This window comes from Carex rostrata, chromosome 14 (genome assembly GCF_964058835.1).
Source record: "Carex rostrata chromosome 14, lpCarRost1.2, whole genome shotgun sequence".
Lineage (NCBI taxonomy): Eukaryota > Viridiplantae > Streptophyta > Magnoliopsida > Poales > Cyperaceae > Carex > Carex rostrata.
The window spans coordinates 1984845-2056933 of NC_135931.1; the positions used below are offsets into that span (position 1 = coordinate 1984845).

Here is a 72089-nt window from a genome sequence, read left to right on the forward strand (position 1 = left end):
ATCTCCATTATCTCCCCAATTTTATTTATTTAATCTCATTCATATTTTTCATGATTTATAAGGAATTTTGCGAATCTAAAACCACGAACGTCTTCTATGCAATTTTATCTTTCAAATAAGATCCATGATAACATACTTTCGAGCTCGTCATCACACAAGTATTTATACCTCGTTATTTAAGTATTTATACCTAGTATTTTTCACATATGACACTGCTGACATTTAAAAGTATTAATATCAAGTATTACAAGTATTTATACCTATGCATGAAAGTATTTATATCTATGTGATCAACTATTTTTGTTAGAGAAAGATTGACGCAGGGACGATTAGAGAAATGTGATGCGGAGATGCGGGGTCCACGATTAGAGATAAAATATTTAATACTTGTACGATGAGGTATAAATACTTGCACAATGAGGTATAAATACTTGTGTGATGATAAATATGAAAGTACGTCATTATGAATCTCATTTGAAAGATAAAATTGCGTAGAATATGTTCATGGTTTTAGATTCCCAAAATCCTCATAAAACATGAGAAATGTGAAAGATATTGAAAAAAAAACTCACCTCTAAAAACGTGTATGATTCTTCTCCCATGTAGTTTGAGTGGTCCTTCTATATAGTTATATCAAGTTAGACATGCAAGTATTAATATCTTAATTTGCAAGTATTAATTTATTATCTTCCAAGTATTTATATCTATGAATTTAATTAAACTTGGAAGATCACAGTGTTGTAAATAAATTTAATTAAACTAGTTAGTTAAGTTAATTTATGGGAAGTTAAAATCTGTTTAAGAGATAGGGGTACAATGCGGGTATTGGAGTGTGGGGATTGAAATAATTATTCTTTTTTTATTGTGTATGTTTCTAAAGTTTTGCAAAGAAAATTATTTGACCATAAGATTCTTATATATAAATTATTACTGTAAAAAGTAAATATAACATATAGTAGGTACTAAAGCAATTTTAATACTAATGATCACAGTGACAACTTAATGATTCAGGAAAGGTTCGGTAGGTTCAAATATTCATGATTTGTAAATAATTCGGAATTATACATTGAGTTCGGACCGGAGAACTTAGTCTCATAAGAGAGCAAATAGAATTTCACGAATAATTCGAGAAAAAAAAATCGTAAAATTCGGGAAAGCTCCGTAAAATTTGTGAATAATTCGAAAAACAGAATAGGGAGAAGGTAAATTTTGACACACTTTTTTAAATTGGAAGAGAATCATTTTTAAAATTTTATTTTATTTTTTCTCTATTTGTTTTTAAAACTTAAAAGCAAGATACAATGTACTTCTTCCTTCTGTTTCCTTCATTTCTTTCCATTCACCTTCTCCGAATGTCCGAAGCATGCCGTGAGAGAGAATTGATTATGTTCCTTAAACCAGTCAAATGGATTCAATTGAGATGAAACTTTCAGTTTAATGGAATTTTGCTGATTTTCACCTTAATTGATGGCTGTTAAATTCACTGGGAATTCTAGTTTCATTCTGTTAAATTCTATTAATACTAACAAGCAAAGTGCTTCATTTGCCGTCTCTGATAAATTCTATTAATATCTTTGTGCAAGAATTTTAACCACCGATAAAGATCTTTCTCTGTTGCAAAATGCTAAAATTTTAAGCAATATGAGCAATATATCATAATATGTAGGCTAAGGTCTAATCAAGGACAGAGAGAAACTTGTTATCAAGAGAACCAAAAGTTGTAATATTATGAGTGATAAATCTCTATGAGTAAAGCTTATTCTTAAGAAACAATATTTGAGTAAACTTTACTCATATATATATATATATGAGTAAAGTTTAACACATTGGTGAGCTTAAGAAAACTCAAATATTGAGTCGTTGCACAAAGGCCCTCTGTGCTACGCGTACCACCATAGCTAACTCCTATATATATATATATATATATGAGTGAAACTAGGGTGTTCTTAAGCTCACCAAGGTGTTTGGTGAGCTTAATTCCAAAAAATATTATATCAGTTTCAAACAACAAAACTAAACTGTTGAAATCCATTTACTTCACAAGTGCTGAATTTACATGCAAAGATTTTAAGTTTTTGAATTATTTTAGGATAAAGTCAAGCGGTCAAAATTAGAAGGTTTATAAATTAATTTTAGTGCATTCATTTTGTTAACACTTTTTTGACCATTTGACTTTATACAAAATTAATTCGAAATTCTAAAAACTTTACATGTAAATTCATCACTCATGAATTAAATCGGTTTCAACGGTTTGGATTTATTGTTTGAAGCTAATCTAATAGGTTTTGGAGTTAAGCTCCCGAACACCTTGGTGAGCTTAAGAACATCCTAGTTCTACTCTTTTTTTGAAATTGCTTGGTAGTAGACCTTAGTTCTACTCTCTCTCTCTATATATATTAAAAAAGCTTGAAAACCCATATAATATAATAAAACCAGACAATTGTATTACAGGATCATAAGATTTATCTCAGCAATCAATATAAACCCCTTGCCTAAGAAAAACCCTGACTATGTTGGTCAGCAGCACACAAACACATCATCGATTTGAACAATGTTGTTTCACCTTAACTGTACCAGTAACTGGTACGGGAGCAAAACGAACTACTAAATTCTGTCCCCACCACTTTAGCATCATAGACCAATCGAGCCAATCAAACACAAACCAGTTCTAACTACTTACTCAGAGATCCTCTGGTACCACATGTACCAGTAACAGAAAAACAACAACACAAAGTACCAATGTGAGGTTTTCACATAAGTCTCTTATTACAGGAATTAAAGCAACCAAAGTGCTAACATAACACCTGCATAAAAATAGCTGAAAACCTCCAAACAAGCAAATCTATTTTGAATATCACTGAAGAAGTCCATCCTGGCTTTTCTTCGGTGGTGCTACCTCTCATTATCAGACATCTTGTCCATATCCTCTGAGATAACATAATATTTCTGTTTGGATCACGGCCGTCTGATCGGAATCTGAACCAATTTTGCTGGAGGTGGAATGCAAATTTTATGTTACCTTACATGCAGATTTTGATTGGACGGTCCAGATCCAAACAGAAATATTATGTTACCTTACGTGATAGGAATTCTCACAAATATGGGTATTCCTTGATTTTCTTCTCACTCTACCTCCTTTTTTTTTTAACATTTATGAAATGTTCGGCAATAGAAATTTTCATGAGAATAAAAATTTTAATTTGTGAAATTTTAAGATTTTTTAATCAATGAAAAACTTAATGTAAAGGTGTTCGGCAATTACATTGAAAATTTATTAGGAAATTGGAGTTTTCTTTTTCTTTTTTACAATTAACCTTTTTCTTTATGATGTGATACTAAAAGCAAACTATGTGATATTGATACTAAGCATATTTTGTTAAACGTCAAAATAGAAACTTAACCTAGAAAAAAATTATTAGACCTTCATGTTTGTACTTTGTTGATTATTTTTCTCATTTGTCTTTTGCTGTTTTTCTAATTGTCAACTGAAGCATGTAGGCCACTATTTTTGTTTATCTGATAATATATTTTTTTTTCCTCCTGTGTTGCAGCCTGTTGACTTTTCTTTTTGCTCATATGTTTGGTAAATATAGGACTGTTAGATATATTAAAAAATAAAAATAAAAAATAATATCGAGGCAGTCTCAGCGTGGAAAAAAACAATTAAACTTTGGGTATTTTTCCCTGTTGTTCCCATGAGCCCATTTTTCTTTTCCCCGCTGTTTCCATGAGAACAGATTTCTTCAAAGAAGCCTGGTAAAATCAAAGAAAGGCCTGGGTGGGTTTTTCTGCTGGCCCAATAGGCCATCTCTACCTCTATTGTCCTGCTAATTTACAAAGCCCATTTATTGCATCTTTGAACCAATTATTGAAACCGGCCCGTTTTTAAGTAGGCTATTGGACTCTCAGGCCCTAACATCTTACCAAGTATCCAAAAACCTTCCCGAGAGCTATTTTTATTTTAGGGTATGAATGAAATATTTTTTCTTTTGTGGACTTCAAGGAAATATCTATATATATATTTTTTTGAAAATTAGGAGTAGCAATTATTTTATTATTCGTAGTTCACTGTAACTGGAGATAAATTGTAAAAATTATAAAATTCATGAATATTCGGACTTAACAACGAAGCTATTTATTCTTGTTCTCACATTTAGCTTTAGATCCCCGATATTTAGGGTCCGGATCCCTAAAGTAATCAAATCTTTGAATTTTTGGATTGGAACAATCCAATTCGAATTCATCTTTCGAAATGTGTGTGCTCCACTTCGAATAGATTATCTCGGATTCGAATCAGACAGTCCCAATTTAAAACCCTTCACTGGATTCGAATTCCGATAACTACATGTCTACCGCTACGGAAAAGTTCAAATATTTCTTTGTTAGCATTTAAGAAAAAAAAAAAAATTCAAAGTTAGCCGATCTTTTAAAAAAAATTCAAAACCTAGCAGGTACATCTATGTATCTCAGAAAAGAGGCGCGCAGCTCTAATGAGTTTGAGCGATTTTACTTCTAATTTATGCTCAATTCATTTAGTTAATGAGCGAGTCAATTCAAGTTGTAATAACTATAACAAGCTGTAAATGTAATTCGAATTCAACTCATTACCGAGTCGAGTTGGGTCAAAACTCGTTTGTAACTCATTTGATCCAGTCATTATTTTTTATGTACACTTTTACTGTTTTGTCATTCTATCCACTACAAATTTGAATTACCAATCAATTAGTAGCAGCGAATAGCTTAAGAAGAGTGTACATTAGCATATAAGCACAAACTCGGAACCTTTTTTTATGCCGAATTTTTGTGTAACTCAATAGTCAATTAGAATGGAGGTTAGAGGGTCTGGGATCTATTGTGGTGAATTTTTGTGTAACTGGAGTTGATAATGAGCAAATGAGAGTATGCTCAAATTCAGCTTATTAATTAAACAAGTCAGCCATCTCGAGTTGAAACTAACTCGAACTGTAAATGATCGAGTTACTGTGAGCTAGTTACGAGTTCATAACTCATTTTAGAGCTCTACACAAAATGGATCAGCGAAGATGCGCATACGAGATATGCTAATATTTTTCTTTCTTTTGTAGAATCTGCTTGGAGAAGAAGCAATCGACAACTTCTCGAATAATGATGTGGCCATAATCTATAGTTTTTACTATCGTGTTGCAAATCTAGCGGCACTCTTGCAGGTTGATAAATGTTGAGATCAAAATTCTAATCCATTGAATATCATGTGCTGCTTGTGGTGGTGGTGTTGTAGTGTTTTTTTCTTTTTTCTTTTATGAGATAATTAAAATCCGTTTTAACTATCTTGTAAGTTGAAAAAGAGTGCATTGAATTTCAAATTACTCACAAGTTGTTCTTGCAAAGTATCTGTTATTTTGTCAAGATTCAAAACATCTATTTTTTTTTTTTCTTAAGAGTGTACTCCATAAGGGGAGAAAGGAGAATTCTTTATCCGATCTCCTGCAATTGTTGCTTTTTTTTTGCTCTTTGTATAAAAATATGCATGTAAATTTTGCAATTAAATTTTTTGAAAACAACATTATTGACATCAATAAAGTACTCAATCAGAGTCTCAAAATAACATGTTCATAGAATAGGATTTATATAATCTAATAATACAGCATATTTTAACTAATAATAAGAACATTCATTAGACAATATTATTAATTAGTATAACAATAAATAAACAAATTATTTTAAACTAAATAAAAAATAAATAAATTTAAAGATGGATAAGCTTGACCGTATCTTGAACCTAACCATTAATAAGTCTCTTATAAGTTTCTCATAATATAAATAAAGAGTGAGGCTATGTTACTATGCATATCACAGGTTGTTACCGTGCTACGGCTCTATATTCGAGTTTTCAAATCCTAACGGTCGATCCGAACCGTTCATCTTGTTCTCCATATTAATATGTGTTTGGAGACCAAATTTTACATTTTTAAAAAAAAATTTACTATTTTTTTAGATATTTAGAAAACAGTGATTTTTAATAAATCTAAAAAAATAGTAAAAAAATTTCAAAAAATCTTAAATTTGGTCTCAAAACACATATTAATATGGAGAACAAGATGAACGGTTTGGATTAACCGTTAAGATTTGAAAACTCAAAAATAGAGCCGTAGCACGGTAACAAATCGTAATATGCATAGTACCATAGACTCACTCTATAAATAAATATGTTGCATCCGAATTTAATGAACTCCGATCACATTAAATGGGCCTCTTTAAATATTTATCTGACTGAATTGCATAACCATAATCCATTGCTAACGCTAGCTAGCTAGCTCATATCCACCTGTTTTATAGGCCCGTTAATCAGTTATTCACCTCACAAAGAAGAAGGCCCAAAGCAACTAATGGGCTGTTCACAAATAAAACGCCAGTTTTTCATAAAACGATAAATGGAAGGAAGAGATAATAAAATAGAAAGATAATCAATTAAGCTATTGCCTCTACGCGGATGCTAGGCGAGGTTCTTTTTTATTTTATTGGAAACTATGTTTATTGTTTAAAGAACTAATTGTAACTATAACACACAATTTCATGATCGCTCATGTGAAATTGTGCAAAATGAAAACTCATCTATTTAAAAGATAATTAGCTCACCGTGTTGCAATAGGATTCTGTATTTGGTTGGAAAATATTTGTCAATAAAAGTCTAAACCCTTGATATTAAACAAAACAAATGCGATAACGGAATCTTACAGTGGCGTGTTGCACCAGGAATGCAAAATGGAACACTCTTCCTTTTCCTTCGTGGGTCCTACTTGCATATGGCTTGAGAAAATCGGTGTAATGTTACATGCATGTGTTAACAGGGAAAGTAGAGACTACAGACTTGGGTTGCAATTTAGTATATTTTGTCTCCTTAATTCTGTGAATTAATTGAAATATGGATTGCGAAATGGATCGTACTTCCACGCAGGTGATTGAGAATTTGAGATGGATCGTATTCACATTGCTGTTGGATTCGATATCTAAATTAATTATTTAAATAATCAGTTTGTTTTAAAATTTAATATAATTAAAGGGTGCAACACATAATATGATAAATACTATCAATATTTAATTAACCTGTTTTATAGGCCCGTTAATCAGTCATTCATCTCATAAAGAAAAGGTCCAAATTAAGCAACTAATTAATGGGTTGTTCACAAATAAAACGCCAGTTTTTCATAAGCCGATAAATGGAATTTGGAATTTGAATATTGGAGACTGTTCATAAAAACAAGCGACAATAAGTCAATAATCATTTTGCATTAATTAATTATATTTCAATAATGTCTCTGTCAGAAATTTGGACTGAAGTTAATAGTGACTTCATTGGTGGTCGGGAGTCGGATTTTTTTGATAAACCATAATTAAGAAAATGTTTTTTACTGATCCAGCATGATTGCTTTTTTTTTTTTCAAAAACCAGAAGGACCGGAGGAGCGCTCCGGTCTTAAAATTTTTCTTTACTCAAGACCGGAGGAGCCCTCCGGTCTCCCAAAATTTTAATCGGTTTTGGCCGTTAGAATTGCATTACAATTCAGGCGACACAGAAAATCCCAAAAATTCTAAACAAATCAAGACCAGATGGCCGGTCCGGTCTCTCCAAAAATTAATACAAGACCGGAGGGCCGGTCCGGTCTTAACTAATTTACGCGTAAAAGATTCCTTTCACTTTATGGTTTGAGATTTACTCTCAGCCGGTGCCTATTCTGGATTTTGCAGGGGCCCAATATTATTTGTGCTTTGAGATAGGTGCGAAGTTAAAGGAATGGTCCAGATTGGTCCGGTCTTAATTATTTTTTTTTAATACTTTATTTAGCGTTTAGGTCAGGTGTTATCTGTTTTCGTCTCTGTCTCTGTCTCCCCCATTTTCATTTTCTTCTTCTTCCTTCTTCTCGCACCGTTCTTTCACCATTTTTTTTTTTGAACTCTTCAAATTAATCTAATTTTAATTCTAATTATATAGATTTGTGTATTTTTGAGAGAAGAACAAGAAAAGCTTCAGATCTACAAGTTTCGTTCGGTATGTATTTCATTCTTTTATTTTTAATAAATAATCTGAAATTATGAATAAATGGTTAGAATAAATAGTTTATGTAATAATTGTAGTATAAATAAATAGTTCATGTGTAATTTTATCTTTTTGTGGTATAAATGATTTATGTGTATTTTTTGTAGTAGTATAAATGGTTGGTTTATGTGTATTTTTTTTTAGTAGTATAAATGGTTTATGTATAAATGATTTATGTAGTAATTGTAGTATAAATAAATTATTTATGTTGTAATTATAGTATAAAATTGATTTATGTAGTAATTTATTTGCAATTAGTATAACAAAATAGTTTATGTGTATAGTTGTATGAATGATTTATGTAGTAGTTGTAGTATAAATAAATGATTTATGTAGTAATTTATTTGCATGTACTGATTTATTTGTATGTAATTTGCATGTAGTATAAATAAATTAATTATGTAGTAATTGTAGAATAAGTGATTTTTGTAGTAATTGTAGTAATTTGCATGTACTAATCTATTAAGCAGTCCCAGCTTTTGAGCAGATTAAAAGTTCGATTTAGAGAAAACCGCTACATGGATTTTGATATACTTTATACCAAATTAAAGGTATGGAAGTCTAGTTTTCAGAAAACATAACTTCTCTATACAAAAATATTACAGATAAGTACAGTTTTAATGATTAATGGGCAAAGGTCAGAATAGCTACAAATTTTTTCTATTAAGCAGTCCCAGATTTTGCTGCACAGTTGCCGCACCGACGCACCCAAAAAAAAAAAAATTGGTGAGAAATTGTTAAGACCGGAGGAGCCCTCCGGTCTTGAGAAAAGGCAAAATTTGAGACCGGAGGAGCGCTCCGGTCCTTCTTGTTTTTGGTTCTGGTTTTTGGTGAGAAAAAAAATGAGTCGCTGCACGATCCGCCGCACCACTATCAATCAAAAAGGTGAAAAAAGGTGAAAAATTGTTAAGACCGGAGGGCTCCTCCGGTCTTGAGAAAAGGCAAAATTTGAGACCGGAGGAGCGCTCCGGTCCTTCTGATTTTGAAAAAAAAAAACAATAATACTGGATCAGTAAAAAAACATTTTCTTAATTATGGTTTATCAAAATGTTCCTCGGGAGTCGGGACTGAAGTTAATTAAGCGTGAATTCTGCACGAGCAAAGGTGGTCGGGAATTTGGAATCTGATCCCATAATTCAAACCGAATTTGTGAATGATTTTCTATGGTTGAACACTTCAATGGTGCATCTGTTGATACGGAAGCTGGACATGTAATTAAGGTTGGGGGGTGAAATTGTAGATTCAAGGTTTTCATAACTTGCAATCCTTTTATTAATACAACACGTACTAGATAATTTATATATTTATATTTATATTTATATTTATATTTATATTTGACGGATAAAAAATGTACAACACAATTCTGCATAAAAGAGACCACAAACGATCAATGCCCACTTATTATTTTAAGCAGCATTGGTATTATAATGGATTCTATAATTCTTTACTCGTGTAGGAGACCCTGTAGGGAATGGAGATCACCATTTTTTCTAAGCCGCTATATTAAAAGATGTAGACAAACAGGCTTCTCTTCAACAATTAACCAACTTAACGTCTTGACCTCTTATGCGGACCCACCCTTGTTGTCGTGTTCGTTCTACGTGGTATCCAGAGATCTTGATTGAAAATAAACTTCTATCAACTTCTATCTAACAGCCCCTTGTTTTTATAGATCTTAAAATTTCATAATATTTTAAGTATGTTTAAAATAAACTTCTATCAAGTTCGTCAAGTAATTATTTTTATTGGAAATAGTTTTGATTATATTTTCAATATTTTCTTCCTCACTAGTACAAAATTATGGAAAAATAAAATAAAATCAAGTCCAACCTATTTTTTTTGTATTTTTTATGGTGTGGCTCTAGCAACTAAAATGATCTTAGTTGTACATATTTTTCGTTTATTGCTTCTTGTCTTCTAAATGTTTCAAACCCTCTATTATTTATTTCATCATACGTTCCACTCAAGGTTAATATAATTAAAAATAAGGACTTGGCCCTTATTGGTTACACGTAATAACATGTAACCAATCAACCTATGCTTTATGCATGGCTTGACCTACTCCAAGGCCCCAACCTTTACTCACAAAAAAAAAAAAAAAAAAAAAAATTCAAACTCTGCTTTGGCATTTAGGTATAGCCGCGTTTATACGGAAATAAAATTCAAATTATTGTTGCTGCATTTTTTTTCGGAGATGGTAATTTTTTATTTTTAATCTAATCAATATATAGACGAAGCCACCTACTTAGAAGTCATTTCAATGAGCACTAATCCGCATTTGCTTCTTTGTGCATTGCAACAGAAGTGTACTTTTTTTTACCATGTACAACCATGCATTTATATGTAAAATACTTAATAAATTGTAAAAATATTCAAAAAAAAATGTAAAATTTGACCTGCTAGTAAATTTTAATATATCCATCATGTCGAACGATTTGAATCGACTGTTTGAATTTTAAAAACTTTAAAAATATAAGATGTAATCGGATACCACAACAAAGGTGTTAAGTGGATCCCTCCTCCGCATTATAACAATGTTCATAGAACATATAGCATTTAAATATAATCTAACATAAATATATTTTAACTATAATTAAACATTAATTAGCGAACACTATTAGTATAACAATAAATGAGCAAATTATATTAAACAAAACAAAGTTGCCGACAAATATATTGATAGAAAAAAAGTTTATGTACACCCAAGTGAAGAAAAATAGATGAAAATATCCTCTCAGGCTCACACACAAGTGAAGGAAAATATATATAGATGAAAATATCCTCTCAGGCTCACACACAAGTGAAGGAAAATATAGATGAAAATATATATCCTCTCAGGCTCTCAGCAGATTGTTGACATATATATATCTTAGCTAGTTTTCAATCCATCATTTACGTACGCACCCAATTAAAAGACAGAGGACCACCGATAGTCATACCAGCATTGATCATAGACATTCCTGAGATCCAATTGCTCCATTTCTCTGGATTAGAAGCAAACAGAATGCTGGCCACAAAAGTACCCGCTGCCACAGCAATTGGAACTCCGACACTCGCTATGAGCTCTGCCCTCTGCAAAGTAAATTTAAATAAATATCATAATATATATAAATTACAGGATCAAATCTTAGAGCCCTCTAAAAATAATTATAAATAATACAAATAATGATGAACTCATGAAACAAAACAAATAGTACACATGAAGGGACATCAAAAGAACAAAAAAGAAAAGCAAAACATAATAATTAATTATTACCTGATATGTCTCATGGAACCCCTGAAGTTTTTCACTGAGGTACAAAACCCCGACCGTTGCATTGGAGACAAAGTTGAGGGCAGTAGCACACCTCAAATACCAAATCCCATTTGATCGATTCAGACCTGAGGTGGGATCAGCAATTACTTCAAGGCTGCCTGTGTTTTGTTCAGAGTTTTCTGGCAGAGAAGTTTGATTGTCAAGGCCGACTTCAAGGTCCGCAATGTCTCCAAGGCTGCCTGTGTTTTGTTCAAGGCTTTCTGGCAGAGAAGTTTGATTGTCAAAACCGACTTCAAGGTCCACTGCCGGTACTTCAAGCTCCACATCTATTGTTATGTGATCTTGGAAATTGCCTGCGTGTGTTGTACGTGGAGGTATAATTGAAAGGTTAGAAAGGAAGATGGAGATTGACTGCTTGTGGGAAAGAGTTTGATAAATGATATTTCTATATATGTACTCTTCAAGAAAAACTAAAAATATAGCAAGTTGACAAATAGAAATGTGAGAAGAAAACGTTTCCTCTCTAGTCAAACTTAATTCTCACCAAATAAGGTAGTAATCATATAAGAAAATTATTGCCCCCCACGGCCCCACCTTCAATTTACCGTTTGATCTCCAAGCCCACTATTCTTTTTTGAACTATCTAGTTCTACATTGAACTTCTTTTCTCTTGCTCCTCTAAAAAAAAGAGTTGATATGTTATTTGAACTTCTTTTTTAATTAGAAAATTTTACCGAACAACTATATATTGTGAGGTCCCATAATCCCATTATATAATTACAATAATATTGGAGGTTAATTACGCTTGTTAGCAAATATATAAAGGTAAAGAAAGGACTGATGATATAATATGTGTAGAAAAATATCCATAGAAGAAAAAATCGGAATCGGAATCGTGGATCATTTTAATTGTGAAATCGGAATTGGAATAGGAATCAAAATCTTTATGGCACAAGTTTGTTTTGTACTAAAAAATAATAAGTTTGTAAAAAATATTAAAACAAAATATAACACACAAATAATTTATTTATTCGTCCATGAAAATATCTAAAAAATTCTGACTAATAAAAATCACTTACCTCCATTGTTTATCAGCTCCTTGACCCGGCCAACTAGGTGCAGATAACCATCTTCATTCAGGTACTCCAAATGGCCGGTGTGAAACCACCCCAACAAAAAGGCCCCCTCATTGGCCACACGTATGCACACCTCACCGGCGAGAGTGACAGATCCGCCAGCAGAAAGAGGTGATAGGAGCCCGGCCAGGAGACCATGCACATAAAACAGAGGCAGAACCACCACGGTCGAGTCAGAGTCGGTCATCCGGGACACTGTGGGCCGGGGATGCTTTGCACCAATGCAACTAGGTTATGCTGGGTCAGAGCAATCACCTTGGGCCGGCTCGTGGTACCAGAATTGTGAAAGAGCAGCGCCCCATCAGATGGGTCATTCAAGAAGTCGTGAACCAGGCCATGAGTTGAATCACCGTTCAGAGTTGGCACGGAGATGTGTACCGGGCCAATCGGGTCGGGCAGAGAAACTGCGACTTGAGTGATGCCAAGTTTTGATGCTGCAGCTTGTGCTAAAGGATAACCATTCGAGTCTGCTTGAAGCATAATCGCCAACTACAAAAATAACAAATTGAAATGTTTCAAAGAACCATCTGATATAGAAAAATAGTATACAATACTTATGTATGATTCTTTTTGATATTCAGGTCTATTGTCAGTAAGTCGGCACCTATACAGATACTATTCTCAATCAACCATATGGTTACCCCCTCAATATATATCAGAAATGTAACGAAGAATTGATAGAAACATTATGTACCTTGATTGAGTTGGGGAAGGGTAATACCACATCATCGCCAGGAGGATCGAAGCACCGTGTCCAGCTCCTGGAGACACAAATGGGAGATTTCATACTTTCCAGCGGAGAGGGCCCACTTGTCAGGGTAAGATTGGGCGGCCTTTGTGAGGAGTCCGGTGTGCGCGGGGGAGGCTTTGTGGCTTGGCATGGTGTCCGGGTTTAAGTGATGGGGTTTGGGAGGGGGGAGGGCATTTATAGTAGAACTAGGGTAAGCTCACCTTCATTTTTTGAAATCCGTGTAGAATTTATTAGGTGGCAATTATATCTCTAGTCCAGGAAATGGACAGAATTTATCATGTGGTAAGCTCACCGAGAAATAGTGCAAGTACAAAACTCATAAAAATCCAAGACTTCAGAAGAGCAAAAATATTATGATCAGTTATGTGCATCTGCATTGGACGTTAACGATTCCGATAAGAAGAGCAAAAAAAATGCTAATGATCACTGCTGTGGTTGAGAAGTAAGTGACTTCCTAAATTTTACGTTTGTTTAGGATGCTAATGATTTTATTATTATATTATCATTTTAAATATCTCTCGTAAGTACTGATTGTTCAATGTGTTCATATTTCAACAGTGTTTTCATCAAGGATGTATATATTCGTACAATCAATTATTTTTTTTTTTTTAAAAAACCTGAACAACCAATAATTTTAAAAAATATATTAAAAATTCTACGGACGGGCAATTTTATTTTTAAAGTGGAGATCTTAATTGAACCCAAAAAAAAAAAAAAGCAAGTCTCTATCACAAAGTTTTTATTCACCAACCATTCTTGAAAAGAGTTTCAATTTCAATAGTTGAATGGTGAATTACAATCTTCTGGAAAACGCTACCAAATTTAAGCGCATGGTGGCTTTCAAATATTATTTTTATAATGAATTTTCCACTTAAAGGGACGATTTCTAGCGCACTAAAATAATCATTTTTTCATAAAAATAATAATTTTTTAGTTGTGAAAACAGTCATTTTTTCATAAGAATAATAATTTTTTAGATTGTGAAAATAATCATTTTTTCATAAAAATATCATAATATTCAGTATTTTTTATTTAAAAATTTATATGGACCGACTAAAAATTATATTTTTATTTAAATGGATCAAATCTAATGCAAGGTTGTCTCGACTGAGACGGGTTCTGAATTTAGTAACTTAATTTCCACATGCTCGATTGATCTTTTAATCTTTTAGATTGGTGGTTTTAAGCTAAAGAGTAATGCATAAATTTTATATTTAAGTTGGTATTTCTATTTTACAATTTTTAAGCAAAGAATTTTCATGCAGGGCTTCTCTTCAGCCGATCTATTTAACAAGCATTTAAAAAAACCAATTCAGAATTAGCTTTTAAAAATATCAAAACACAAAATATGCGTAAACTTTTTGAACAGACACGCATACTAAACCTGCATATGTTCGATAGAGATACGCACATTTAGTTTGCATATCCAATTTTATATTTTTGTATGCGTTCTGGTGGGTGAATAACAGATACATTGTGTCTTTTAAGCTATGTTTCTAAAAAAAAAAAAGAGAGGAAGGAAGATGATAGTATTAACAGTTAACCTCTTTCAAGAACTTGTCTTTAGTTTGGTGACAAAGACACATGATATTTATAAGGGAGATTATGAGTTCAAAATTTAGATGGAGAAAATCTTTTGTTGTATTACAAAGGTATTAAATAGTTAGATAACTTGCTTTCAAACCTTTACTTAAAAAAAAAAAAAAAACAGTTAACCTCTCTCTCTTTTCTTCCCCTCATCTCTTTCTTGCAATTTAATGTTGCAGAGCAAGTAAACAGAGTCCGTTCACCCCTTCTTTTCCCTCCGTTTCCCTATCCTAGAGTACCCTATGAAGAAAAATAAAAAATAGATCTCTTGAGTCTTGACAAAATAACATATGCTTTGGAATAACAACTTGCGAGTAAATTGAAATCCAATACATCATTTTTCAACTTACAAGATAGTTTAAACGGATTTAAATTATCTCATTAAAAAAAAAAACACTACATCACCACCACAAGAAGCACATGATATGTCCATGGATTGGAATTTTGATCTCCATACTCAGCAAATCAATAATCTCAACATTTATCAACCCACCAGAGTACCGCTAGATTTGCAACAGAATAGTAAAAAGGATAGATTATGGCCACATCATTATTCGTCGATTGCTCCGCTCCAAACAGATTTTACAAAAGAAAAAAAAAAAGAGTACGCAGATCTCGTTTGCGCATATTAAAAAAGAGTTCATTTTGCTATCTAGTCTGTGTAGGGCTGCAAAAAAAGTTATGAACTTGTAACTCACTCGTTTTAACTCGATTATTTACAGTTTGAGTCAGTGTCAAATCGAGATGGATGACTCGTTCAATTAGGGCCTGTTCGTTTGTCACGGGATTACACGGGATTGGAATTGACAGGGATGGGAACCCACTTTTAAAAATGTGGGAACCCATCGACAAGACTTGTACGGGAATTAATATGAAAATGTGTTCGGTTGTATTGTGGGATTAGTCATGGGAAAACCTATTTTATTTTTAAAATACTTAATATTATAACAATACTTATTAATTATTGCATCATAAAATACAAAAAAATTATAATTAAATAAATTATATCTAAAACAATAATATAATAATACTTATTAATTATTATACCATAAAATACAAAAAAAAGAAATTTATAATTAAATTAATGGTATCTAATGAGACAATGAAACTGACGTTGTGCGTAGTCTCAAATTTACAAATTATTGTGAAACCTTGATACATTTTTAAACCGATACAAAATTTTATTGATCTTTACCAGTAAAATTGAAATCGAGACGAGAGAGCACGATGCGCACCGTCGTGGGAAAAAACAAATTCAATCCGATTGAATAATTTTTTTCCTACAATTTTGCACTGAGTGGGAAAGCGTTTGGGAAGAACACATGGGAACGAAGGGAAAAAAAATGGGCCTCCGAACGGTATTAGGGAATATTACCTCACTGAGTCCAAAATCCCACTCGTTCCTACAAAATTTTAACCATCCGAACAGGCCCTTAATAAGTTGAATTTGAGTGTACCCCAACTCACTCATTACACAAAAATTCACCATAAAAAAATTGTGTTTGTGTTTATATGTCAATGTACACTCTTCTTAGGTCATTTGCTGCCACTTGCTGATTCGTAATTCAAAATAGAATGACAAAATTGTAAAAATGTACATAAAAAAAATGATTGGATCAAACGAGTTACAAATGTGTTTTGAGCTAACTCGACTTGGCTATGAGCTGAACTCAGGGGCGGATTCATGTATTGATCAGGGGGTGCTAAGCCACCTTATGATTTTAAAATTCTTAATTATGTATATTAAACATTAGTTAAACTTTTGAGTTTTTTGAACTTTTATATAGTCTAGCACCCCTCACAAAGTAACAAATATTTGTTGATAGTTTAGTGGTTTGAGTTATAGTTGTTATGTGTGAGGTCATGGGTTCACTTCCCACTAGCCACATTTTTTTTTTCATATATTACATTTTATAGATTAGCCCCCCCTATTTAAATTTTCTAGTTTCGCCCCTGGCTGAACTAGAGTTGTTTTTACAGTCCGTTATTGTCATTCCAATTTAAATTAACTAAATTAAGCGCAAGTTAAAAATAACTCGTTCAAACTCAACTCATTTAGAACTGCGTGCCTCTTTTATGAGATACACAGAAAAAATTTTACGTACCTGCTAAGTTTTGAATTTTAAAATCGGCTAACTTTGAAATGTTTTTTTTCTTAAATGATAAATGATTATGAAGAAATATTTGAACTTTTCAGTAGCGGTAGACATGTAGTACTTATCGCCTTATCGGGAAAGCTAACATAGATGCGAGAACAAGAATAAATAGTTTCGTTGTTAAGTCAAAATATTCATCAATTTGATAAATTTTACAATTCATCTCCAGTTACAGTGAACTGTGAATAATAAAATAATTTCTATTCCTAATTTGCAAAAAAGATAAATATTTCTTTGAATTCCACAAAAGAAAAAAGTTAATATAAAATGATATATTGCGAAATGCAATTTTTATTTATTTGGGATTATCAAAACAGAATTTAAATGGAAAAAATATTTGCGGCGAGCTAATTTTTCTTTTGGTCTTGTATTTCATTCATATCCTAAAATAGAAATAGCTCTCGGGAAGGTTTTTGGATACTTGTTGAGATGTAAGGGCCTGAGAGTCCAATAGCCTACTTAAAAACGGGCCGGTTTTAATAATTAGTACCAAAATGCAATAAATGGGCTTTAAAAATTACCAGGACAATAGAGGTAGAGATGGCCCATTGGACCAGCGGAAAAACCAACCCAGGCCTTTCTTTCATTTTACCTGGTTTCTTTGAAGAAATCTGTTCTCATGGAAACAGCAGGGAAAAATACCCAAAGTTTAGTTTTTTTTTTTCCACGCTGAGATTGCCAATTTGCCATGCACGGTTGCATCCTTGTGCCTCGATATTATTTTTTATTTTTAGTTTTTAATATATCAAACATATGAGCAAAAAGGAAAGTCAACAGGCTGCAACTCAGGAGAAAAAAAAAATATTAGTATGGACATATGTCTCACAAAAGGAAAGTCAACAGGCTGCAACATATGTCTCACAATTATATTGAGGATATTATCTTATAAATTGGATTTACATTGAATTAAAATGAAAATAGCTGTAGGTCTGTACCATTATCTTAAAATGAAAATATTGATTGTAGGTATAATTGTGAGACATATGGGTATTAGTTATTTTAATAGTTTTCATTCTCTCTGTAAATTTTGTAAACCCATTAAGATAACTATTTTAATTCTTGTGATGTCTAATATATCATTGATCTATATGTATAATTATTATTTTTTATTTAGATAAACAAAAATTGTAAAAACTATAGACAAATTATTATTGTCCCATCTCTTCCACAATTAATATGCATTTATCTTTGCCTTCTATGTCTCACTTCAACCAAATCTTTGTTGCTCGTCTACTCCACCATCCATCCGGTCCATATATTTGTCCATTCTCACATCATTCATGCCGTTTCTAAAAAAATATCTTATGTTAATTTGTTATAAATTTATTTTACTTGTGGTATCATAATATAAGAATGGAGATTTCATAAAGAAAAACTCGATTTTTATTTATTTTTATTTTTGTTGACCACGTGAGTCAATTTTTCTATGCTTAGAAATATTAATGACAGACCAAGTATTTTAATTATCGTGAAAATCATCATTGAGAGGTCCAAAACGTTGAAGATCAGGATTGGTTAGTTTTCACATATGGCAAGAAAATTCTACCCACTAGTGGGCATAGGATTTGATTCCTTCATTTCTCCTCTTCCTCTATAGTTTTGACAATGAAAATGAAAACAATTATATTTTTCTGTATTTTGTTTAGAGCTATTGTATTTCTGTGAATAGATAAATATCATATCTTGTGTTGACAAAAACAATAAATCTTTCTGATCTGAAGAGAAAATGAATAATATCTAAAACTTTTATGTACGGAAATTATATGTAGAGAAATTTCTATTGTTAAAATAATTTTCATGAAGAATTTATATGTAGAAAAAATCCTTATTTTAATCATTTAATTATATATTTTTTAAATTTGTTTCTTCACATATCATCTCCTCTAAATCGTTTAATGACCTGTCTCGCTTGTGGAGAAAATTAGATATTAAATCGCAATGATATTTAAAAAAAAATCATGTTATATTTGATCTTTTTTTTCTTTTGTTGTTGTTTATTTTATTGTTATTTATTATTTGGATTTTCATTTTTTTCAATTTGTCTTTTATTTTCATTTTATTTTTATTTTATTTTTTGTGAATGCATGTCAAATAAAAAGTCTCTTCATATTCTATTCAATCTTATAATATGCCTCCGTTGTAACGCACGTGCACTATACTAGTAATTGGATATGCTGACTAGAAGTGCGCATCTTTTTCAAACATTTGTAGATTTACTAGTATGCGTGTCTGTTCAAAGAGTTTAGTGTATGATGTGTTTTTGATATATTTACACCTTGTTTGGATGGAGAGTAGAGGGAGGGAGGGAATGGAAAGGAACAAAAATTTTCCGTTGAATCGTGTTTGGTTGATAAAATTATGTCGGAGGTGAAGGGTACAGGAGGTGAAAGGTTTAACCTTGTATCATGATAATTAATAGAATCGGTTTCCCTCCCAAATTGGAGTGTAACGGATGGAAAGAAATTTTATTACAAATATTTTTAGAAAAAATAACACAAATGCCCAACCCTATATCTTACATATAAAATTTTCATACAATATTTTTTTCTCAAACCTACAACAGTCACCGAATTTCTCATTAACCTCCTAAATTTTAATCAACTAAACAAGAAAATAAGACGGAAAGGAAAGTTAAATTTATTTATCTCATTAATCATCCAAACACGAAGAGGTTAAATATGTTAATCTTCTTTTCTATTCCATTCCATTCCCTTCTATTATTTACCTCCCATTCCTTCCTCTACTCTCCATCCAAACAAGGTGTTAAGGGCTAACTATGAATTGTTTTTTTATTTTTTAATGCTAGGTAAAAAATCGGCTGAAGAGAATCGCTGCATGAAAATTCTTTGCTGAAAAATTGTAAAATTGAAATACCGACTTAAATATAAAATTTATGTATTCCTCTTTAATCGCTATATTCAGACCGTTGAATTTTGTTACCCATCTTAATATATAGTAAAAAAATTCAGAAAAATATAAAATTTGATCTGCAAGCACATTTTAACATATTAATCAAGTTGAATGGTTTGGATCAACTGTTTGAACTTTGTAAACATAGGGTGTAATCCGGTATCACCAAAAAAGAGTGTAATTGAATCCCTCCTCAAGTTTTAATTATATTTTTGGTTATATTTTTTTAATATAATTATTATTTATTTAGTGATCAAAATTCAGATTTAAAACTAGTTTGTTAGTTAATATTTTTCCAATCAAACTCATCTCATTAATTAAACAAATTATCCAGTTCGAATTAGAATTGACTCGAGATCTGCGTACTCTTTTCTTTCTTTTATAAAATATGCTTGGAGCGGAAGCAATCAACAGCTTCTCGATTAGTGATGTGGCCATAAACTACCGTTTTTACTTCCGTGTTGGAGAAAAAAAAGAGTGTCACTTGCAAGATTGAATGCAAAATGTCATAGTATAAGGGCGTGTTCGGCCGAATCACTGTTCACATAGGATTTTTTTTTCCCACGAGAACAGTGTTTTTCAGTTCAATTCCCGTGCCCATTTCCATTTGTCGGCCAAACAGGCCCTAAGAGAAGAAGGAGGGTATTTTAGTTATTAATTATTTTGAGTGGTAAAATTAGAAATTAATGAAGTTTAGAGTGATATTATTATAATTTCAAATTTCAGAATTACATTTTTCAAATTTGAAGGTTTTGGAGTGACAAATAACCAATTTTTCTTTAATTTTGAGGAGACAAGAGGAAAGAAAGGGAGATAAAGTGAAAAGGAGGTTAATCGTTTACCTTGCTCTTCTTTCCTCTTTTCTATTTGAGAAACACAATATATACAGTGCGTACAAAAATAAATAATTGGATATGCGGACTAGATGTGCGCATCTTTTTCAAACATTTGTAGATTTACTAGTATAGTATGCGTGTCTGTTCAAAGAATTTAGCGTATGATGTGTTTTTGATATATTTAAAGGCTAGCTATGAATTGTTTTTATTTTTTAATGCTAGGTAAACAATGGGATGAAGAGAATCACTGCATGAAAATTCTTTGCTGAAAAATTGTAAAATAAAAACACCGACTTAAATGTAAAATTTCTGTATTCCTCTTTATTTCGAAAACCACCAATCTAGAAGATCAATCAACCAAGGGGAATGAAGTCACTAAATTCAGAACCCATCCTCACCAATCTTCTTCTTTTTTTATTTAGATAAACAAAAATTGTAAAAGCTATTGAGAAATTATTATTGTCCCATCTCCTCCACAATTAATATGCACCTATCTTTGCCTTCTATGTCTCACTTCAACCACATCTTTGTTGCTCGTCTATTTTTTTATATATATTTGTCCATTCTCACATCAATCGTTTTCGTGCCGTTTCTATTTTCACAACCACTCTTCTCTTTCATTTGGAACTTTTTTTTAGAAATGAAATGGAGAAAACAGATAAATAAGAAAATAATATAATTGTAGGAATTGGAGATTGTTATAAAGATAAATAAGAAAACGGATCGCTAGGAATTCATTCAATTTTAATTGTGACAAACCATGTAGCAGTTCTTGTGGCGAGTTTGTTTTTAACTAAATTTAGACTTTTATACATAAAATAGATGTATTTAATCAAAAGAAGATAGATTATGTGATTGAAGGGCTGATATTCAATTTGAAAGTCTATTTTTCAATCTCAGCCGTTGGCAGATCGGAACAACTACGTGCATAATATAAGAATGGATATGGGTATATATATATAGGTTGGCTAATATGAAAATGTTTGTTCGTAGACCGTGGAACAAATGCTTCGTTTTTTACATTTTCAAAGTCCAAACAGTCGATCCAAACCGTTCAACATTCAATCTATATTAAAATGTGCTTGGATATCAAATTTTAGATTTTTTTTGAAATTTGTTTACTATTTATCAAGTCAGTTGTAAAATTGTTGTTTTCAATGATCCCTTTAAAACTAGCTTAATAAATAATAAAAATATCCAAAAAAATGTAAATTTTGGTATCCAAGTGCATTTTAATTTAGAGACCACATCTAACTGTTTGGATCGATCGTGTGAACTTTGAAAACCAGAAAACCAGTTGGTTGCTGCACGGTTCTTAAACATTTACCAAATTTGCTTGGTTAGAGACAGATTTAGCTGGACATGAACCATCCCATTCTTCCTATATTTTGTATTTCACCATATTCTCTCCCTATTTCGATATTTTATTTAATTATTTATTTTTTATTAATAAAAAAATCCGCAATCTCTGTATTCACAAATATTCGTGGATGTCCTTTTTCTTAATTTATACGACATTTGATGCAGACATTCAACAATTTTGTATCAATTTCTTTAAAACTTATCGTGCAGCAGGTAAATTACAACAGTATAATAAGTTAATGTTCACTCGTTACATGCTACGCTTATTAGCATAGTAACAAAAAATCACAACAAAAGTTGAGTGAGTCTATGGTAATATGCATATCACGGGTTGTTACTGTGCTACGGCTCTATATTCATGTTTTTAAATCCTAACGGTCGATCCGAACCGTTCATCTTATTCTCCATATTAATATGTGTTTGGAGACCAAATTTTACATTTTTTGAAATTTTTTTACTATTTTTTTAGATATTTAGAAAATCACTTGATCTGAAAATTCTGGACCATCCAAAAACAGTGATTTTCAATAAATCTAAAAAAATAGTAAAAAAATTTCAAAAAATGTAAAATTTGGTCTCCAAACACATATTAATATGGAAAACAAGATGAACGGTTCGGATCGACCGTTAGAATTTGAAAACTCAAATATAGAGCCGTAGCACGGTGCCAAATCGTGATATGCATATTACCATAGACTCACTCACAAAAGTTTACTTTTTTGGTTTCGATCTCCTGTGGTAGATTTTTTTTATTATAAAATTACAAACATGTCCTCATTTTTTTTTTAAATACCCTAACCGTCAGGAATTTTGTTATGAATTTTTTGTCTCTCAAAACCCACGGTTTCCCTACAATATTTTTTTTAAAAAGATGTTAGTATGTATTGAAATGAGATTGATAATTGAGGAGGTATCCAATACCTCATTTTTTTCATACCTCATCATACCTTATATTTTATATTTTCGTTTTCAAAGTTCAAACTATTGATCCGAACCGCTCAATATAGTATTTATACTAAAATATGCATGGGATGAAATTTTATAATTTTTGAATTTTTTTTTACTATTTTTTTAGATATGCACAAAATCACTGTTTTTGAACCGTTAAAAAAATAATCATTTTCTATCCATCTTAAAAAATAGTAAAAAAATTTCAAAAACTATAAAATTTCATCCCCAATCATATTATAGTATGGACATCATGTTGAATGGTTCAGATCAACAATTTAGACTTTGAAAGTGAAGATATAAAATATCAAGTATGATGAGATATGAAAGTTGTGAGTCAGTAGAACCCTCCTCTTGATAATTAATGATAGACTATTTGATTGCCGAATACTCAATTTTTAATTGATTATGATTTTTTTCTATTTTTTAAATGTCATTTAAGATAACTTTGAATTGATTAATAATTTTGTCAAATATTCAATTTTTGACTTACTTTTTTTTTCTGTTTTATCCTTTTGATCTTTTTCACGTTTTTCAATACTGGGCTTTCAAAAAATAATAATTCGTGATAACAATAGTCAGAAATTCTGGCGGTTGGAATATTTATAAAAAAAAACGTTCGAGGGCATGTTTGTAATTTTATAATTTTATAATTAAAAAAAATCTTAGTAACTCACGAAGTTTGTTATTTTTCCCCTAATGAAATTAGAATTAAATGGAATTGGACATGACTTAATTAGAATTGGATATGTCTCACAATTGTATTGACGATATTATCCTATAATATTGGATTTAAGTTTAATTAAAATGAAAATAGCTGTAGGTCTGTACCATTCTCTTAAAATGAAAATATTAGTTAGATTTTTTTTTTCATATGTTTGGTAAATATAGGACTGTTAGATATATTAAAAAATAAAAATAATACCGAGGCACAAGGAGTCAAGGATGCAACCGTGCACGGCAAATTGGCATTCTCAGCGTGAAAAAAAAAAAGAAGCTAATCTCTTTAATCGGGAATATTTTCGCATTCACCATTCACAGCGTAAAATAAAGAAAGGCCGAGGTGGAGGGAAGCACGATCGGCAACAGCTAATTGGCTCCGTAAGCTTATCGACAAACTAGAAATGCCGTAGTGAAAACGAAAGCAAGAAGAAAGAAATTACACTATATATCATAATATGCATTTTCTATTCCGGCTGCTTGAAGTCTTTAGATTCTTCCTTTTCCTTTCTCTGGTGGGTTTTTCTGTTGGTCCAATGGGCCATCTCTACCTCTATTGTCCTGCTAATTTTCAAAGCCCGTTTATTGCATCTTTGTACCAATTATTGAAAACGGCCCGTTTTTAAGTAGGCTATCGGACTCTCAGGCCCTAACATCTCACAAGTAGCCGAAAACCTTTCAGACAGCTATTTCTATTTTAGGGTATGAATGAAATACAAGGCCGAAATAAAAGATTAGGTCGCCGCAAATCTTTTCTCTTTTGTGGAATTCAAAGAAATATCTATTATTTTTTGCAAATTAGGAATAACAATTACTGTAGTATTTCCGAGGGGTGAAAACGGAGTTAATGGTGATAAAATCATATATGTATATTTTTTATTTTTAGATACGGATACAGATATAAATTAAATATTTATTAAAAAATATTAAATTCATAATATTTATTTAATTATAATGACGAATAATAATATTTTTTAATAATACATACTAAAATATATGATATATATCTACTATTTGAATGCGGATAATTAAAATGTAAAACCATATTAATATCTATATCCATACAGATATTTATAGAATATCCACATTTAATTTTTTAAATACGGATCGAATATTATTCGTAATGTTTTCACCTCTAATTATTCGTAGTTTCCTGGAACTCGAGATGAACTGTAAAAATTATAAAATTCATGAATATCCAGACTTAACAACGAAGCTATTTATTCTTGTTCTCACATCTATGTTAGCTTTAGATCCACGATGACTGCATGCCTACCGCTGCTGAAAAGTTCAAATATTTCTTTATTAGCATTTAAGAAAAAGGGGTTCAAAGTTAGCCGATCCTTTATAAAAATCCAAAACTTAACAGGTATGTAAAATTTGGTCTATGAATCTCACAAAAGAGGCACGCTGCTTTAAATGAGTTAAGTTTGAACTTGTTACTTCTAATTCGTGCTCAGCTTGTTTCGTTAATGAGCGAGTTAATTCGAATTGAGATGACACTAAAGGATTGTAAACGTAACTCACGTTCAGCTCATTACCAAATCGAATTGGCTCAAAACACGTTTGTAACTCGTTTGATACAATCAATTTCCTTTTTATATATATACTTTTCCAGTTTTGTCATTCTATTCACCACAAATTTGAATTACTAATCTAGCAATTGGCAGCAAATGGTCCAGAAAAAGTGTACATTAGTACACAAACAGAAATTCATAACTTTTTTTTTGACGAATTTTTGTATAATTCATAGTCATTTAGAATAGAGGTTAGAGGTTTTGGGATCTACTGTGGTAAATTTTTGTGTAACTCGAGTTGTCAATGAATAAGTTAGAATACGCTCAAACTTGTTAGAAATTTATTTAAATAATTATTTATGTTAATATTAACGGTTTTTTAACTTTATGAATTATGGAGCTAATTGTAAATTATTTTCTTAATCCAAAATACACACCAAAACTCACTGTCCACCGCCACAGAAAATCGAATCATATAAATTTGATAGAAAGCATGCTGTGGATGCAATTTCTAAATCTTAGCATTTACTCGTAATCAATTGTATTAATTGGCAATAACTTGCACCAGAGCTTGCGCAGGAAATAAAATCCATTTGAGTGTCTGTATGTGCATGATTATCATTTATTCAATGAGACTGTTTCATTTCCATTCATATTTTCCTGTTCAATTTCTTTTAATAACGAATAAAACGTTAATATATTGAATATAATTTTTAACAGTCACGAATGAACAAATTGATTGATATTTATAATTTTGCCTATAAATAGCACATACCATTTGGAGACCAATCATCCAATAATTGAAATACTCTCTTCTTCCTATTAGCTCCATACTTCATAAATTCAATTTCTATTCTCCCACGAACAAATATTTTCTTTATAGAAAACATGTTATTTTGCTATCATTGTTGAAAGAACCTACATCAACATCTACCGTGGTTGTGCCCGCAGGCAGAGGAATACCAGCGTACTTGGGGCAAGTTTAACCGATTATTCATGCGCTTAGGACGGGAAAGTTGCCTTAGATCCCTATTTTGCAGCTCCGGGTAATAAAGTTTTAAGAGGAGGGATCCAATTACACCTTTTTTTGGTGACACCGAATTACACTCTCTATTTTCATAGTTTTCAAATTCCAAACAGTCGATCCAAACCGTTCAACATAATGGATATGCTAAAATGTGCTTGAAGATCAAATTTTATATTTTTTGGAATTTTTTTACTATTTATTAAGTATTTAACAAAATCGCTATATTCAGACCGTTGAATTTTTTTACCAATCTTAATAAATAGTAAAAAAATTCAGAAAAATGTAAAATTTGATCTGTAAGCACATTTTAACATATTAATCAAGTTAAACGGTTTGGATCGACTGTTTGGACTTTGTAAACATAGGGTGTAATTGGATCCCTCCTCAAGTTAACATAGGGTGTTATTTATTTAGTGATCAAAATTTAGATTTAAAACTAGTTTGCTAGTTAATATTTTTCCAATCAAACTCATCTCATTAATTAAACAAATTATCCAGCTCGAATTAGAATTGACTCGAATTGTAAATGATCAAATTAAATCAAGCGAGTCACTTCATAACTTTTTTTCAAATCCTACACAGACTAAATCAGCAAAATATGCGCAGACGACTTGGCGAGATCTGCGTACTCTTTTCTTTCTTTTATAAAATCTGCTTGGAGCGGAAGCAATCAACAGCTTCTCGATTAGTGATGTGGCCATAAACTATCGTTTTTACTTCCGTGTTGGAAATCTAGTGGCAGTCTGACGGGTTGGTAAATGTTGAAATTATTGATTCGCTGAGTATGGACATCAAAAATCTAATCCATTGAATTTCATGTGCTTCTTGTAGTGGTGGTGTAGTGCTGTTTTTTTTTTTTTTTTTATCTTTTATAGTTTTATGGGATAATTTAAATCCGCTTTAACTATCCTGAAAAGAGTGTATACGTTGTTTTGTCAAGATTTTAGACATCTAATATTTTTTTTCTTAAGAGTATACTTCATAAGAGGAAAAATCAGAGAAGGGGAGGTGACATGAGGACTGAACATACTCTGTTTACTTTGCAACATTAAATTTTGGGGAAAATTGGTTATTTGCCACTCCAAAATCTTCAAATTTGAAGAATCAAGAATGTCATCCCGAAATTTAAAATTGTAATAATGCCACTCTAAACTTCATTAATTTATAATTTTACCACTCAAAATAATTAATGACTAAAATATCCTTACTTCTTCTCCTGCCTCCTCTTCTTCTCTTGCACTGTGACAACTGAGTGAGATGAATTTTATTCAAAATTAAACTCACATAATTAATGTTTCTAAGAAGGCCAAAATGGTACAGATTTAGGAGATAAAAGTGATTTGTAGTATCTGGATAATTTAACACTCTACATATTTATTTTTTTATAATTATGTTTTGCTAATGGTTGGAAACTTGGAATCATTGGATGAGGTATTTCAAGTAGGGTACATTGTTTTGCCACTCTAGAAACCATGATGTAAAAGAAATTGAATAAAGAAATATAAATTTTTTCATGGAAACCGTATTCAGATTCGTGATGGAAAAATAGCATATTTGTTTATTAAGAAAAGTCAGTTAAAATTTTATAATTTAACTTAATTCTTTCATCAGGTGCTTGCTAATGGCAATATGCAAAATGTTTTATAAACACTGCCAGGAGAAAAAGAAGAGTGTCACGTTGCAAGGTTGAATGCAAAATTGTCAATTATTGAATGCAAAATGTCACGGTACAAGAGAAGGAGGGTATTTTAGTTATTAATTATTTGGAGTGGCAAAATTAAAAATTAATAAAGTTTAGAGTGACATTATTACAATTTTAAATTTCAGAATTACATTTTTCAAATTTAAAGGTTTTGGAGTGACAAATAATCAATTTTTCTTAAAATTTGAGGAGACAAGAGGAAAGAAATAGAGATAAAGTGAAAAGGAGGTTAATCGTTTAGGGCCTGTTCGGTAGACCCTTTGGGAAAGGGAACGGGTATGGGCTATGTAAAAATTGAATTGATTTTTACTGTTCACGTGAAAAAAAAAAATTCAGTCTAATTTCGGTCCAACAGACTGCGTACAAAAAATAAATAATTGGATATGCTGACTAGATGTGCGCATCTTTTTCAAACATTTGTAGATTTACTAGTATGCGTGTCTGTTCAAAGAGTTTAGCGTATGATGTGTTTTTGATATATTTAATTGGATATGCTGACTAGAAGGCTAACTATGAATTGTTTTTTTTATTTTTTAATGCTAGGTAAAAAATCGGCTGAAGAGAATCGCTGCATGAAAATTCTTTGCTGAAAAATTGTAAAATTGAAATACCGACTTAAATATAAAATTTATGTATTCCTCTTTACTTCGAAAACCACCAATCTAGAAGATCAATCCACCAAGGGGAATGAAGTCACTAAATTCAGAATCCATCCTCAGTCGAGACAACCTTGCATAAGATTCGATCCATTTAAATAAAAATATATTTTTTAGTTGGTCCATATAAATTTTTAAATAAAAATATACTGAATATTATGATATTTTTATGAAAAAATGATCATTTTCACAATCTAAAAAATTATTTTTTTTATGAAAAAATGATTATTTTTGCAATCTAAAAAATTATTGTTTTTATGAAAAAATGATTATTTTAGTGCGCTATAAATCCTCCCTTTAAGTGGAAAATTATTTATAAAAATAATATTTGAAAGCCACCATGCGCTTGAATTTGGTAGCATTTTCCAGAAGATTGTAATTGACCATTCAACTATTGAAATTGAAACTCTTTTCAAGAATGGTTGGTGAATAAAAACTCTGTGATAGAGACTTGCTTATTTTTTTTTTTTGGGTTCAATTAAGATCTCCGGTTTAAAAATAAAATTGGCCGTCCGTAGAATTTTTAGTATATTTTTTAAAATTATTGATTGTTCAGGTCTTAAAAAAATAAATATTGATTGTAGGTATATATACATCCTCACAAAAGCAGAATATGGGTATTAGTTATTTTAATAGTTTTCATTCTCTCTATAAATTTTGTAAACCCATTGAGATAACTATTTTAATTCTTGTGATGTCTAGTGTATCATTGATCTATATGTATAATCTTTTTTTATATTTATTTAGATAAACAAAAAATTGTAAAAACTATAGAGAAATTATTATTGTCCCATCTCCTCCACAATTAATATGCACCTATCTTTGCCTTCTATGTCTCCCTTCAACCACATCTCTGTTGCTCGTGTACTCCACCATCCATCCGGTCCATATATTTGTCCATTTTCACATCAATCGTTTTCATGCCGTTTCTATTTTCACAACCACTCTCCTCTTTCATTTGGAACTTTTTTTTTTATAAACCGTAATTAAAACAAAATTATGAAACTAACATGATTTTTTTTTTTATAAAAACCATAAGAATTGAAATACCACCGACATTTTTATTTTTACCCAATTAAAAAAATATTTTAATAATAATAACCAAGGTTTATCAAAAATTTTAAAAATACCCAACCCGTGGAATTTTAATTCCCACCCGTGGAAAAATTCCACGGGCCCAACTTCTTTTTTTTTTTTTTTAAAAAAAAAAACAGAAATTTGTATTTATTTTTTGTATTGAAATATTAGAAATATTGGATATATTTCTTTGAAAATAGATGGAATACAATATAATTTAATTTATTAGAAAGACTGTAACAAATAACCCGGATCAATATTTTTCAGGTCGGATTTTTTGCGGCTGTAAGAAAAATTAATATATTTCTTTATGTGATATTGGAAAAAAATAAAAATGCTTAGATTCCGAGTTATTGATCCCGGTTCAAAAGTCACTTCTATGTAATCTAGAAAATATTATAATCTTTCTAGTACATTTAATTTATTAAAAGTTTTATCTATTTTGAGAATTATTTTTGAATAATAATCATTAAATAAATTAAAGTTTTTGTTTTTTTTTTCAAAATAGATATAACTTTTAATAAATTAAATGTAATAGAAAGATCATAATATTTTCTAGATTACATAGAAGTGACTTTTGAACCGGGATCAATAACTCGGAATCTAAGCATTTTTATTTTTTTCCAATAACACATAAAGAAATATATTAATTTTTCTTACAGCCGCGAAAAATCCGACCTGAAAAATATTGATCCGGGTTATTTGTTGCAGTCTTTCTAATAAATCAAATTATATTGTATTCCATCTATTTTCAAAGAAATATATCCAATATTTCTAATATTTCAATACAAAAAATAAAAAATAAATACAAATTTCTGTTTTTATTAAAAAAAAAAAAAAATTGGGCCCGTGGAATTTTTCCACGGGTGGGAATTAAAATTCCACGGGTTGGGTATTTTTAAAATTTTTGATAAACCTTGGTTATTATTATTAAAATAATTTTTTAATTGGGTAAAAATAAAAATGTCGGGAAATACCAGGTCCGATTTTTTCGGTGTAATATCCATGGACCGAGATGTCATTTCGGTCCAATATTTTTTTTAGTTCATATCGAAATGGCATTTTGGTTTGAACTGTTTTTTTTTTTTTTTTTTTTTTTAAAGGTTTGTCATTGGAATAAAAATATTTGAGTTTTGATAGTTGAAAATAAAGAGAGGATTGGTTCGAGTGGAAAGAAAAGAGGAGGAGAAAGAAAGGAGAAAGGAGAAAGGAAAAGAAGAGAATGGAGAAGAGAGAAAGCTGTCTCGGGGTAAAAAAGGAACATTTTTGTTTGGAGAGTTTTTTGGATTTTCTATGGCTGCTGGACTGATAATCTGTGAAATCACTTTGGACTAAGTTGTCATTTCAATTCAGAAAAAAATTAAAAGTTTGAACCGAAATGACATTTTAATTCTTATAATTTTTATAAAATAAAAAAACTAATTATATTAGTCTTATAAATTTTTATTTTTTAATTATGGTTTATAAAAAAAAGTTTCTTCCATTTGTGCCACTTTCTTTTCTGCTCTCCATCATGAACGTCTATTTTTCATTATATCACCACACACGTATTATTTTTCATTGTGGTACAGCTGTATTATTTGTGAGGAGATATTTGTAGTCCGAACCACGCAATGAACTCAAATTCTGAGTCTAGATTCGAACTGATTCGAATTAATTTGGTTCAAAATATAATATACGAATTATTTAATATCAGTGTCAATACATATCGGTAGAGTAGAAAAACATATCGTGCTGTGTGGTGACTAATACGTTTTGATTTTAGTCTTGTATCGTAATCAAATTAATTTTTTATATGCCGTGACTAAAATATAAAGGGGTGGTCACAGCACGCGAATGGTCACGCTTTGCTTAAACGTGCCGTGACCAAACGCGACTCGTGTGCCTCCAGTAACCATTTAATAATAATTTGGATTAGTTTATTCAAGAATCATCATTTGGTCAAGATCTAACGGTCATAATTACATGTGACTCGCATGACTACGTGTCGTGACTAAATCTTTCACGTACCGTTTCGTGTCGTGTCAAATTTTCTAAAGATAATCACAGTGTGCGAATAGTCATGACGCGAGACACGACACGTAACCGACATACGTACCGTGTCGTTCCGTGCTGTCAGTCACCATGCCGTTCCGTGATGGAGCCGGTTCTGCCGTGCCATTTTTCCCACTTTACGTATCGGTCCTCCACGACTCTGTTAATTTAATTTCCCAATTTATTCGTACAAATTTTAAGATTTATATAAATCTGCGTATATAAAATGCATAAACAATATCTGTGTCTGTTATAAGTACATTCTAAAAAAAAATATAAATATTTTATGCTAGGACAATAGACGTGTTTTCCTAAGAAATATATGTACGAATTGTATTAGCATTTATTCTGTGTTTGTATTTCATACGAAGCGTGTAGTAAGTATTTGGTATAAAAGTATTCTGGTGAGAAAATAAAAATAATAATGCGTTGGTCGTTCTCGAGAAAGTAGGTGCTTCAGATTGGTATTTTATTAATTTTATTGAATTATTTCGACTCAATAAATTATGTAAACACCTCTTCACATTTTACCCGAACACTTCCAGCAATAATATAAACACATTTTACATGAAAATTTATTAGAAGTGGGATCCATGTCTTTATAATTTTATTATACATTCAATTTTTTAATTTTTCTATGATGAAATTTGTAAATCTTAAGTATCAAAATAAATTGTTAATGTGAGTTATATTATTTCTATATGTACAAAAATAATTATTATATTTATATTTTTATATAAATAAATAGGTTAAAAAATTAATTGTCAGAAATCACTCGTATCAATATATTTTTGTAATCTAGGGCTTTACATATGCATAAATAAAACGATACAAATAAATTTAATAATTTATTTTTGACATTCAAATTTAAAATAAAAAAAAAATCATAACGGGGGCACAATCCTCGTTTGTTTATTTGAACTGTACATATTTATATCAATATTATACGATCATTGGCTTATTTACAAAAAGTTTATTTAAGAGGTATCGTAAATAGTGACTTGTACATATATTATCATATCCATCAACTCAGACAGTCAATGTTGCCGAAATTTTTATTAATATAAAAAAAATATTAAATTTCAAGATCTAAACTCCATGCAGAGAAATTTCAAAATATGTCTAAATTAGAGATTAAATTTCTGATTTCATACAAACGTTTTGTAAATTTTTTTTCCGGTTCTAGACATTCCGAAACCGAAGATTAATTTTTCAATTCTAAGAACCGTCATTTTTGAAATTTAATATTTTTTTTGGATATTAATAAAATTTTCAGCAAATGTTGTCACATACAATGTTGCACAGATGAGTACAGAGAGTTTGATCACAAGATATCTCTATATAAAATGACGTAAGCCATGACGTTTTAGTGAATTGACCAAAGTTCCTCCCCCGTTTCACGCCAATACAGCCTGTCCTTGTCGAATTCGAATCCTCTGCTTTAACTCAAAAGATAATTTTTTTGTTAATGAATCTCAATCGTCCAATTTATTTTAAAATTCGTGTAAATTAGATCTACACTAATATTGAAAGGATCCCATGTTATAAGCAAGTGCCGGATTAACTCCGTTTAAAATCAGACGGCTGATATTCTTTAAGTCAAAAGATTCCCTTCTGAGTTAATGCAGAGAATACGCATTCGCCATTCTCTTCTTTGCTTTTCCAATTTTCTTTTCTTTTTTAATAAGCTTGGACAACCTGTCACGCAACGCAACCTTTATGCCGACACAAAGAAAAGAGTATCACGTGGCCCTTCCAATAAGTATTTTACGCGTGGATAGATCTGGTCCGTCGAACACCAAACCGACTTCCATCCACCGTCGATATTTCCAAACTCGCACTATAAATCCCCAAAACCTGTTTCTAATGAACTCACATCTTTAGGCGTAGACGCCTCTCTTCCTTTCATTCCCAGCAATTTTTTATTTGATGAGGGTGGTTGCGGTAGCGTGGGTGGCTGTTAGAAGGGGGTGGTGATGGATCTTCTGTTCAATTCATGGAGTTTCTAATCACCTAGATCTCTCTCAAATTTATTTTTTACATTGACGATGGCTTTGTAAAGATGAATCTGAGATGTCATATCCTTTGTTGTTCAATTCTATTTTATCAGCAATGGCGAGTGACTGCTTGATGGTAGATCTGGTGCCGATCTGAAATATTATGGCGGGAACTCACTAGATCTGTTGCCGATCTGTGATATTATGGCGGGACTAACGAAATCACTCTCAGATCTGGTTTTAGAAGCCAGATCTATCGGATCTAATGCTTCTACACTTGTTATCTGGTCTGATCTTGTCCGTGGCGTTTCATCCCCCCCTCTGGTGACTTGCTTGAAGAAACGAAGCCAGCTTCGTGGATGCCGATCTACGACTTTGCATCTCGCAGGAATGAAGCTAGCAAGTGTTGCGTTTGAGGTGCTGTGTCGTTGTTTGATTCTATCTACTTGGAAGGTTTTGGTAAGTGTGGATTGTTACAGGTGTAAGCTTTCTGATCTGATATCATGTATCTATTTTGTACGTAGAGACCTTTGCCATGTTGGGTGCGCTCGCATGGCAGGTCACCCATAGTAATGAAAATTTCTTTTGTCGTTTGGAGGGGGATCGCACGGGGAATTTTTTTACCCCCGGGTTCTCCCTCCTTGTCTGCGTCTCTCTCTACACTCTTTCTCTACACCTTTCTCTACTTGAATTTTCTATTCACAGAGTACCTGATAGCTACACAACGTGCTCTTTAAGTTGATGATGGAAGCCTTGCAATTGAAGCCTACTGATCTACTATTTTGAGGTATAACTTTAAGCTAACTTCGTTTAATTAAATAAATAAATTTATTTTGGTGAAGTTTATGGAAATGCATCATAGAACCAAATTAGAAAACTACAATTACCAACATTTGAATGATTTAAATCTAATGTCGACTGAAAAAAGATTAATAAATAATTACGGGAGTAATTGAAACACGATAGATTTCCTTGAAACTTATGCTGCTTGAAATAGTAAATCTGGAAACAAGTTTTCCGAATTATTGCCTTCCACCATTAAAACTGGCTTCATGATTTAACAATTTTACGGCTTGTACGTTTTAGGCCTTTTTATGTTTGACGTTATTGATTGTTATTACAATTGTCATTTCTGAATTGTTAGTGAGAAGGGATGTTATATATTTTGTGAATATAATTTGTTTGAGTTGGAAATTATATGTTCGGTTATATCATTTAAAGCTTGGACATTAAAGTTAGAAATCTAATCTTTCATCTTTTATTAGAACTGTAATTTTTTGCGGTGTCGTTACATGTGTAATATTGGAAGCATTGTTAAACCTGCTGTCGCAGTTGTCTTCCATATTTTTCTTTAGTGAAATTTTTCAAGGGAAGCATTGTAAAGCCTGCTGTGTCGCAGTTATGTCTTCCATTATTCAATGAATGAAAGATCGTTTGTTATTTTATTTTTGTTGAACAATTGGTGACATTGATGGAATTATGGCAATTCTGTACTATAGATGCTTTTTAGGTGAGTTACTGGCAACGTGGAACTCCAATAATCTAATTCCTGTAGATGGGTGGATGTATAGGTGAAGTGATTTCCATTTTCCGAGTATGTTTGTTGAAGGTACAGGCTGTGTTAAATCGTGTTATTTTGTTATTGATATTGTATTCATAAATTCTGAACTGTTTGTTATTTGCAGCTAGGAATGTCCAAAAGCACAATTGCGATATTTGTAAATAATTGGATATTCCACATCTTAATTTGTTTAAAAACATTTGTCCAAAAACACATTACAAAGGTTTTTCGTTTTTATTCGTTGTGAATCTGGTGAACTGGTTGTTGGTTGAGCGTGTTGCTTGCTTTTTTGCTAATTTCATTTAGTTCTGCGGCCATTTTGAACTGTATGTTTTTTGTGCTCCAGGTATGGGTGATGAATCGTGTGCACTCAATATTTGTTGATTTTGTGGTGATTTCTGTTTCAGTTGTTGAATGGTCTTATAAACCATGGAAACAATTTTTTTAGCAGGTTAAAAATGAAGCTGTACACTATACGTTTTGAGTTTATTTTTTGTTCCCGTTATTTGTTGATATTTGCTGTGATTTTTTATTTCAGTTGTAGAATGGTCGTATAAATTATGAAAATAATTTTCGTAGTAGGTTAAAATTTGATAATAATCAAGTTGAGAAAGAAAAAGTTTTCGTGGTAAAAGAAATTAGTTTTCTTAAGCGGATCTTTAGCTCAAACCTATGGACGAGTCCCTGAAATTCAGGGGGATGATGGTTCAAATCCATCAAGATCCTTTTATACAATAATATTTTCTGTAACTTCCAATTAAATATTGAACTAAAAGATGATTAACCATATTTTTAGTTTATAAGACGTTACTTCCTAGTACATAAATGTTTGCTAATTTATTTTGGTACAAAAAATTTATTATTGTATTGCTTTTATTTTTAAATGTTATTTTGTTAGATATCAGTTAATTTTGTTTATTTATTTCCATATAACAGTTTTAACTTTCAAGTGATATTCTTGCTTAATGGTCACGCTGGTGCACAGCATTTGCCATACTTTTGGATCTTCAATGTTTTTCTGTTATTACGTAGGTTGATAGTTTTTAGTTATTTGATTCCTGAGCTGGGCCTTGACTAGAACATAGGCCCAAGCCTTTGGGGGACATTTCATGAGCTGTGTATCAATTTTTGCGTCTGACTGCCAAATTGAACAGAAAAATTTAGGTGCTGATTCTCGTTGGGAACATTTTGGAACATTATGTAGGTGCGACCGTGCCAAATTAGAATGGGGTGCTCATTTATAATTTATAACTTTACTGTAATCCAAAGGAAGTTCTGAAAGAATAATTCTTCATTATCAATACGTAGAAATGATTAATCTCTAGCTTTCTGGTACAGCTGGCACAGGCAGCTCCCGACCCTACCCTGTCAAACTCGATTTTCTATTTTTTTTACATGGTTGTGAGCCAATGTCAGGTTATATGGTATATATGCTGCCAACACGACCAGTGGTCCTTGAGCTCCTTTAATTATATTATTAATCATCGTCTTAATTATTTTTACATTTCCTTTTTATGCTAGAAGTGATTCTGTGATATTTTTGTTTTCCCAAGATAGTACACTGGTACTGTATAAAAGCATTGTGCATTTATGTAGTATATCAAGTACTTTTTTTAAGGTTAGTAATTAGTATATCAAGTACTTAAAAGAGAAGTTCTATATTTTTGACATCCGATTACATAGAGCAACGAAAAGACTTCTCCACAATCTTAAATCATAACCAGGAGATACTTGGCTGATTATGGTAATGTATTATCGAGGTTAAATTTGTACTAATTGCTATTTGTTGCAATCATGCGGTTTTAAGAGTCATTAGGCAATTATTAAACAATTTATATTAAACCATTTGGAAAGAGTAAAATCCATCGTTGAGAAAGACTGGTAGATGGATTTGATCCTCATGCGTGGACATGATATTTCAGTGGTTTTTTTTTTTGAGGATGTAGTTTACAATTTGTTAGTAAAATTTTATATGATCTGTGTTAATATTGTAATGAATATGTTGTCTGATTTTTTTTTTTTTTTTCCAATGAACTTGACACTGATTATTTTTGGTGTACCTTGTATTTTTTCTTTGCTTCAGAGAAGCTTCAGTTGTTTCTATGGAAATATTTGCAGTAACATTTTATATCGCATTATTCCAAGTATACCCCTAATTATATACTTTCGTTTCAACATTTTACTGGTAATGACTTGTGCCCGAAAGCAAAGACTTAGATTGGAATATTCTTTCCTTGTTGGAATATTCTTAGATTGGAATATTTTTTCCTTGTTGTAATAGTCCATTTGTAATACTGGAAGGTCTTTAATTATGTCACCTGTGGCAGCCTCTGCCAGGAATAAAAAGAAAAAAAAGACTGATTGGAATAAATTACATGATACTTTCTCATCCTGAAACAAACAAAAAGAAAAATAATGTCATGCAATTTGCACATTACTATGTTAATATTTTATTTTACAATAATTTTGAGTTGAAACATACTATCAGTATTATTAATTGATGCTATTGGCGAGATTACCAGTTTGGTTGGTTTTATATCATAAAATCCAGTACTATTTGAAAGTCTTAGATGATGCAGAAGGTAACAGAGGAGAGGTCCTCATTGGCCTTGTATCAGATGCCTTCTATCTGTTTATGGCAAAAGGTTAGGAGGATAAATTCCTCATTTACATACTATTAAAACTTGCATTTCATTCACGTATACCCTCAAAAGAAATAAAAATTAATGGAGTGGTAGCAAAGCAAACAAAAGGTCCTCTTCAGCTCCTATTGTATGCGAAGAATTAATCATGGGATTCAGGCATTCAGCTCAGATCGATGAGCCTCACTTTACGGTTTGAGATTAAATCTCATCACTTTAGAATTTGAGCTAGCGTATGGACTAGGGAGGCAATATTATTGGGCATTGAGATTCGTGCCAAGTTAAAAAGAACGGTCCAGATTCATTAATTGTAAAAATTATTTTGTGGAGTTATTAGAGAGAATGTGAATTCAGAATCATGCACACGACAGGAATTGAAATTTGAAAGTAATAGGAATTTTGGATGTGCCATTCTTAAGGGCCGGAGGTTTGGGAATAGGAATAGGAACGAAAAATTTTGAATTGAAAAATTACTGTTCCCGTGGGAAAAAAAAAATTCAGTTTGAGTGAATTTGTTTTTTCCCACGTGAACAGTAAATGCCGAACATGCCCTCAAAGTTTTTGATATGTTCGACGGAAAAACATTAAAAAAATTTTAGAAACAAAAAAAATTAAAACTTTGAAAAAGAAAATGAGTGCCTTTTTTTTTCTTTAAAATCCGAAAACTACTAGGATTGAACTGTTATGACTTACGACTTATGAAAACATCATAGCTGTAGCGTTGTAACGTGTCATGATTATAAAAAATTCAAAAACTACTGAGATCGCACCATTCTGAACGTTGTAGGTTTTTGACTTTTTTCTATCAAAACTTGTGCACGTTTAATTAAAGATTGAATTTTCGTTTATAGTTTTTATCAAAATAAATTATTTGTCTAAAATTAATACACAATGTAAAAAAAAAAATTTCTATTTTAATATTTGACAATAATTATAACAATAAGTAATATTTAAAATATTAATAGTACAAATAAAAAAAATCATAAACCTAAAAATAATAATTATATACTAATATGATACTTAAATCATTAAGGGTGTCTTTGGATGCAACCCCAAGAATAGTCAAGAATATCATCAATCTGAGTTAGCGCTATTCCATCGTTTGAATGAGTTAGCAAGGACGACGCTTATTCCAGGAATAATTATATTCTTAGATAGTGATCCAAACATAGAATAGTGGAGAAAAATAGTCACTAATCCAAGAACAATTTAACTACATTATATTCTTGACGATCCAAACACACCCTAAAATAGAAATAAAAAACAATTATAACAAAAATATAACATTTGTTAGTATTAAATTATTAATGAAACTCTTAATATATGCAACAATAATTTTAACAAAATAATATTTAAATTATTAATAATATAAATAAGAAAACTATTTTCGGAAAATAAAATCATTCATTTTTTTTCAGAATATTTAATTTTAGTTAATTTTTTCTTTTCCAAAACAGCCTATGTTTATCTTTTTTTTTTTTTTTTTTTTTTTCAAAATTAACCAAGACAGCCTATCACGCAAAGTCGCAAACGGAACCTTTATGCGGACATAAAAAGGATAACATGTCTTTTCCAATAAAAAAAACTGTACACGTGGATAGATCTTGTCCGTCAAAGACCAAACCAACTAACATCCACCCGCCAAATGTTTCCAGACTCCCACTATAAATACATAAACCTATTCTATTACCCTACTCGCATATTTTGGCGCGCTTGCCTCCTTCCCCTTATTTTTCATGGTGGTGGTTGCGGTAGCGTGGTTTCCATTAGAAGGATTAGGCGATGGATCTTCGGGTTCTTCATTGAGGCTCTAGTTTCCTAACATCTATCTCAAATTTATTTTTACCTTTCCTATGATTTTGTAGCGATGAGTATAAGGTATCGTCTCCTTATTGTTCAATTCTATTTTATCAGTAGTGGTGGATCTGGCGCCGATCGGAATATTACGGCGGGAATTTCGAAATCAGGTTCAGGTCTGGTTTTTGAAGTTCGATCGATCTGATATTATGATCCAATAAATCTACTTCCTGTTACCTGGTCCAATATCGTGCATGGTGTTTATTTTAATTGACAGATGACTTGCTTGAAGAAACGAAGCTGTTGGATCCCGATCTACTGCACATCTCAAAGGAAGAAAATTACGACTTGTTGATTTGCGGTTGAGGTGCTGTGTCGTTGTTTGATTCTATCAACTTGAAGGTTTTGGTAAGTGTGGATTGTAACAGGCATAAGCTTTCTGATCTGATATATCATATATTGTATGTATTTTGTACTTAGAGACCTTTGCCATGTTGGGTGCGCTCGCATGGCAGGTCAACTATAGCAATAAAAAAGTGTTTTTGGTTTTGGAGGAGATCGCATGGGGGATTTTTTTTTAGCCCCAGGTTCTCCCTCCTTGTGTGCGTCTCTCTCTCTCTACTCCTTTTCTCCTTAGATTTTCTCTGCAGAGTACCTGATTGCTACACAACCTGCTTTATAACTTGCGTTGATGATGGAAGCCTTGCAATTGAAACCTACTGAACTACTATTTGAGGTATAACTCAAAAGCTGACTCCGTTTAATTAATATGAAATTAATTTATGCTCAATAAGTTGATGGTAATGTACCTTGGTACGATGATGTTACACAAATAAAACTATAAAAGCTCAATCCAAACAAATGATTTATAGAAAACGTCAATTTAACTTTAAATTGATGCTGGCAAATTTATTTTAGTAACTTTGTTACTTGAGCAGTTGAAATGTGCTTGCAGTGACACGTCTGGTAGATAATAGTTTTCTTTCTAAAACAATTCAGGCTTCAACTGATGGCTTCCTCTTTTTACGTAGGCACCTTCCTAAAATCTGTAAATTTTTAATAGCTCTGCTTGCAGCTTGCACTGATGTTGTTGATTAATTGTCATGTCCTCTTTGAATTGTGCCCTTGTGGAAACGAGAATTATCAAAACTATAATTTGGTCAAATCAGTAAAATTATCTTTTATGTCATTAAGATCAGGATCTTTCTTGTGGTCTTTTGTTGTGATTGTGGCAGATTTTTTTGTTTTGTTGTTTCTTTCTTATTTGGTTATTTCTATGTGAAATACTCTAATTATATCATTGGACGATGAGAAGTACTACTAGGTTGTATCATTCATTTTGCTTTGATTAAAAACTGCATGACAACTTTAGTATCAGTGAATAAATGGAGAAATACTAAAATTTTGGCAAATTTGTATTTTATTACCTTTTTAGGCAGTGGTGGAAACATGCAACTGCTTATTTTAATCCTGGTACTGGTGAGATCTGAAAGGTTGGTTTGTTGTTGGTTTGTGGTTGGTTTGTTGTTGGGAATGTATTTATAGATCAAGGTTCTATTTCATATGTTGGAACTTTGTTGAAGGTACGAGCTCATGTGTACAACATTGTTAATTTGTCATTAATATACTGTTCTCATTAATTTTTTATCATTCAATTTTTTATATTCCTTGTGCTATGTTGGTTTTCTACAGTGATGCCAGTCATATTCTATACAGTTTACTTCCATTCAAACAAAAGCAATTACGAATAATGCTTGAATGTTTTATCTATTGTTGATTAAAAATAAAAGAGGAGTTTTGAATTGATATGTGTGTAAGAACCAAGTTCAAATTGGTTGTCATGATGGTTTGGCTGAATTCTGATAAGAATTGTGCTTTGTGTTTTTCTATTTCCTTGGTCTAGCTTTGTCTGAAAAAAAAAAATTATCAGATTCCTTGTGGAAATTCACGTGTGATACAAATATGGCTTGAAATTTGGAATGGATCTTTAGCTCAAACATTGAGAAATCCCTCAGTTATGCGAGGATTGTTCAGTCTCTCTCTCTATTCGCCTTTCTCCTTGGATTTTATCAACAGAGGTCTGACACCTACACAACCTTCTCTGTACAGCTGTACTTGCCATTGACGTCTACTGATCTACTATTTCGAGGTATTACCTTCAAGCTGACTCTGTTTCATTACGATAGAATTAACTTATTTCCCACAAGTTACTGAAATTGCTCTTAGTACCAAAAAGTCACAAGAATGGGAGTGGTACCAAATTAAGATGATTGTTTAAAATCTAAATCCAGTTCATATTAAATTGATTTGAGCAAAGTTCTGTTATACCATTGACTGATCAAATGATTACATGAACAGTTGAGGTATGGATTTGTCAATTTATGCGCAGCTTGTTGCATGCAGTAACAAGTCTGGAAATTGTTATTTTTAATTTCTAAACTATACAGGCTTCCACACATGTTTCCCTTTTATGTGTACTCCTTGGCAAATTTGAATAGCTGTGCTCTTGCTGGTGTTTTTGATCAGTCCTTGTCAATTTGTTCAAAACAATAAATTATCTAAATTATTTATTTTTCTTCTTTAAAGCCTTTATTCCCAAACAAGTTGGGGTAGGCTAGAAATGAAACTCAGCCGGAATCAGGGACTTCTCAGGAGGTCATCCATCCTAGTACTACTCCTGCCCAATTCGTGAGGGTTTCATTTCCATAAAGAGGTTTTTTTTTTTTTTTACCGCTGGCTCGCTAAGCCTATTACGAACCCTCCTCCTTTTTGGACATGATAGTAAAACTTGCCAAGTTTGCAGTTATGTATTCCATTTTTATTTAAATGACAAGTTGTATCTTAAGTTTGTTATTTACTATAAGTGAATGTTTGGAAAATTAGTTGAATATTGGTGGATTTTGTGCTTTTAGTACTTTTTACGCAATGACGGGCAACACTGAACTGCATATATATAGTCCTGATGTTGGCATCTGAAAGTTCGGTTATTTGTTGGGTTGGGTACACGTAATATGGGAGGGGTTTTCTAGATCTCCAAGTTATAGTTTGTATATGGAGACTATATTGAAGGGTACATGCTCATGTTTTTCGGTAGAAGTTTCTATGTTTGTCTTTTTTATTTTGCTGACCTAGCGAAGTTGGAAGTTTATAACTAGTTGCTTTTAAAAAAATATTTCTTGAACTCGGTAGTTTTAAGAAACTAGATTTTGTTTTGATCGTCTGGATAACAAGAGAGGCCCTCCTGTGATCTTTGCACATTTATTGCTTGCACGTGATTGTCAACTTGGCTTAGTCATTTTGCATTTTGACAAAGATCAGTCAATTTTAAATCAGGCAGGATAAGAAACTTGTGAACAGAATATGTCAGCTGTTGGTCCAGCCATATCTTTGATTATAGGGTGATTTTCTTTTTGTTAGAATGGCCTTACATATTTTTAGAAACATTCTTTATTTGGTGATAACTTGTCATGAAGTTGATTTGAAAGCTTTTTTTTTGTGTGAATTTTAGATTCGATGTGGTCAAAAGGTGCATTGATACTTGATGAATGGAAGTATATTTCACTTTTGTTGTTTCATGTTATGTGAAGAGAATGTCTTCGAAAAGGGAAACCAGTCCGTGACAACTGTTAAGTTTTTGTCTTTTGAAATGGATCTTTAGCTCAATTGTTGGTAGAGTCCCTGAATTTTGAATTTCTGGGGAGATGATGGTTCGAATCCATCAAGATCCTTCTATGTTACATATTTTTTAAATTATGATAATTTTATTGTATTCTATCTTATGGAGTTAAAGATGGAACTATTAAATAAGAGGGGAAGCACACAGCTGTGTTGATTATAAAACAGTACAGCAATACAGGGAGGAAAAACGGGAGAACTATGCCAAACAAAAGACCTGTTAGATGTCCTGTTTACATTGGAGGCCTCGAGGTATTTCTTTACTTATTTAATCTTTTGGGAAAATTAGTTCGATGCCACTCTAAAATGGTGAATTTAGAAAAATGCCACCTCAAAATTTTCCTTTTGCTAAATGCCACTCCAAATCATATTTATTAAGAAAATTGTCACAAATACCATATTATTATACATTTGTAATTAAAAATAAACAGAATATGCTAAGTATTTTTGTATATTCCAAAAATACCCTCAGTACCTAACCCTTTCCTTTCCTTAATGGGTCAGATCAGAAATTCGTCTCTTCTCTTCGTCTCCCAGTCGCAGTGGTGAGCCCTCCCAGTCGAAGCCACCCAAATTTTTTTTTTTGAAGAAATTCCCGTAGGTTTTGCATTAAAGAAAACAATGTCTATTGCTTTGTATTACATTTCCTACTTGCGATGAAAATTAAAAGTGAAATTTAAAAATTGCGGTAAAGTTAAAAACATAAAAGACTTATAACTTCTAACCCTTCATCTAAATTCCTATTTAAAAGCCTGTGAGTCCCGCCCCTTTTCTATTTTGCAAATACTAACTAGCTTAGGGGTCCAACTGTAACTCTCCTTCAAGCTTCTGACAACTAGCTTCCTCCTTACCAGTATATGCGAAAATGGTTGAAAAACACTGGTACGATGCTGATTTTCTGCTCGTCTCCCTTCACTCTTATCCTAATAACCAAAAAACTACTCTAAAATAAAGCCCAATCTTAGAATGAAAATAGAGTGCAGCTATCAGAAGTTTTGTTGGGAAGGAGACAGATGGAGAAAGAAATTTTGAAGATCAAGGCTATTTCGGTCAATTCACTTATACTGTAAATTGTTTATTTAAAATTATACATTAATATGGTATTTGTGGCAATTTTCGTAATAAATGTGATTTGGAGTGGCATTTAGCAAAAAATTTTTTTTGGAGTGGCATGGAACTAATTTCCCCTAATCTTTTCCCTAAATAATATTCCTTTTATGCTAAAACTAAAAGTTATTCTATTATATTTCTTGGAAATAGTGCTCTGGGTATGCGTATCAAAGCTTTACATGATACCATTACCAATACCAAGTACTTGAAATGTATGGGTATCAATGCTGAACCTGTAACCAAGAATGTTCTTCCTCTTTTCAATTACTTGGTATCATGTACAATTGTACACTGCAGTATCATATGCAGAACGGGAAATCATAAAAAACTCATTAAGGGTTAAACAATAGAATCTTGTTTTGAAAATGAAAAACCATAAAAAATAGTGTTCACTATGATTTTTATTCAAGTCAAATATATATATATATATATATATATATATTTTTAAGGCTACGTCCAAAATCCTAAAATAGATTAGTACATGATACCTAAGTACTTGAAAGTTCTGGGTACGCATATCAAAGCTGTGTATCAACCTGGAATCCTGGATGCACAATGCTTATGCAAGCTGTGTATCAACATGAAGAGTAGAACTAGGGTGTTCTTAAGTTCACCAAGGTCTTTGGTGAACTCAAGTCTAAAACCTGTTAAATCAATTTTAAATGATGAATCCGAACCGTTGAAACCCGTCTAACTTACGAGTGATACGTTTACATGTGAAAATTTTAAATATTTGAATTAATTTAGTATAAAGTCAAGCAGTCAAAAAGGTTAATAAATTAATTTTAATGCATTTATTTTTTGAACTTTTTTTGACCACTTGACTCTAAGCAAAATTAATTTCGAAATTTTTTTTTTTTTACATGTAGACGCATCACTCGTAAAGTAGACGGACTTCAGCGGTTCAGATTCGTCGTTTAAAGCCGATTCGACGTTTAAAAAAAATGATATTGTTGAAATAACAGCACCTTGAAATTATTTTCTGGTTCATGCCCATCTAATCTGTAGAAAATCCATAACTTTCACAATTTCACCATTATTGCATAATCGATCTATAAATGTGTTATAAGTCACAACTCACGACATGTCTTGTAGAAAGTTCATGGCTTTCTCAATTTCACCTTTCTTGCACATCCCCCATACAAGGGTGCTACGGTCACGACATCAGGCTAATGCCCTTAGAAATCATGTCATGTAGAAAATCCATTGCCTCCTCAATTTCAACTTTCTTGCACAGCCCGTTTATAAGAGGATAAATTTGTGAAGGGTAAAATGGGTAATTTATAAATTTAAAATAAGTTTTAATAGAAAAGTCAATATATTGGATAAATTAGTGAGGTTTTAAACTTTAAAAGGGTAAATATGATATTATGAATTTTAGAAGGAGAAATACGTAACGTCAATTTTTTTGAGGGGGACACATGAAATTCCCCCTAAAATAAAATAAACATGAAAGCACAATGCTTATGCAAACCGAGTATTCTTGTTGTTTACAAAGCTGTACATGATACGAAGTACTTGAAAGACGGAGAAAATTGTTGATGTCTCCACGCATAGTGGATCCAATTTCCTTCACTCCAATTACTTCATCTGTTATATACCTGTATGTGTATCATAGATAGAAGATAGAGCTAAATTTTTTCATCAAAATTGTTTATTGTTCTCTCAAAAATATCAAAATTATGTATTCTTTCTTTTAAAATTCATAACATCATTTTTATTCTTCTTAATTTCAGAAACTCACATATTTACTTAGCCTAATCAATTAAAACTCAGTTTAAATTAATAAAGTATCATTACAGCAACTTGGGTGTCAACTGGTGATTTTGACAGCAACTGGTTCTGAACAATATGGGCAATTCCCAAATAAAACATCAAAAGACCTGCAAACAAATAACAAGATTAAATATTTACATTTAATCGATTACAGATACAAAAAAAAAATATAAATGAAAATGATATAATTGACCATACTGTCTAGTCGTAGTAATAGTACGTAGCCAATCACGAAGGCACACTGTGTGGAAAGCTCTCATACAACTTGTGTTTTCACATTTATAATCAGAAGCACATCCACTGTCTGATCCAAGCTCTTCATCTTAAATATCAAGAGAAATATAGAACAATCATGGTCAGATATATGCGCTAAATCATAGAAGTGCAATATTATTTCAATATATATCAAGAATGTATACAAAGCAGTGGATATTCTGTAATACTCAAATCACCGTACTCCGACCCATATAGTCTTAATATCAAGAGAAATTGCTTGGAGGAATTTTGGAACTTTTAAGGGTGGCCAGTAGATCTATTTCTTTCCCTCTCTCAGTTTTTTACTTCTGTTTTGGGGTTGGAGCAATGAATTGGAATTACAAAGAACACTGGATAGTTTGCATGAGATATATTACTGAAGCTTACCAATAGGAAGGTATTGAGCATAACAAATACCACAATCCATGGTTTCATCTCCCTTTTGAGCAGCAGTTGTTGTAGTAATTGGAGGTCGAGGCAATTCAGTCTGTAATATCGTTGCCAGATTCTCATCAAATGCCTTGTCAATTTTCCTTCAGTTATATAAAAAGGATAAGAAAATAATAGTCGAAAACATTTTTTCAGATTAAATAGAGAAGTGTCATGAGTGAATTCAGGTTTAAACCAATGACCTACTGAAAGTATTTTAATACCACAACACTTGAGAATGATGGCAAGTGAACTTAGCTAAAAGGTTGCATAGTTTTATTTTATGGCCAAAAAGTTGTTGATCCCATCAATCTGTGATAAATCTCAACCGAATTATCTAATGACATGAATTAGTGATGACCATGGAGTTCAGTGAAAAACATTGATTGAACCCTTAATATTAAAAGGGAGAGCTGCAGCACTGAGGAATAAAATAAATTTCCAGATAAGGAAAGGTACCAATTTCTGCTATTCTTTTTCCAATTTTTCAGCAACAGGTCCACCTTTTGATCTGAGCCAAGAAATCGACATCTGGAAGCAATAAAGATATTAGAAATACATAATTGATGTCTTTTCGATTGTTATTTCATGGAAGTGAAACTTACTCTGGTAAGGTGTTTGGTTTACATGGGTTAATGTGCAGCAAAACTGAACAATCCTCACCTGAAAGAAGATGGTTAGTATCAAAACTTTTTTACAAACCTGTAAACAATTATTTACAATTATGATAAACATTGCTGGTTTTTGCCTTTCTGTGTTCTTCAATAATTTTGACTTGAGTTGTTACCATCAAGGCATCAACAAAATTCCTTCCCAATTGTTAGGAGGGAATACTTACAAAGAGATATATGCCGCTGTGCAGTACCAAATGATTGCTCTTTTGGACCAATAACAGAAAGATTGTTATCTATGCATTCAAGTGTGGACCACAATACTTGCAACTTCTTCAAATGCTTTTTATGGAAACATAAGATATAAGAAACAAGAATCAGTTTAGAAGCAAGTGATAGAATCAGAAGTAGAAAACTGTCATCTGTACCTCTGTTGAACTATAAACATACCTCGTGAAATTGATTAATGACATCGATCAATCTTGATACGTTAGACCACTTCAACTTCGGTATATACGGCAAGTCCTAAAATTGACAGAAGCGATAAGGAAAAAGGTTAGAAGTGCAAACTAAGTGAAAAATGCCAGTACTTTGTTTCTAAAACTTATTATAGGCTAACAGCATTGATCGAGGGAGGAGCTTCGGGATAGTTCCGCGACAACATTATTTCCATTACATGATACTTCCCCTTCTCATCACTGAAATAAACAGAAGAGGAAACAATGTCATGCAATTTACACATTTGAGTTACTATGTTAATATTTATTTTACACTGTTTTTGAGTTGAAACATAGTCCCAATATTATTATTTGATGCTATTGCCTATTATTGAGTACAAGTTTGTTTGGTTAATATCATGAACTCAATACCACATGGAAATCTTACATGATGCGGAAGGTAAGAGAGGAGAGGTCCTCATTAGCCTTTATCAGATGCTCCCAGCCGATCTCTTCTATCTGTTGATGGTCAAAGGTAAGGTAAGAAGAAATTTTCTTCCTTTACATACTAGTAAATGTCTTCTTCTATATATTTTTTGATAAATCATCTTCTTCTATGAGTAGAACTAGGGTGTTCTTAAGTTCACCAAGCCCCTATGTGAACTCAACTCTAAAACCTATCAGATTGGCTTTAAACGATGAATCCGAACTGTTGAAACCCTTCTACTTTACGAGTGGTGAGTCTACATGCGAAAATTTTAAACTTTCGAATTAATTTACTCTAAAGTCAAGTTGTCAAAATTAGAAGGTTTATGAACTAATTTTAATGCATTCATTCTTTAAATGTTTTTTTGACCATTTGACTCTATAAAAAAATTAATCCAAAATTTAAAATTTTCAAATGTAGACGCACCACTCATAAGGTAGAAAGGTTTCAACGGTTCGGATTCATCGTTTAAAGTCAATCCGATATATTTTGGAGTTGAGTTCACAAAGAGGCTTGGTGAACTTAAGAACACCCTAGTTCTACTCCTCCTCCTATATATATGCCCTCTTAATATTCTTACTAGTGGCGCTAAATTAACGGAATGGTAGTAAAAGGATTAAAAAAAAAAAAGTTCTCAGGGACATTTCATCAAACACTTTGCATACCTGAGAAAAAATGGAGCGATACAAAGTTGGAGATGGCAAAGAACCCTTCTCCTGTATGGAGCCTTCAAGTGCCACAGTAAACATACGAGCACCTTGAGATTTATCTGCTCAAAATGGAAAGCGAAACAAAAATGCTATCGCTTATCAGTGCTTGTTGCTGGAATATCAGCCTTTCCAAAAGACAAACACGAGCAGAAGAGCTCAAAAAATGAAAAGTTAGTTCAATAATCTTACTCCCAACTAGGCGCATTTTAGCAATTTAAAATGGTTGGCAAATATTGTACAAAGCCCAAATGTGAGCCTTGAATAAATTAATAATTCATTAAAAAGCCCAAATGTTCAGAATTTGAGGTAATGAATAATAAATCTGGACCGTCTACTCCGTGTTGACACGGATATTAAAAGAACTCCGTGCATTTTATTTCAGGCTGAATTGACCGGATTCTAATCGGACGGTCGTGATGCTTAACTCAAAATCTTAGTTACGACAGATTAGAATTTGGCCCATTCAATCTGAAATAAAATGCACGGAGTTCTTTTAATATTCGTGTCAACATGAATCAGACGGTCCAGATTTATTAATAATCCAATAAAAGAGTACACTCTATACACTTTTTCTCATAGGCTGAGTGAGATTTTCAAAGTCAAACTTAAATGAAGATATATTATATAAAGTTTTAATGTCAAGAATGATGATCAATTATATATTATTCATGACATTTTACTCTAAATTATTTAGAAAAAAATATATAAAAATACAATTTAAAAAAAAAAAAAAACTGAGGTCAATTGATCCTTATCAATTGTGCTTGCCTCTGACCCTACTTCTTCTGCCTCTAAATTTATTGCCTGACTCCATTCTATTTGCCAGAAAAACTGATGCCGGTGACACTACATCGACAAAACACCCTCAAATGTTAACACTTAATGTGAACTGATCTTGACCATCTAAGATAATTTAGCAAGACCAATGATGAAAATAGCTCACTGAAAACCATAAGAAAAAAAAAATATACATTGAAATAGATGTAAATAACTCTTAACAACCGCTGCCCAGTTTTTTCAAAGAGAAATAGATGTAAATAGATGAAAAAAGATCACAATTGTTGTTTCTTGCACTCCATAAGCTACTTCGCTGATTCATTCACACTTGATGTTTCTCTCATGCAATTTACTAGCTTCTATTTGGCTTGAATCTAGTCTCCTCTATTAAAGAACGAGGTACGTACAAACGAGGATCAATTGTTTTACATTTATTTATTTATCTATATATAATTTTTTTATATAATTTAGAGTAAAATATCTTGGGCATTGTAAAATTGATCCTCATTAATTCGCTACACGAAAACTTAAATGATTGATTCACATTCATGATTAATTCTCATAATTTAAAAGTCTAATTTCATTCCTGCTTCTATTTACTTGAAAATTGGAGACTTCCCTTGCCTTTCAATATAACAAAGTATTATTTTCCTCTGTATATCCTATTCGGAGTTGCAATTTCGTGATATAACATAATTTCAAGGTCATGAACAAGATAATAACTTTTTATATTGTTTATATCCTTTGAGAGGAATTCACATCCCCTCAAGTTACCGAATTCAGATCCAGTGAAGTAACCCAATCTTTGAGTTTTAAATTGGAACCGTCCGATTCGAATCCGAGATGATCTATCCGAAGTGGAACGCACATATTCTGAGACATGAATTCGAATCCTGATCGACGGATTCGAATTGAACGGTCTCGATCCAAAACCCAAAGATTGGGTTACTACCAGGTTGCTGGCTGAGTAATTGAATGAGACGGTCCAAAATTGTTTTATTTAACTTGACACGAATCTCCAAGCACAAATAATACTGTCCCCTCTGTCATCCGGAGTAAGGACTGGCTGAGTGTAAATCTGGACCGTCCGTTTCAATTGTGTTGAGTCAGGTACCTGGGAGGATACGGATCCCATTTGGGAGGGCAAAACTTGCGCAAGAGGCTTTAAAAAAAATGGTCTGCGCAAGTTTGACATGAATTCTGTAGTTATGGCTCCATATTCAATTTCTATTGGTCTTTGGGCTTCTAGGGAGTTTTGTTAGGTTTTGGGACTTTTTTGTTGTTTTTACCGCACACTTCAATTGGGCCTTGTGGCCAGAGACTCAATGGCTCATTGGATAGTGGGTTCTCTCTCACAATACCAACCCAAGAAGCATTCCAAAAAGTTACATTGGGCTGCAGCAATAGCAAACTTAAGCAAACTTGTTTGTTACCTAATATTTATACCAGGTATAATCAGGGGTGAAAACGGAGCGGATATTGGTAAAATTATATTTATATATATTTTTATTTTTATTTTTTGGATACAGATACAGAGCAGATATGAGATGGATACAGATACAGATACAGATACAAATTCAGATCAGATCGGATATTAATTAAAATAATATTAAAAAATATTAAAGTTCAAAATATTTATCTAATTACAATGGTGAATAACATAAATTTTTTGTAATATATATTAAAATATTTGATATATATCTACTATTCGGATATGGATAATTGAAACGTAAACCATATTAGTATCCTTATCTACACAGATATTCAAATATCGGATATCCACATCTAAGTTTTAGAATATGGATCGAATACTGATCGAATGTTATCCATACCGTTTTCACCCTAGGTATATTGCAAGTGGTAAAAGTATTTGAATTTTTTAAGTAAGGGATGTCTATTTAAGTCTGAAACTGTGATGTATGGTGAATATATTTGATGTTTACTAAACAGTTGAAAAAAGAAACTTGCTAATTTCTTATTTTAAGTTATCTGAACTGAAATAAGTGGTGCATGCCATGCATTGTCAAGATTCAAGGCGTATTGCAATATTTCCATGCAATTATTGTTAGGTAAAAGAGGAGACTTGTCTAAATTCTAAGCCAGATTCCTCTCTTATCTTGGGATCGATTGAAAGGGATAGTGGTACTCAAATTGTCATTAAATTATACAAGAAATATAAGAATATATATATATATTTTTTAATGAATGATTTTTTCAAAGTTGGGATGTTGCCACCTCAAAGATATACTCAGCGACTTGTCTTAGAATAATGTAACTTGTTTCCATGAACAATAAAGAAAGCTTGAAATTAGCTTTAAGAAAAATACAAACCATAGAAATAGACAACCACTTGAGAAATGAATAAAAGAAGCACAAAATTTCAACATCAACATGAACAATTTTGGCATTTGGTAGCTTGCCAACTCAATTATTCTCCAATAATTATTTTTTTCTGACTCAAATGATGGTATTATATATGGTGTTTGAATTATTGCAATTAATTTGTTTAACAAAAATAATAACTAATAAATGCTATTTTAATTTGTGAGAATTAAGAAACAAGATCATTACAATAAAAATGAATTATTGTTGTTGCAATCTAGCTAGCAATTCAAGAAAACAAATAGACTTGAAGAGAACAATATTCACATTCAATCTCACATACAAACAAAATTAAGCAAGGGCACATTTTATTTGTACACTACAAGTACAACAACAACACTACATGGAATTATTCATAGCAAGTACCCTTAAAAGAAGGAAATATAATTAAGCACCCCTCCTACTTCTAGAAACAAGCCTATAATCAGCCCCTCAACATAAAAAAGAGTACCATTCTTTTCACAGTATAAGCCTTTTTGGCAACATTGATAAAGATTGAAAGGAAAGCAAAGTGTAAACTTTGATTTCTTCAAAACAAAACTACAAATGGACAAACAAAGGGTTACTGGTAGGGGAAGAAACAAAACTATGTATAAAAAAAGAAAGTCAAACTTCCCCAGTAGGAACCCTAGAAAAAGAGGAGTGAAGAAGAAATTAACAATTTGTTTTGATGGTTCAATTTCTCCACAAAACATGATTGAATTGCTGATCAATCATGCAAAAAACGGTAGGGAGAGAAGAACAAAAAGAGGGATATCAATGCGTTGATATTTCAATCTCTCTGCAGAACATGATTGGATTGCTCTCAATCATGTAAAAAAAGTGGTAGAGAGGGATGAACAAAAGAGGATTTGATAATTACAAACAAAGAGATAGAAATATAAAAACCCTGAAGCAAAAACAAGTGAAAATGGTACTCTTTGATCGAGGTCGAGGGAACTATAGGCTATCTAAGAAGAATTAGGGGCACTAATTAAACTATGTTTTAACCATAACCATTAGCCACACTTTTAAAGCTAATGAAAAATAGGAAGACAAATAGTACTAAACCACATATATATATATATATATATTTTCCTTGAACTTGGTCACATGAATTGCTTGAAAGCTTGATTCAGCTTCTTCACAATATCTTTCACACTCATTGAAAACTCCTCCTCCACCTACATCAAATAAATTAAAATTTAGTTACTCAGCTCCTTTTAGTTATAATTATGTATCACTTTCAACTTATACCCAAGTCTACAACTGATCATAAACAAAAAGCTATGTATTTGTTATGTTAATATTTGTCTGATATAGTTGTTCTTTCATTTTGTTTGTGTTGGTAGCAAAAGTGCAATATTATTAATTAATGTAAGTAGCTGTAAATAAAGAGAAATCAAGTAATTAAGTAACAAATTTGTACCTGAGCCATAGCAGTGATGTCGAGAGTTGAGCTGGCAAATGGCATCACATTTGTGCTGGTAATACTAAGACCGAGCGCCTCCATCTCAGCCAAAATCTTCACGAAAACTCCTTTACGTTTCTCGCAGTGGATTTTAATCAAGACTGTTTGTTCTGACATCTTCGCCTCTATTTCTGGCAAACCTTTCGATATGCTCCGCTGGTTGTTGAACTTCTCGTCACAAGAAGAATTGTTGTCTACATCACTGTCTTCATCGGAGGCAAGCTGAGATTTTTTTACCATGACAGCTGATTCAACAGTTCTCTTTGCGGATTGCGCCTCTAGATCTTGCACTTTGTTTTGGAGTTGCTGTAGGTACTTGATTGCATCTCCCAGTACTGATGCCTTATCCATCTACACAAAAGAATAATTAATTTCTAGGTTATTGATTAATCTAGTTAGTTCAGACAACAGAATGGTGAATAATATAAAAAAATGGGTAAAAAAAAGAGGAGAAAAAGGGAATTAAATCATGAACTTATGATATAAACTTAGAAAAGAAAGATTTAGTCTTACAAAACTACCATAAAATATGTTCAAATTGATAGAAAAGATGAAGAAATATTAAAAACAAATTACCTTCTTTAGGCCAGGGACAATCTTAGAAAGGGCAATGAACCTCTGGCTCAATTTCTCTCTCCTCTTTCTCTCTGCCAGTATATGCTCCTGGTTACTCCCAGTATTGTTACCAGTACCCTTTCTCATTCCTTCTCCTCTGACCATTGCATCATAACCCCTCTTGTTATTATTACCAGCAACATTTCCTACCATACCAGGCAATGCCATTTCCACCTCCTCTTTGGGTTTCTTCACACCTCCATTAGCATCCCCATAGAACCCTGCATGAACTTTGGTTGCAACAGCCGGTGCGCCAAAAGATAAGATTGTCGGTGAAGAAGAACTTTGCTCAGTGAGATTGGAGTCCCAGCTGGATGTCTTCGCAATCTTTTGGGGCCTCTCGTTTACATTTGGTACCGGTGTGCTGAGCTTGAACGATGGGGTACCTGTGTTGCTCTCAGAAGAGACTGATTGATGCAATTCTTGGTTTTGGCCGAAAGCAACTGCCATCTGTTGCTCCATGAATTGTTCGAAACAATCGGGTTGCCATTGATGAAAGAAACCAGGTTCTTCCAATTCCTAGACATATTTTTATTGGACATAGAATAATTAGTTGAGATATATAAGGAGAGAAAGGTGGATACAATCAAATGAAAGATTTTTTGCTATAGCATTAGTTCAGTTCTTACCAAATCAGAGAACCAGTGTGATGCCATGAGAGCAAATCTGTGTATAGCAGTAGATCCTTTTTCTTACCAGAACCAGGGAAGTTTATATCTATAAATATGAGAAACCAAGTTGGAAAAACTTAGAATGAGCCAATAAATTGGTTACAAGTGTTATGTGTATTGAATAACCAGTGAAGAAGAGACAGAGAGAGAGAGAGAGAGAGAGAGAGAGAGAGGAGAAGGGGACCAACCTATGGGAAGAGATGCAAGTCTCTTTCTTTGACACAAAGGAGGAGAGACGGGGAGACTTTCAATCTATATATAAAAAAAAAACCTCTTTGATTGTGCGCGTTGGTGACTTTGTGTTTAGGTTTTGTGTGAACTTTAATTGAGCTGAGGATGGAACTGTTGATATGGAGGCTGCCTCTCCTTCTTTGGCTTTTATAAAGGAGGCATGAAGAACCATTTTACCTCCTACTTTCTCGCTCTAAGGCAATAATTAAATAATGCTCAGATATATATATTTATATATGTATATCTTTCATTGTTTTTATTTATTTAATGCTGGTTACTATGAGTTCATGCTCCTGTCAGCTTATCGATCTGAGTTCACAGGATGGCGTTAAATATATATTTTATTGGATGTGTAGTTGAGTAATAGATTATGAACTGTTGGCCAATAATGCCAATATTTTTCAAATATTTAGAATTATATTTCCTTATATATATATTAGCTGGTGAATTGATGGACTGATGAGATGACATTTTTAACTAATTTCCTTGATCAACCAATTAATGAACCTAACTTCCCAATCAGAATTGTACCCAAACAACACTATCTTAATAATATTAATTCAAGCAATTAACTAAAAGAGCCTCTAAGATTTTTTTAACAAAAGAATGTAAAAAAAAAAAGGTTTTAAATCCAGCTTGATTGATTTAATTTATATATATATTTTATTAAAAAAAAAGATGGATGTAACTTACATATTGGATTTTATATTTAAGGGTTTCTGTTTAAATCCGACATTTTTTTTCTTTAGATGTTTCTTTTTAAAGTGATAAGTATTTGCCACTATTTGCACTAATTCTATAATTAATAATAGTAATTTATAATAAGTCTTATATGTATTATAATGTTTTGAATAATTAATGTATTGTTTTAATAGTAACTTATAGGCCAACCAAGAAATCAGCTTTTCAACTTTTAGAATAGAATGTTTACAGTGAGATTTCTCAATTGTTATAAGCTTTTTTGACATACGATTTCCTCTCTACAAAATGAATAATTATCAAGATTTTAAATAGCGCGTTATAGCCGCGCTATAACGCCGCTATAGCATTTACAGATCATAAAAGCTATGGCGTATAGCATGCTATGGCGTAACGTTATATGGACATAGTGTTGATTTTTTAGCCATTTCGTTATGACACGATAAACGATATTTAAATCTTTGATAATTATGAATCCAATAGATCTTGGGATAAGGGAGAGTTACTCTTAAAAATAATTATTTCACCTTTTTTTCTAAAAAAGAAGAAGAAAGAAAATAGATTTTAGAGAGACTTTCTTAATTTTAACCTCAGCTTTTTTAGTCATTCTACTAAAAGTGACTGCAAAATGTAAAGTTCATATGGAACCGATTTTTGTATCTAGAACATATATATTTTTAAATAAAATTGTAAGAAAATATTATAAAAAAATTTAATGAATTAAAAAAAAAAGTTTACATTTCTTAAATTAAAAAATTCGGTTATATATATAGACATATGTGCAAATGTGCAAATTTAAAGGACTGCAACGTAAAAATGCCTCAGGTAGTCAGGTTGGTAGCTGATGTGCAACTTTTGCTGTTTGGCCTTTTAAGGCACATGGCAATAGGGCTTGCAACTCTCATTAAATTTATCTTTAAAACCAGCTCTTATTTGTAAAAAAAAAAAAAAAAAGGTTCATCCATTAATTGTCGCTGAATGTGTTCATAGAAGAAACCTCCAGTTCAATTTTCTTTAATTGATATTGCAATTATTGAAGTACACTGCTTACAAAATAATAACGATAAATAAACAGCTGTTTACAGAAAATGGATTTCAAAATTGAATTTAACTTCCAAGATGGACCATTCATTTCTAGAAGTTCTACAGTTCTACTTTTATTAGATTATCCGGATCTGAATCAGAATTGATCTGGATCCGATTAATTTGAATAGATTATAGTTTAAAAAATATAACTGGTTAAATTCTGATATGATTACAAAATTAATAATTTAATATCCGATCTGAATCCGATACTGTAATAGATACGATATGAGTTTATTTACTTATCCGACCCATAACCAAATCCGACTTGATACTCCTATAAATACCTGATAAAATGATAATATCATTTCCTTATAATTATTTAATATAAAAACATATATTAATAACCATAAAAAGATAATCATTTGTAATATTTTTTAATTTTTTGAACGAAATATTTACTCTTTTCGCACATATCATTGAAATCAAATGTCATGCTCACCTTTTGCCTATAATTTTTCGAAACTAATTATTTTTTTTTCTTGATCTCTTTTTCTACCATATATCTACCTTTATGCACGGATCATTGAAATTTATTGCTCTCTTCATTTATTGAAACAAATTGGTAGTAATATTCTATTTATGAATTTTTGAAACCATAGAATGAAATCACCATCTCTAATATTTTACTTTTAATATTTTAAAACATATTTTAATTTATATTATAATAATATATTATGTGAGATGTTTAAGAAATTATAATTATATTTAAACAAAAAGGGTTTCTCAAAATGCTTATGAGTTGTGATATATATCCGCTCCGGATTTGGATCTTCCCCGGATCCGATAATCCACAAACAAGTTATGGGTAACTTTATACCCAGACCGAAAAACTGGACCTATAGATATCCGGATCTGAACCTGACCTGATTTGAAACTAATAAGTATATGGATCAAAATTCAGACCCGAATACTTTTAAATTACGAGTCCAAATATAATAGTATTCGGGCTCTACCCAATCGGATAGCACCTCTAGGAATTACATGTTAACAGCATATTTAAACTATAAAGAAGGTATGTTTAATTTTATTTTTAGTTGCTATGGTTGTTAAAAGTAAATTTGTTAATCCATTTTAATAAAAAAAAATGAATTACTAAGTAGGTGACAAAAAGAAGGGGTTTCATTTATACATTTAATATCTAAAAAGGCTTTTTAATTTAAATTTTGAATCTGCAATTTATACAGGAAACATTATCTCTGTTACTAGATTAAAAACTACTTGTCATTTTCATCAACACGGATTGCCACATTTTACCCTTTTCAATCAATCCCAGTTCTTTATTTTTCTTTCTTTCATGATCTGTTACAAAGTTAATAATATATTGTTTCTAGAAGTTGGTTATTTTATTTTGTGCATGTGGCCTCCCATAACTAAGGAGAGAACCAATATTATCCGTCAGATTTAGATCAAGTGGTCCGTGATTGGAACTGGAGAACAAATAAAATAGAATTTGTAGTGTGTTGTTTAGGTCCGATTGGCATAGGAAGTAAATTTGGATTCGATGGGCATTGGAGCCGTATAATGCGCTTCGAAGTTCGTATGCACGAATTTCAGAGCAGAATACACACAAATTTTAAACACATGGGACGGTTCTGATGCCAATCAGACCCCCTCACAGGCTCACACTGTGTATTTTCTTTTCTCTCCAGAATTTTGTTTTGTCCTATGTAATTTTTTATCCCAAAATTAGATTTTTATGGTAAAGACGTTGGGAAAGGTAACTCCTTTAGAAATTATTCCTAGAGAAATATATATTTTTTTCTAAAAATTTTAGGTTTACATTTGTTTAATATTTTCTACAGATTTAATTTTAAAAAATTGATTTATATAAGATGATCTCTGTTGTTGTCTGGGGAAATATTTACCAAGCAATTCCTAAAATTTGAAACCTGTAGCTCAGTAAATATTCCGAAATTTTTTATTTATACCATAATAAAAATAAATAAATAAACCAAATGACCCTATGAGAAATTCCACATTTATTTGAACGGTTAAGCCAATCTACAGTCTATTTATGGAAAGGGGGGGAGCGCACAGATTGGCTTAGAGATTCCCAAAAGCTCAAAAAAGACATTTTAATATAAAATAGATTTAACTTTTGAGAGATCTCTAAGCCAATTTGCAGGGATTCGAATCCTCTAAAGTAATTCAATATTTGGATTTTGGATCGGAACTGTTCGATTTGAATCCCTTCACTTGATATTGTTTCGCGATTCAAATTCATCTCTCGAGATGTGTGCGCTCCACTTCGGATAGATCATCTCGGATTCAAATCAGATGAACCTGATTTAAAATCCAATTTTTGAGTTACTTCACTAGATCTGAACTCAATCTGCGGTCCCTCATAAATGGGCCACATATTGGTTTAGCGGTCTAGGTAAATGTGGAAATTTGGGGTGTTTTGGTTTTTTTTTTTTTTTTTTGAAAGAGTATAAATAAAAAAAATTCGGATAAATATTTTGAGAAAAGAATAATTGGTTCATGTCTCCAAAAGTACGGAGCATCTTCTTTTGCTCGTTGCTACAAAGTGAACAAATATGATGCATAACTAGACTTTAGTAACAACGTGAGTACGATAGGACTAACGGCGCACTAGAAATATTTCAGGTATCAGAATTAGTCTCTGATTATGATACTTGAAACTTATAAAGTTATAATACCTACTGCGCGCGCACAGCACATGGCAAGATAACTTATCATGATATCTGTAAATTTTCAAGTATATCATTATCATGACTAGTCCCATATTTTTGACATCTTCTAAGATTAATGTTTCTTGGGTTGGCAAATATTGGCAAGATTACTGCACGCTGTATACACCACATCACATGTCAATTTTTTCAAAAGATGCTTGGCCAAAATGCATTAACCTCAAGTAACCCTAACAGAAGTACACACTTAAACGACTAATAAAAAAGAGTGAGGCTATGATAATATGCATATTACGGATCAATCTGTGTTATGTTCAAACAATTAATCTTGACCGATCGATAAATAATTTTTTTATATCAAAATATACTTGTGGACCAAATTTTATATTTTTTTAGATAGGTAAAAAATTGTTGCTTTTAGAATTTTCAAATCGGGTGATTTTCTACCTATCTAAAAGAATAATAAAAAGAACGTTAAAAATATGAAATTTGGTTTGCAAGTATCATATGAAGATCATATTAAACAATTCAAATTGACTGTTTGAAGTTTTAAAATGAAAATATAAATTAACAGCGTGAATGGTTGTGTAATTAATATGCATATTAACATGAGGAGGGATCTACCGATTTTTTTATTTATATCCAAAAAAATATATAAATTTAAAAAACTAACCAAACCGCTTGTTTTTTTTTTAAAACTACCCAAACCGGAAAAAAAATTTCCGGTTTCAATACCAATTTCTAGAAATTTTTTTTTTCCGGAAATTGGATCCTAAATCCGGAATAATTTTTTCCGGATTTAGGATTTCTTTTTTTTTTCCTAAATCCGGAAAAAAAATTTCCGGATTTAAGATTTTTTTTTTTTAGGAAATTTTTTTTTTCATTTTTCTGTTTTTATTTATAATTTATTTATTTTTTATATTGAAGTATTACGAATATTTAATATATTTTTTAAAAAATAGATGGAATACTATATAATTTGATTTATTCGAAAGACTGATACAAATAATTCGGATCAACATTTTTCATGCCGGATTTTTTACGGCCATAAAAAATAATATAATATAATATATGTATATGTATATGTATATGTATATGTATATGTATATGTATATGTATATGTATATGTATATGTATATGTATATGTATATGTATATGTATATGTATATGTATATGTATATGTATATGTATATGTATATGTATATGTATATAGAGTTAGGCTGGGGTGCTATGGATAGCATAGCGGCCTCCCGTGCTACGGCTCAATATTCAACTTTTCAAAATCCAAACGGTCGATCCGAACCGTTCATCTTATTCTCCATATTAATATCTGCTTGGAGACCAAATTTTATAATTTTCTGAATTTTTTTACTATTTATTAAGCCACTTTGAAAATCGCTAATCCAACGGTTTTACTGTTTTGTGCAGCCACCGTTGGATCAACAATTTTGTAAAATACTTAATAAATAGTAAAAAAATTCAGAAAAATGTAAAATTTGGTCTCCAAGCAGATATTAATATGGAGAATAAGATGAACGGTTCGGATCGACCGTTTGGATTTTGAAAAGTTGAATATTGAGCCGTAGCACGGGAGGCCGCTATGCTATCCATAGCACCCCAGCCTAACTCTATGTATATATATGTATATATAATATACGTATATATATGTATATATAATATAATATATATGTTAAAATTTTTATTCGACCCGAACCATTCAACAAAAATTTTTATTCGATCCGAACCGTTCAAAAAACAGTGATTTTCTACCCATCTTAAAAAATAGTAAATTTTTTTCAAAAATTATAAAATTTCATCCCTAACCATATTTTAATATGGATATCATGTTGAACGGTTCGGATCGACAATTTAGACTTTGAATATGAAGAAAATGAAGATATAAAATATGAGGTATGATGAAGTATAAAAAAAATGAGGCATTGGAACCCTCGTTTAGTGCCTTAAAAATTCAATTTAAGTTTCAACGGTAGGCATTCAACGATCGGTATTTTCAAAGTTTTCAAAGTCCAAACAGTCGATCCAAACCGTTCAACATGATTGATATTTTAAAATATGCTTGCAGATCAAATTTTACATTTTTCTAAATTTTTGTACTATTTATTAAGATTGGTACAAAAATTCAATGGTCTGAATATAGCGATTTTGTTAAATGCTTAATAAATAGTAAAAAAATTCAAAAAAATATAAAATTTGATATGCAAGCACATTTTAACATATATATTATATTATATATAAATATACATATATTATATTATATATACATATACATATATTATATTATATATACCTATACATATACATAGGGGTGGCAACGAATCGAACCGAACCGAACTTACCCTAGGTTTGAGTTTGGTTTGAATTAATTTCAAACCGAACCTGGTTTGATTTGTTTCGAACCGAACCTATTTCGAATCGAATTAATTGCGAACTACACATTTTTCGAATCGAATAACGGACTAAATTATTTTTTAGCAGCCCTAGTTATACCGGTAGTTTATACATTAATTTTTTCTCGCGGAACAAAATTAACATGGCTTCCTTTTACCGGTATGAACTATGAAATGAGTGTTTTTAAGTTGAAAAATTATTCATGAAAAAATACATCAGAGACGGCTTTCCTGGTATGAACTATGAGAGACGACCAATGAGAGAGGAGAGACAGTCATCTAGGCCGGAGAGAGGAGTGACAGCCGGAGAGACAGCCAGTTGCCGAGAGCGTCAGCTAGATTTTAGAGCTAGAGGGAGAGTGAATTAGGGAGAGGTGGAGAGAGAACTAGGTTATTGAGATTTGAGAGCGAGGGAGTGTCGGCTAAGTTAAATTATGGCTCTCTATCTTGGATTTTAATTTCATCAGGTACATGGACGGCCGATGTTATTATGAGATTCGAACCATAAAAGTAACTGAACCCATTTCGATCGAACCAGGCTAGGTTTGAGTTTGGTTTGAATTAATTTCGAACCGAGCCTGGTTTGATTCGTTTCAATTCGAACCCATTTCAAATTGAATTAAACTCGAATCAAACCCGAATTGAATCACGAACTACGAATTTTTTTGCCAACCCTACATATACATATATTATATTATATTAATTTTTCTTACAGCCATAAAAAATCCGGTATGAAAAATATTGATCCGGATTATTTGTAGCAGTCTTTCGAATAAATCAAATTATATAGTATTCCATCTATTTTTTAAAAAATATATTAAATATTTGTAATACTTCAATACAAAAAATAAATAAATTATAAATAAAAAATGAAAAATGAAAAAAAAATTTCCTAAAAAAAAAAAATCCTAAATCCGGAAAAAATTATTCCGGATTTAGGAAAAAAAAAAAGAAATCCTAAATCCGGAAAAAATTATTCTGGATTTAGGATCCAATTTCCTGAAATTGGTATTGAAACTGGAAATTTTTTTTCCGGTTTGGGTAGTTTTCGAAAAAAACAAACGGTTTGGTTAGTTTTCGAAAAAAACAAACAGTTTGGTTAGTTTTCGAAAAAAACAAACGGTTTGGTTAGTTTTTTAAATTTATATATTTTTTTGGATATAAATAAAAAAATCGGGGGATCTACTTACGCTCTTTTTTAGTGACACCGAATTACACCCTACATTTTCAAAAATTTTAAAGTCCAAACAGTTGATCTAAACCGTTCAACATAATGGATATATTAAAATGTGCTTCCAGATCAAATTTTACATTTTATTGAATTTTTTACTATTTATTAAGTATTTTACAATATCATTGTTTTCAGACCATTGAATTTGTGTACCCATCTTAATAAATAGTAAAAAAAATAAAATAAAAAATGTAAAATTTGATCTGCAAGCACATTTTAATATATCCATCATGTTGAACAGTTTAGATTGATATTTAAACTTTGAAAATGTAAGGTGTAATTCGGTATCAAAAAAAAAAATATATATATATATATATATATATAAGTAGATCCATTCTCTATTAACATAGTCTCACTCAATAGAAAAGGTCCAAGTCCATGATGGCGATACAGTAGCTCTTTGTAGCAACACAATTGGTCACACAGGATAATAAGGTAGCCGAAGCCGGTGGTCAATAGAATAAAGTATGTTGGTGAAATCTCCAAGAATCCGGCTCTCTTATTAAACAAAGCGAGTATGAGTTGGATCCAAATTAAGCGGCCAATAGACATGTTCACATCCATCTTTGACTCGGTCCTCCTAAACCATCTTTGACTCCCATGACCTTGGCGTGTTACACATTTTGCTACTGTTTACCTTTTTTCTTTCTTTTTTTTTTCTTTTTTTCTTTTCTTCTCTGTGTGTGTATGTGTGTGATAAAAACTATTGTTTACCTCTAAACCTAGGGGTGCAAACTAGTCGGATATTATCTAACTTTATCCGGATCCGTATATGAAAATTAGATACGGATATAATTTTAAATTTTAATTTTTTATATCTAAATAGTAGATAATATATCATATAGTTTAATGTATATTATGAATTTTTTTATATAATTCACTATTATAGAAAGTGGATATCCATATCCGTTTAATATCTGATCCGTATTCGAAAAATAAAAGCAGATATGGATGTGATTTTAGCACTATCCGATCCGTTTGCACCCCTACCTAAACCCGCCCGTTTTGGATTTCGGGTTTTATTCGTTGTATCTGATAAGGGCGTCAATACAAAGGCAGCGATTATGATAGAAAAATAAAATAATTAAAAAGCATGTGCTGATTTTTTTATATAATTCACATCTTCATGACAGAAAACTTTGCTTTACAGTAACGATTTTTCTTTCATTAAGAATTTTACTATGAGACCTCAACATTCAAATACTTTTATTTTTTGTGTGCTTCTATTATACTTCTATTTTGTAAAATTTTAATAACAAAAATTCTACAATTAATATGTTAAAATAAAATTATTAGATACAATTTATATTATTTTGTCTACATTCATATTTAAAAGTTTCACTTTTTACTTTTGATTTTATATAAATAAATAAGTTGAAAAATCAACGTCATTTATCTATATCGTTGTATTTTTGCAAGCTTTTGATATCAAAATAAAATTGACATATCATAATATTTTATATGTGTATAGAGAAAATAATATAATTATATCTAACGTATTATTTTGAAATTTAAGTTTTAAATTTTAAATTATTGTAGTATTAAAATTAAAAGTATGATAGAGGTACACAAAACACGAACGACATCTGCTATTATTCAAACTCTCTGCTATCTCCTGCTATTCTCTCTATCTCTCTACTCTCTTTCTCTCTCCTCCTTGAAAGAGATGGATATATAGAAAAGTATAGCAAATGCTGTTATTTTGTTGAAAATAACAACAGATTTTTATCCCACAAAATGAAGGTATTTTAACCCTTTTCTTTTATTAGTATGGTCTTATTTTCTTTGGATTTATACTATATGTTATTGTTGTAATTATTTTTAAAATAATTGGCAAATAATTCATAATGAATGGTACAACAGAGATTAGATATGAAAACCGAGTCTACTTATCATATGAGTGTTGTCATATGCATTCGTTTAAATTCTTCATATCAAGATGAATTTATCCAATTCATTGAATCAATTATCAATAACATAGAAGTTTCAATTAGTTTGTAAGAATTTATTGACAAAAATCAGATGATAAATAAACTTTCTGTAAATTATTTTCCTCTTATAAAACCACAATTTAATTTTGATTATCTTTTGCTCTTTTCTTGGGTAAAGCTTTTAACAGAGTAGTTTTAGCTTTATGCAGCGCATAAACCATATGAAGCGCTGTTTTGATTCTACTGTTACCGCGCTGTGTGAAGCCAAAACTGTTCTGTTAAAATGTTAACCTCTTTTCTTGACCATCAATGTGTTCAAAGTATACCATACCATACATACATAATTGATACGCCAAATTGCATTTTAATCATTTGATACGTATCAATTAGGTATGTAAAATTGCAATTCAATTAGTTATCAATATTATACTTTTATTATGCCACAATAATTATTCAAGAGAAAAATAAATCATCATTAATTATTGTGGCATAATAAAAGCATAATTTTTAGAGTTCTTATTTCTAATAGTGTAAAGTTAAATAACCTTATTATTATTTAATGAAAATATTTTAAAAAATATAAAATAATCAAAATGTAGATAAGGGGTGCTGTCACTACTCATATTTATTTATGAAATATAAACATGGGAGTCATGTGCCTTTGCTACTAGATCAAATGCTGATTTATCATATTGGTAAACTTAAAAAAAAAAAAAAAAAAAAAAAAACAGTATTTGGTCTAGTAGAAAAGACACATGACTCTCATGTAAAATGTCATAAGTGTGAAACTTATAAAGTGAAAAAATCATCTGTAATATAAATAATAATTTGAAGAAAACTGATAAACTAGATGTCCACTTTTCATTTCAAAAAATCTTTACCAACATGTGAAATTAATTAAGTGCATTTTTTGAATCATACTTGTTACTGATTTTTTAAATCAGGTCAAGCTGGTGTTGGTTCACATCTGAAATCTGAATGATGAGCAATTAGTAGGATAAAAAAAAAAAGATTTTTAGGAATAAATTTGTCCACACTGGATGGTGTTTTCATTGGTTAAATATTTATTCATAAAAGAAATTAGGTGTGAAATTGAATAGAGCTTTAACATCCGCTGTTGCTTCAATCCATCATTGACACGTTTTAATTAAATGAAAAAGACAGAGAAGCGATTCCAGGAATCTCGGATAAGATTGCAATATTTCCTATAAAAAATGGTTCAATCATTCTTCCATGTCAGATCGATCCTCTCTACATCCAAATCTTTTCTCACGTATATATATTTTGGATTTAGTAACACTCAAGGCTCAACCATCTCTACCTCTAAATTTCTAATTTAACGCTGTATCAAGCTCGGATTTGGTCAAAGGTATGCAAAATTTAGTTTAAATAGGATAATAATCCCCCACAAAAAAAAAGATTGCATATCTTCCGATATTTGATTGAAGAGGACGGTTTAAAGAGTAAGGTTTGGGTGTTATGGCCATTGCACAAGGCTATCGTGCTACGGTCTTAAATATATATCGTATAAATTTTTATTTTTATTTAAGTATCTCAATAAATTAATTATATAATGAATTTGTAGAATACTATTTTTTGAATTTTGAATTTTTTTTTACTATTTTTTATAATTTATGAAAAAGGCAAAAAATAGCCTAAATATTGTCATTTTTTTATTTTGAAGTCATTTTTTACCATCTTTCATAAATCATAAAAAATAATACAAAAATTTCAAAAATAGTAAAAGTTGGTATTCTACAAGTTCATTATATAACCAATTTATTGAGATACATAGATCGAAATTTAAAGTTTATTCAATAGATTTTTAAAGTCATAGCACGGATAGTCTTATGCTATCCAGAGCATCCAAGCCTTACTCTGGTTTAAATACTATTGATATCTTTTATGTTTTTGTTGTATTTTTATTTTTCTAAATCATTTAATAATATTTTTTATATTCAAACAATAAAATATTTTTTTACTATAAACATAAAAAAGTTGTTACATTTTAATTTTTCTTTGATGAAAATCAATAATTTAGTACATAAATTAGCATCAATGAATTTTTCCAAGCTCTTAATTTAATGTTAAAAAAAATAAAGTTAAAACAACATAGTTTTTTTTTTATAGAGGAGGGTTTAAATAGCTTCATTTTTTGTGTTTACGTTATGCCTTAACATTTTAAAAAATTTCATAACAAAAATTCTAAAATTTATATGACAAAATAAAACTATTTGGATGTTATCTATATTATTTTCTCTATATGCACATAAAAAACAGGGACAAATTGAATGCAACTAAATGGGGGCCAATTGACACTCATTTATTTTCAATTTTTGTATATTTATACATATTCTTTTTTATATAGTTTAGAGTAAAATGTTATGGGAACTTAAAAATGACCCCATTTGTAGTATTAAATTTTATATGATTGTCCCTTTCAAGTTTAACCCTTGTAGTTTGAAAGTCGGGTTCCCTCTTTGCATAAAAAAATATCATTTTTTTAATTTTGATTTTATATTGATTCATAAGAAGTTGAAAAATCAACATCCATAATCTATTCACTTCAGTGTATTTTTGCAAGTTCTTGATACCAATCAAAATAAAATCATAATGTCGTGATCTTTTACTTTGTGAGTAGAGAAAATGATATATATCATATCTAACAATTTTATTTTGATATTTAAGTTTTAAATTTTAAGTTATTGTAGCTCTAAAAATAAATTCATGATGATGGAGGTATTTGAACTCCTCTCTTTTTTATGTGTGTGTATAATAAGTGGTAAGAATTATAAATTTATAATGGTTCTATTTTAGAGGCGAAAAATATTTGACAATGGTTATTTTGACAATCTTCACATTGATTTTGAAATATAAGAAATAATTTTATAAAGTACGTTAATTGACATATTGTTTGAGGGATCATTAAATTAAGACTATTGAAATTACAAATTATTTGATGTATGGTTAAATATGTATCAAATCTCATCATATTTTATCCACATAATATGGATACTATCAACAATGCTTATAATGTTGAATTTTATATTTAGGCTTTACTTGGTAAGATTATAAATATAGTCAATATAAAGAATTGACATGTAATTTTCTCTTTATTTTAATATTTTTGTTTTAATTTTGAATTATTTAAATTTTAGAATATACATATATTGTTGAACACAATAAAGACAATTGAATCTCTCTCAATTCAAATAGGCAACACATCATATTTTGTCACTTAGGCTATTACGAAATTATTGGGTGTGTAAATTTTCGATTTTTTTGGTCCTGGACAAAAAAAAATATAGTTTATAATTTTTAGTATGCCACGTGGACATTGGTCTAGTGTAACAAGATCGAAATATGACAATACAAGCAAGGGTGGAGACATGCAAAATGAATGGGAGTCAATTGATATCTTTTTTTTCTTTAAATTTTTGCATATATATAAGTTTTTTTTTATATAATTTAGGATAAAATGTGACAGATACTGTGAAATTAATCATCATTCTTAGCATGTAAATTGTATATGATTGACTATTATTTACATTTAATTTTCATTAGTTTAAAAGTCGGACCCTGCTCCTGATTACAAGTTATACATATATTGATCGTACACAAAGTATTGGTCATCAGTAGTCTGATCTACAATAGATGATTGGATGTTATAAATTGTGACAATTTATTTTATAATCATAACTCAAAATTCAATTTATGTTGAAGAAATATGAACTAGTATATTAGTTCCTTTAAAACTCATATATATTTGTATTAAAAATAACCGATTATTGAGAAAATTTTGATAATTTAAATGAACAACAGGCTCTCCAAATTATATATTATCGCTACAATTTCTTTTGAAATATGTTCGTGCGCTAGACATACTGCTACAGTAATTGCTACCATATATAAATGGAACTGGTACATGAATGATTTATTTAGATTATCTGAACACTGAAATTATGTTATTTAATTAAAGACAAACTTTTAATAATTTAAGCACTCAAGACCCTTATGCATTGACATTTTCAATTTAACACCTTCATTATTGATTTTTATTTTTTTTTGTTTTAGCATTATTGATTCAGGAACTAACAATTGTTTTTGTCCCTTTTGTTATTAATTTTAGGTATTGTAGAATTATAAAAAGTATTAAGATTAGTTAAACACATAAGTCATTTAATTGCACATTTATTTATATGAAATTACAACGCTAAAATGATAGCAAGCAACTAGCAACGATTGTAGAGCACTAGTGGTATTAATTTATTACCTCCCATCCCTTTTTCATGTTGATGTTTCAGAACTTGATATTCAAATAATGCATCCAAGTAAAATTTTAACAAGTCAACACTGAACAGTACCGAAAGATCATAGGATAAAGGATGTAAAATTTATATGAGATGAACTAACCGTTCTCAAACCCAATTTCCGAAAATGTCCCTAAACTATCTCTTATTTGATTTAGTGTTTTTGTCTAACTCTTTAAAGTACTACTAACAAGCATTTAAATCTTTGCCTATATAATTAAGTAATCGTGTTAAGTCTTTAAATCTTACATGTAACTTGTCAGTTCTTTTTTACAGTAAAAATGCATAGATTTAAATTTTGTTTCTCGAGTCTTTAAACTTCTGTCTATAACTCTTTAAAGTAATCATGTCAAGCTTTTAAACCTAACATGTATTTTTTTTTGTAATAAAAGTCCGTAGGCATTTTAAATTTTTTTTCAAGCCTTTAAACATTGTCTACAACCCTTTAAAGTACTCATGTCAATTTTTAAACTTTATATGTAACTTATCAAAGTGTAGTCTTTATACATAGCATATGAAGCCTTTAAACCTAGCATATGAAGACTTTAAACCTAGCATGTCTCCAAGAAAAAATCAACAACACAAATATAACTCAAAAGTATATAATTATAGATCTCAATTGAAAGAGAAAATCGAGCATAAGATGTTCGTAATTTTAGATTCACAAAATTCGCCAGAAATCGTTGAAAAAATATATATATATATGACCAAAGAAAAATAAAAAAATGAGTGAAAGATCTTTCTCTATTTTTTAGCTTGGAAACAAAAGTAGTTAGGAGTTAAAATTAATTGAAAGACTAATATGAGAATGAAGACTTGGGAGACAAACCTTTTCTCAATTTACATGTTTAACTTTTTTCATTCATTTTAGAAAATTTCAACCTTCTTGTTTAAAATTAATTAAATTACTAGGATAGTTTTCTCTCAAAAAAATTTATTCGGATAGTGGATAGATCACTCATAAATAAGAAGAACATGATCAATGATCAATAGTTCAAATTATCATTAAAATTTTGTATTTAAAAGTGTTAATGCAAGAGAGAAGCTATGACCAGAGGCATCCAAGAATTGTGGTACCAAAAATCTGGCAATATATTGAAATCAAATGTCCTGTCCACATAAAATTTTGTGCATATGGTCAATTCTTCTTTCCCTCAATAATATGAACGGACACAATTAAAATATAAGTTGTATTTTTAAAATCCAATACTCTTTATATTTCAATTATAATCATTCTAATTATAAATGGATGGACGGATTTACCTTGTTGGTACAATTTAATGGAACATGTTTTAATTGTCTATTAATTTTTGTATTAGTTCTATTTTCATACTTTAAGATTAGTAAACATTTAACGGCTTTGCTTTAATTAAACATTTTTTTTCTCTTCCTGCTTTGGAAAGTAGAGTGTATATTTTACTTTCTGTTTATATTTTTATTTTTAAAGTTTAAACATGATCTACATAATAAAATTTGATTGGAAAACAAAATTTGCATATTTTTTTTTTTTTACATTATTTAGAATTTCAGAAGAATAAAAAAAATCATAAAGGAAAGATATATACATCATACATCCATGATTTCTTTGAATAAAATTAATAAGATAATAATCTATCCTCCCAATACCCCCACAAGTGGATCAAATATAAAATAGCTCCAAAATTTAATGTGATCTCTTAGTTGAGATTCTTTACATGAAAATAATCAAAAGTGAAGGAAGACACATCTGTGAATCAAATGATTTGTGTGTTCTGTGCTCTGTGGCCTCTGCCATGATTGATGCATAGTTAGTTCCATGTTACTTGGGGAACAGCCGCATCTTATACAGATTTTTCGCTTTCAAAAGTACATTTATATTCAGTTTCAGTTGAGTAAAGAAAGCCCAATTGATTGTATACATTAATTAATACATGGATTATTGTCATTAATTATGGCTGCACCACCTTCCTTGAGTGCGTATCCTCTGAGATATCTCAACTTTTGCCTGACCGACGTGTCCGGTGCCTATTCGGGGGTGATGTAGGGGGGTCAGTGTCACGTGGGCTTTGAGATTCGTGCATAACGTCTTTGAACGGTTAGGATTTTCCATAAAGTCACGCAAAGTTTGAGATATCTCAGAGGATTCGAATTCACCTTCCTTTGCATACGTCGACGTGGCTTCACGTGGGGACCAATATATATATATATATTAGATTCCAGCTGATTTTTTTTAATATTTATTTCCTTCTAAAAATAATCTTGAATTTAATAAATTAGTTGATACAAATAAGAGAAAATTATTCTGAGCACTCCGTATTTCGTAATTTTTGTTTGCATTTCAAAGTATTTAAACTTGACATTTAAGTTATTTAATCTTACTTCACAAATGTTTATATTTAATATGCAAAGTGTTTCATCACTCTTCGAAAGAAT

General features: G+C 31.0%; 2 protein-coding genes and 3 long non-coding RNA genes across 6 annotated transcripts; 2 read left to right on the forward strand and 3 right to left on the reverse strand.

Moving 5' to 3' along the window:
• Positions 1 to 33659: 33659 nt before the first annotated feature.
• Positions 33660 to 44739, reverse strand: LOC144565043 (uncharacterized). The gene is made up of 2 exons (XR_013514824.1): positions 44710 to 44739; positions 33660 to 34622 (listed from the first exon to the last, which is right to left on the reverse strand). It is a non-coding gene; the product is annotated as an uncharacterized LOC144565043 (long non-coding RNA).
• On the forward strand, positions 34616 to 35959 carry LOC144565042 (uncharacterized). 2 transcript variants are annotated; one of them, XR_013514822.1, is made up of 2 exons: positions 34616 to 35354; positions 35653 to 35959. It is a non-coding gene; the product is annotated as an uncharacterized LOC144565042 (long non-coding RNA). The 2 variants fall into 2 exon arrangements; XR_013514823.1 differs by lacking the exon at positions 35653 to 35959 and adding an exon at positions 35431 to 35541.
• On the forward strand, positions 39215 to 41395 carry LOC144565044 (uncharacterized). The gene is made up of 2 exons (XR_013514825.1): positions 39215 to 39921; positions 40023 to 41395. It is a non-coding gene; the product is annotated as an uncharacterized LOC144565044 (long non-coding RNA).
• Positions 44740 to 46224: 1485 nt separating the features above from the next.
• On the reverse strand, positions 46225 to 49398 carry LOC144565041 (zinc ion binding protein). The gene is made up of 10 exons (XM_078314672.1): positions 49191 to 49398; positions 48487 to 48557; positions 48221 to 48299; positions 48052 to 48126; positions 47829 to 47943; positions 47596 to 47653; positions 47450 to 47521; positions 46949 to 47094; positions 46505 to 46628; positions 46225 to 46413 (listed from the first exon to the last, which is right to left on the reverse strand). Exons 1-10 carry the CDS (start codon positions 49272 to 49274, stop codon positions 46344 to 46346), a joined length of 894 nt encoding a protein of 297 aa, XP_078170798.1. The 5' UTR covers positions 49275 to 49398; the 3' UTR covers positions 46225 to 46343.
• A 3238-nt stretch (positions 49399 to 52636) lies between these two features.
• LOC144565361 (transcription factor bHLH18-like) lies at positions 52637 to 55482 on the reverse strand. Its single transcript, XM_078315093.1, has 5 exons — positions 55319 to 55482; positions 55089 to 55176; positions 54421 to 54978; positions 53803 to 54195; positions 52637 to 53557 (listed from the first exon to the last, which is right to left on the reverse strand). The coding sequence occupies exons 2-5, from the start codon at positions 55113 to 55115 to the stop codon at positions 53483 to 53485; spliced, it is 1053 nt and encodes a 350-aa protein (XP_078171219.1). The 5' UTR covers positions 55116 to 55176; positions 55319 to 55482; the 3' UTR covers positions 52637 to 53482.
• Between the last annotated feature and the right edge of the window lie 16607 nt (positions 55483 to 72089).

Bases quoted from the DNA above. Each gene is read 5' to 3' on its own strand.
- LOC144565361 (XM_078315093.1), bottom strand. From the start codon at position 55,115: ATGGCATCACACTGGTTCTCTGATTTG. The intron at 54,196-54,420 runs GTAATTTGTTTT...TCTTTTGTGTAG, and splicing joins TTGTCCCTGGCCTAAAGAAG to ATGGATAAGGCATCAGTACT. The intron at 53,558-53,802 runs GTACAAATTTGT...TATTTGATGTAG, and splicing joins ACATCACTGCTATGGCTCAG to GTGGAGGAGGAGTTTTCAAT.
- LOC144565041 (XM_078314672.1), bottom strand. From the start codon at position 49,274: ATGTTTACTGTGGCACTTGAAGGCTCCATACAGGAGAAGGGTTCTTTG. The intron at 48,558-49,190 runs GTATGCAAAGTG...GACCATCAACAG, and splicing joins ATCGCTCCATTTTTTCTCAG to ATAGAAGAGATCGGCTGGGA. The intron at 46,414-46,504 runs GTATGGTCAATT...ATTTGTTTGCAG, and splicing joins ACTATTACTACGACTAGACA to GTCTTTTGATGTTTTATTTG.